This window comes from Myxine glutinosa, unplaced genomic scaffold (genome assembly GCF_964187855.1).
Source record: "Myxine glutinosa unplaced genomic scaffold, kmMyxGlut1.1 SCAFFOLD_810, whole genome shotgun sequence".
Classification (NCBI taxonomy): Eukaryota; Metazoa; Chordata; class Myxini; order Myxiniformes; family Myxinidae; genus Myxine; species Myxine glutinosa.
Genome location: NW_027616905.1, coordinates 9,272 through 81,360, shown reverse-complemented (window position 1 = coordinate 81,360; position 72,089 = coordinate 9,272). Strand labels below are relative to the sequence as shown.

Below are 72,089 nucleotides of genomic sequence, written 5' to 3'. Positions count from 1 at the left end.
TTTTGTACGCCGTCGAGTAGGCGAAAGGATGGTTCCTCAGTGTGTGACACCAACTGTCAAACATGGAGAAGGAAGCGTGATGGTCTGGGGCTCTTTTGCTGGATCCAGAGTCGGCGACTTGTACAGAGTGACTGGCACGCTGAACCAAAAGGGATACCACAGCATTTTGCAGCGCCATGCAATACCCTCTAGGTATACGCCTAGTTGGACAGGGGTTCATCCTGCAGCAAGATAATGACCCTAAACACACTTCCAGGCTATGTCAAAACTACTTTTGAGGAAAAGAAAAAGACGGTAGGCTTCAAATCATGGATGGCCAGCAGTCTCCAGACTTAAACCCCATCGAGCTGGTTTGGGTTGAACTGGACTGAAGGGTGAAAGCACAACCTACAAGTTGCACACATTTGTGGGAACTTCTGAAACAGTGTTGGGAAGAACTTCCCGAACAATATTTGATTTCCATTGTAGAAAGATTGTCACGAGTGTGTTCGGCGGTTATATCTGCAAAAGGTGGATACTTTGCTTAGTGAAAAATTTAAATTAAATTTTATTAAACAAAATGATTCTATGATTTCTTTTTTTATCTCCAATTGTTTATTTGTTCTCTGCTTAATTTCAGAGTATATTGAGACATTAAACTGCATAAATTTCAATAAAAACTGGAAAAATTGGGGTGTTCTAAAACTTTTGACCAGTAGTGTGTATAGATATATATATATATATACATTATACATGTACATAAATTGCCGGTGTGTGCCCCGGTTTAGAATAGGTACACCGTATCCCTGCGTGTCGTAAGAGGCGACTAAAGGGTTGGCGTCAGGAAGGGCATCCGGCCATAAAAACATTGCCTCAAAAAGGAAACCATGATGATCGTGATGGGGCCCGCAAGGCTAACCCCTGCTCCAGCAGGGAAAATGGCCTTTAAAAAAAAGGGGGGGGGGGGGGGGAAAAATACATGTACATAAATATACATGTACATGTACCGTATATACTCGAGTCTAAGTCGAGTTTTTAAAATGATTTTCATGGCCTAAATTTCGGGGGTCATCTCATGCACGCGTAATGTTTTGTCAAAAATGATTCTGCAGGTAATAAACAATAAAAAAAATAGTAGAAAACAGTCTGGGTCGGTCAAAAATGACAAGAGACCAGAAATTACCGAAATAGAATTCATAATATTTCTTTACAACTTTGTTGCAACTTTATTTTCTCAGTCTCACATGATAAAATAAATGATAAATTATACAACAGGGTAATGATTGAGAAAAACAAGCATCGACGACGAAATGACAGCACAAAATGAAAATGTGGTGCAGTACAGCGTGAAAGATAAGTCATGTAACTGCAGACAGATGGTACCACTGAGCTGAAGTTGGATTACACAAGTTCCTAAAGGCGGAAACCTTCAAAGTAACTTTCGTCATCATCACTCTCCCCGAATAGTGCCTGCCAGTCACTAGTCTGCACCAAATCATCATATCGATCATCAATCTCCTCGAATAGTGCCTGCCAGTCACTTGTCCGCACCAAATCATCATATCGATCATCACTCTCCCCAAATAGTTCCTGCCAGTCACTAGTCTGCACCAAATCATCATATCGATCATCAATCTCCTCGAATAGTGCCTGCCAGTCACTTGTCCGCACCAAATCATCATATCGATCATCAATCTCCTCGAATAGTGCCTGCCAGTCACTAGTCTGCACCAAATCATCATATCGATCATCACTCTCCCCGAATAGTGCCTGCCAGTCACTAGTCTGCAACAAATCATCATATCGATCATCACTCTCCCCGAATAGTGCCTGCCAGTCACTTGTCCGCACCAAATCATCATATCGATCATCACTCTCCCCGAATAGTTCCTGTCAGTCACTAGTCTGCACCAAATCATCATATCGATCATCAATCTCCCCGAATAGTGCCTGCCAGTCACTTGTCCGCACCAAATCATCATATCGATCATCACTCTCCCCGAATAGTTCCTGTCAGTCACTAGTCTGCACCAAATCATCATATCGATCATCAATCTCCCCGAATAGTTCCTGCCAGTCACTGGTCTGCACCAAATCATCATATCGATCATCAATCTCCCCGAATAGTTCCTGCCAGTCACGAGTCCGCACCAAATCATCATATCGATCATCACTCTCCCCGAATAGTTCCTGTCAGTCACTAGTCTGCACCAAATCATCATATCGATCATCAATCTCCCCGAATAGTTCCTGCCAGTCACTGGTCTGCACCAAATCATCATATCGATCATCAATCTCCCCGAATAGTTCCTGCCAGTCACGAGTCCGCACCAAATCATCATATCGATCATCAATCTCCCCGAATAGTTCCTGCCAGTCACTTGTCCGCACCAAATCATCATATCGATCATCAATCTCCCCGAATAGTTCCTGCCAGTCACGAGTCCGCACCAAATCATCATATCGATCATCAATCTCCCAGAATAGTTCCTGCCAGTCACGAGTCCGCACCAAATCATCATATCGATCATCAATCTCCCCGAATAGTTCCTGCCAGTCACTGGTCTGCACCAAATCATCATATCGATCATCAATCTCCCCGAATAGTTCCTGCCAGTCACTTGTCCGCACCAAATCATCATATCGATCATCAATCTCCCCGAATAGTTCCTGCCAGTCACGAGTCCGCACCAAATCATCATATCGATCATCAATCTCCCCGAATAGTCCTGCCAGTCACTAGTCTGCACCAAATCATCATATCGATCTTCAATCTCCCCGAATAGTTCCTGCCAGTCACTTGTCCGCACCAAATTATCATATCGTTCATCATTCTCCCCGAATAGTTCCTGCCAGTCACTAGTCTGCACCAAATCATCATATCGATCATCAATCTCCCCGAATAGTTCCTGCCAGTCACTTGTCCGCATCAAATCATCATATCGATCATCAATATCCCCGAATAGTTCCTGTCAGTCACTGGTCTGCACCAAATCATCATATCGATCATCACTCTCGCCGAATAGTTCCTGCCAGTCACTGGTCTGCACCAAATCATCATATCGATCATCACTCTCGCCGAATAGTTCCTGCTAGTCACTGGTCTGCCCCAAATCATCATATCGATCATCACTCTCGCCGAATAGTTCCTGCCAGTCAGTAGTCTGCACCAAATCATCATATCGATCATCACTCTCACCGAATAGTTCCTGCCAGTCAGTAGTCTGCACCAAATCATCATACCGATCATCACTCTCCCCGAATAGTTCCTGCCAGTCACGAAAGTCCATAACAAATCATCATATCGATCATCACTCGCCCCGAATAGTTCCTGCCAGTCAGTAGTCTGCACCAAATCATCATATCGATCATCACTCTCCCCGAATAGTTCATGCCAGTCACTAGTCTGCACCAAATCATCATACCGATCATCACTCACCCCGAATAGTTCCTGCCAGTCACTTGTCCGCACCAAATCATCATATCGATCATCACTCACCCCGAATAGTTCCTGCCAGTCACTATAGTCCGCACCAAATCATCATACCGATCATCACTATCCCCGAATAGTTCCTGCTAGTCACCAGTCTGCACGAAATCATCACACCGATCATCACTCTCCCCGAATAGTGCCTTCCAGTCACTGGTCTGCACCAAATCATCATATCGATCATCACTCTCCTCGAATAGTTCCTGCCAGTCACGAATCTGCACCAAATCATCGTATCGATCATCACTCTCACCGAATAGTTCCTGCGAGTCACTAGTCTGCACCAAATCATCATATCGATCATCACTCTCCTCGAATAGTTCCTGCCAGTCACTAGTCTGCACCAAATCATCATATCGATCATCACACTCCCCAAATAGTTCCTGCCAGTCACTAGTTTGCACCAAATCATCATATTGATCATCACTCTCCTCGAATAGTTCCTGCCAGTCACTAGTCTGCACCAAATCATCATATCGATCATCACACTCCCCAAATAGTTCCTGCCAGTCACTAGTCTGCACCAAATCATCATGCCGATCATCACTCTCCCCGAATAGTGCCTGCCAGTCACTAGTCTGCACCAAATCATCATGCCGATCATCACTCTCCCCGAATAGTGCCTGCCAGTCACTTGTCCGCACCAAATCATCATATCGATCATCACCCTCCCCGAATAGTTCCTGCCAGTCACGATAGTCTGCACCAAATCATCATGCCGATCATCACTCTCCCCGAATAGTGCCTGCCAGTCACTAGTCTGCACCAAATCATCATATCGATCATCACTCTCCCCGAATAGTTCTTGCCAGTCACTAGTCTGCACCAAATCATCATATCGATCATCACCCTCCCCGAATAGTTCCTGCCAGTCACTTGTCCGCACCAAATCATCATATCGATCATCACCCTCCCCGAATAGTTCCTGCCAGTCACGATAGTCTGCACTAAATCATCATATCAATCATCACTCTCCCCGAATAGTTCCTACCAGTCACGTGTCCGCACCAAATCATCATATCGATCATCACTCTCCCCGAATAGTTCCTGCCAGTCACTTGTCTGCACCAAATCATCATACCGATCATCACTCTCCCCGAATAGTTCCTGCCAGTCACTAGTCTGCACCAAATCATCATACCGATCATCACTCTCACCGAATAGTTCCTGCCAGTCACTTGTCCGCACCAAATCATCATATCGATCATCACTCTCCCCGAATAGTTCCTGCCAGTCACTTGTCCGCACCAAATCATCATATCGATCATCACTCTCCCCGAATAGTTGCTGCCAGTCACTTGTCTGCACCATATCATCATACCAATCATCACTCTCCCCGAATAGTTCCTGCCAGTCACTAGTCTGCACCAAATCATCATATCGATCATCACTCTCCCCGAATAGTTCCTGCCAGTCACCAGTCCGCACCATATCATCATATCGATCGTCACTCTCCCCGAATAGTTCCTGCCAGTCACCAGTCCGCACCATATCATCATACCGATCATCACTCTCCCCGAATAGTTCCTGCCAGTCACTCGTCTGGAACAAATCATCATATCGATCATCACTCTCCCCAAATAGTTCCTGCTAGTCACAAGTCTGCACCAAATCATCATACCGATCATCACTCTCCCCGAGTAGTTCCTGCCAGTCACTGGTCTGCACCAAATCATCATATCGATCATCACTCTCCCCAAATAGTTCCTGCCAGTCAGTAGTCTGCCACAAATCATCATATCGATCATCACTCTCCCCGAATAGTTCCTGCCAGTCACCAGTCCGCACCATATCATCATACCGATCATCACTCTCCCCGAATAGTTCCTGCCAGTCACTGGTCCGCACCAACTCATCATATCGATCATAACTCTCCCCAAATAGTTCCTGCCAGTCACTAGTCTGCCACAAATCATCATATCGATCATCAATCTCTCCGAATAGTTCCTGCCAGTCACTGGTCCGCACCAAATCATCATATCGATCATCACTCTCTCCGAATAGTTCCTTCCAGTCACTAGTCTGCACCAAATCATCATATCGATCATCACTCTCCTCGAATAGTTCCTGCCAGTCACTAGTCTGCACCAAATCATCATATCGATCATCACTCTCCCCGAATAGATCCTGCCATTCACTAGTCTGCACCAAATCATCATATCGATCATCACTCTCCTCGAATAGTTCCTGCCAGTCACTAGTCTGCACCAAATCATCATACCGATCATCACTCTCCCTGAATAGATCCTGCCATTCACTAGTCTGCACCAAATCATCATATCGATCATCACTCTCCTCGAATAGTTCCTGCCAGTCAGTAGTCTGCACCCAATCATCATATCGATCATCACTCTCCCCGAATAGATCCTGCCATTCACTAGTCTGCACCAAATCATCATATCGATCATCACTCTCCCCGAATAGATCCTGCCAGTCATTAGTCTGCACCAAATCATCATATCGATCATCACTCTCCCCAAATAGTTCCTGCCAGTCACTCGTCTGCCACAAATCATCATATCGATCATCGCTCTCCTCAAATAGTTCCTGCCAGTCACTGGTCTGCACCAAATCAACATATCGATCATCACTCTCCTCGAATAGTTCCTGCCATTCCCTCGTCTGCACCAAATCATCATATCGATCATCACTCTCCTCGAATAGTTCCTGCCAGTCACCAGTCCGCACCATATCATCATACCGATCATCACTCTCCCCGAATAGTTTCTGCCAGTCACTGGTCCGCACCAACTCATCATATCGATCATCACTCTCCCTGAATAGTTCCTGCCAGTCACTTGTCTGCACCAAATCATCATACCGATCATCACTCTCCCCGAATAGTTCCTGCCAGTCACTTGTCTGCACCAAATCATCATACCGATCATCACTCTCCCCGAATAGTTCCTGCCAGTCACTTGTCTGCACCAAATCATCATACCGAAAATCACTCTCACCGAATAGTGCATGCCAGCCACTAGTCTGCACCAAATCATCATATCGATCATCACTCTCCCCGAATAGTTCCTGCCAGTCACTTGTCCGCACCAAATAATCATATCGATCATCACTCTCCCCGAATAGTTCCTGCCAGTCACTAGTCTGCACCAAATCATCATACCGAAAATCACTCTCACCGAATAGTGCATGCCAGCCACTAGCCTGCACCAAATCATCATATCGATCATCACTCTCCCCGAATAGTTCCTGCCAGTCACCAGTCTGCACCAAATCATCATGTCGATCATCACTCTCCCCAAATAGTTCCTGCCAGTCACTAGCCTGCACCAAATCATCATATCGATCATCACTCTCCCCAAATAGTTCCTGCCAGTCACTGGTCTGCCACAAATCATCATATCGATCATCACTCTCCCCGAATAGTTCCTGCCAGTCACCAGTCCGCACCATATCATCATACCGATCATCACTCTCCCCGAATAGTTCCTGCCAGTCACTGGTCCGCACCAAATCATCATATCCATCATCACTCTCCCCGAATAGTTCCTGCCAGTCACTGGTCTGCACTAAATCATCATATCGATCATCACTCTCCCCGAATAGTTCCTGCCAGTCACTGGTCTGCACCAAATCATCATATCGATCATCACCCTCCCCGAATAGTTCCTGCCAGTCACTTGTCCGCACCAAATCATCATATCGATCATCACGCTCCCCGAATAGTTCCTGCCAGTCACGATAGTCTGCACCAAATCATCATATCGAATCATCACTCTCCCCGAATAGTTTCTGCCAGTCACTAGTCTGCACCAAATCATCATATCGATCATCACCCTCCCCGAATAGTTCCTGCCAGTCACTTGTCCGCACCAAATCATCATATCGATCATCACCCTCCCCGAATCGTTCCTGCCAGTCACGATAGTCTGCACTAAATCATCATATCGATCATCACTCTCCCCGAATAGTTCCTGCCAGTCACCTGTCAACACCAAATCGTCATATCGATCATCACTCTCCCCGAATAGTTCCTGCCAGTCACTTGTCTGCACCAAATCATCATACCGATCATCACTCTCCCCGAATAGTTCCTGCCAGTCACTAGTCTGCACCAAATCATCATACCGAACATCACTCTCACCGAATAGTGTCTGCCAGCCACTAGTCTGCACCAAATCATCATATCGATCATCACTCTCCCCGAATAGTTCCTGCCAGTCACTTGTCCGCACCAAATCATCATATCGATCATCACTCTCCCCGAATAGTTCCTGCCAGTCACTTGTCCGCACCAAATCATCATATCGATCATCACTCTCCCCGAATAGTTCCTGCCAGTCACTTGTCCGCACCAAATCATCATATCGATCATCACTCTCCCCGAATAGTTCCTGCCAGTCACTTGTCCGCAACAAATCATCATATCGATCATCACTCTCCCCGAATAGATCCTGCCAGTCACGAGTCTGCACCAAATCATCATATCGATCATCACCCTCCCCGAATAGTTCCTGCCAGTCACGAGTCTGCACCAAATCATCATATCGATCATCACCCTCCCCGAATAGTTCCTGCCAGTCACGATAGTCTGCACCAAATCATCATATCGAATCATCACTCTCCCCGAATAGTTTCTGCCAGTCACTAGTCTGCACCAAATCATCATACCGATCATCATTCTCCCCAAATAGTTCCTGCCAGTCACGAGTCTGCACCAAATCATCATATCGATCATCACCCTCCCCGAATAGTTCCTGCCAGTCACGATAGTCTGCACCAAATCATCATATCGAATCATCACTCTCCCCGAATAGTTCCTGCCAGTCACCAGTCCACACCATATCATCATACCGATCATCATTCTCCCCAAATAGTTCCTGCCAGTCACTTGTCTGCACCAAATCATCATACCGATCATCACTCTCCCCGAATAGTTCCTGCCAGTCACTAGTCTGCACCAAATCATCATATCGATCATCACACTCCCCGAATAGTTCCTGCCAGTCACTTGTCCGCACCAAATCATCATATCGATCATCACCCTCCCCGAATAGTTCCTGCCAGTCACGATAGTCTGCACCAAATCATCATATCGAATCATCACTCTCCCCGAATAGTTTCTGCCAGTCACTAGTCTGCACCAAATCATCATATCGATCATCACCCTCCCCGAATAGTTCCTGCCAGTCACTTGTCCGCACCAAATCATCATATCGATCATCACCCTCCCCGAATAGTTCCTGCCAGTCACGATAGTCTGCACTAAATCATCATATCGATCATCACTCTCCCCGAATAGTTCCTGCCAGTCACTGGTCTGCACCAAATCATCATATCGATCATCACTCTCACCGAATAGTTCCTGCCAGTCACGAGTCCGCACCAAATCATCATATCGATCATCAATCTCCCCGAATAGTTCCTGCCAGTCACTGGTCTGCACCAAATCATCATATCGATCATCAATCTCCCCGAATAGTTCCTGCCAGTCACTTGTCCGCACCAAATCATCATATCGATCATCAATCTCCCCGAATAGTTCCTGCCAGTCACGAGTCCGCACCAAATCATCATATCGATCATCAATCTCCCCGAATAGTCCTGGCAGTCACTAGTCTGCACCAAATCATCATATCGATCTTCAATCTCCCCGAATAGTTCCTGCCAGTCACTTGTCCGCACCAAATTATCATATCGTTCATCATTCTCCCCGAATAGTTCCTGCCAGTCACTAGTCTGCACCAAATCATCATATCGATCATCAATCTCCCCGAATAGTTCCTGCCAGTCACTTCTCCGCATCAAATCATCATATCGATCATCAATATCCCCGAATAGTTCCTGTCAGTCACTGGTCTGCACCAAATCATCATATCGATCATCACTCTCGCCGAATAGTTCCTGCCAGTCACTGGTCTGCACCAAATCATCATATCGATCATCACTCTCGCCGAATAGTTCCTGCTAGTCACTGGTCTGCCCCAAATCATCATATCGATCATCACTCTCGCCGAATAGTTCCTGCCAGTCAGTAGTCTGCACCAAATCATCATATCGATCATCACTCTCACCGAATAGTTCCTGCCAGTCAGTAGTCTGCACCAAATCATCATACCGATCATCACTCTCCCCGAATAGTTCCTGCCAGTCACGAAAGTCCATAACAAATCATCATATCGATCATCACTCGCCCCGAATAGTTCCTGCCAGTCAGTAGTCTGCACCAAATCATCATATCGATCATCACTCTCCCCGAATAGTTCATGCCAGTCACTAGTCTGCACCAAATCATCATACCGATCATCACTCACCCCGAATAGTTCCTGCCAGTCACTTGTCCGCACCAAATCATCATATCGATCATCACTCACCCCGAATAGTTCCTGCCAGTCACTATAGTCCGCACCAAATCATCATACCGATCATCACTATCCCCGAATAGTTCCTGCTAGTCACCAGTCTGCACGAAATCATCACACCGATCATCACTCTCCCCGAATAGTGCTTTCCAGTCACTGGTCTGCACCAAATCATCATATCGATCATCACTCTCCTCGAATAGTTCCTGCCAGTCACGAATCTGCACCAAATCATCGTATCGATCATCACTCTCACCGAATAGTTCCTGCGAGTCACTAGTCTGCACCAAATCATCATATCGATCATCACTCTCCTCGAATAGTTCCTGCCAGTCACTAGTCTGCACCAAATCATCATATCGATCATCACACTCCCCAAATAGTTCCTGCCAGTCACTAGTTTGCACCAAATCATCATATTGATCATCACTCTCCTCGAATAGTTCCTGCCAGTCACTAGTCTGCACCAAATCATCATACCGATCATCACACTCCCCAAATAGTTCCTGCCAGTCACTAGTCTGCACCAAATCATCATGCCGATCATCACTCTCCCCGAATAGTGCCTGCCAGTCACTAGTCTGCACCAAATCATCATGCCGATCATCACTCTCCCCGAATAGTGCCTGCCAGTCACTTGTCCGCACCAAATCATCATATCGATCATCACCCTCCCCGAATAGTTCCTGCCAGTCACGATAGTCTGCACCAAATCATCATGCCGATCATCACTCTCCCCGAATAGTGCCTGCCAGTCACTAGTCTGCACCAAATCATCATATCGATCATCACTCTCCCCGAATAGTTCTTGCCAGTCACTAGTCTGCACCAAATCATCATATCGATCATCACCCTCCCCGAATAGTTCCTGCCAGTCACTTGTCCGCACCAAATCATCATATCGATCATCACCCTCCCCGAATAGTTCCTGCCAGTCACGATAGTCTGCACTAAATCATCATATCAATCATCACTCTCCCCGAATAGTTCCTACCAGTCACTTGTCCGCACCAAATCATCATATCGATCATCACTCTCCCCGAATAGTTCCTGCCAGTAACTTGTCTGCACCAAATCATCATACCGATCATCACTCTCCCCGAATAGTTCCTGCCAGTCACTAGTCTGCACCAAATCATCATACCGATCATCACTCTCACCGAATAGTTCCTGCCAGTCACTTGTCCGCACCAAATCATCATATCGATCATCACTCTCCCCGAATAGTTCCTGCCAGTCACTTGTCCGCATCAAATCATCATATCGATCATCACTCTCCCCGAATAGTTGCTGCCAGTCACTTGTCTGCACCATATCATCATACCAATCATCACTCTCCCCGAATAGTTCCTGCCAGTCACTAGTCTGCACCAAATCATCATATCGATCATCACTCTCCCCGAATAGTTCCTGCCAGTCACCAGTCCGCACCATATCATCATATCGATCGTCACTCTCCCCGAATAGTTCCTGCCAGTCACCAGTCCGCACCATATCATCATACCGATCATCACTCTCCCCGAATAGTTCCTGCCAGTCACTCGTCTGGAACAAATCATCATATCGATCATCACTCTCCCCAAATAGTTCCTGCTAGTCACAAGTCTGCACCAAATCATCATACCGATCATCACTCTCCCCGAGTAGTTCCTGCCAGTCACTGGTCTGCACCAAATCATCATATCGATCATCACTCTCCCCAAATAGTTCCTGCCAGTCAGTAGTCTGCCACAAATCATCATATCGATCATCACTCTCCCCGAATAGTTCCTGCCAGTCACCAGTCCGCACCATATCATCATACCGATCATCACTCTCCCCGAATAGTTCCTGCCAGTCACTGGTCCGCACCAACTCATCATATCGATCATAACTCTCCCCAAATAGTTCCTGCCAGTCACTAGTCTGCCACAAATCATCATATCGATCATCAATCTCTCCGAATAGTTCCTGCCAGTCACTGGTCCGCACCAAATCATCATATCGATCATCACTCTCTCCGAATAGTTCCTTCCAGTCACTAGTCTGCACCAAATCATCATATCGATCATCACTCTCCCCGAATAGATCCTGCCATTCACTAGTCTGCACCAAATCATCATATCGATCATCACTCTCCTCGAATAGTTCCTGCCAGTCACTAGTCTGCACCAAATCATCATACCGATCATCACTCTCCCTGAATAGATCCTGCCATTCACTAGTCTGCACCAAATCATCATATCGATCATCACTCTCCTCGAATAGTTCCTGCCAGTCAGTAGTCTGCACCCAATCATCATATCGATCATCACTCTCCCCGAATAGATCCTGCCATTCACTAGTCTGCACCAAATCATCATATCGATCATCACTCTCCCCGAATAGATCCTGCCAGTCACTAGTCTGCACCAAATCATCATATCGATCATCACTCTCCCCAAATAGTTCCTGCCAGTCACTCGTCTGCCACAAATCATCATATCGATCATCGCTCTCCTCAAATAGTTCCTGCCAGTCACTGGTCTGCACCAAATCAACATATCGATCATCACTCTCCTCGAATAGTTCCTGCCATTCCCTAGTCTGCACCAAATCATCATATCGATCATCACTCTCCTCGAATAGTTCCTGCCAGTCGCCAGTCCGCACCATATCATCATACCGATCATCACTCTCCCCGAATAGTTTCTGCCAGTCACTGGTCCGCACCAACTCATCATATCGATCATCACTCTCCCTGAATAGTTCCTGCCAGTCACTTGTCTGCACCAAATCATCATACCGATCATCACTCTCCCCGAATAGTTCCTGCCAGTCACTTGTCTGCACCAAATCATCATACCGATCATCACTCTCCCCGAATAGTTCCTGCCAGTCACTTGTCTGCACCAAATCATCATACCGAAAATCACTCTCACCGAATAGTGCATGCCAGCCACTAGTCTGCACCAAATCATCATATCGATCATCACTCTCCCCGAATAGTTCCTGCCAGTCACTTGTCCGCACCAAATAATCATATCGATCATCACTCTCCCCGAATAGTTCCTGCCAGTCACTAGTCTGCACCAAATCATCATACCGAAAATCACTCTCACCGAATAGTGCATGCCAGCCACTAGTCTGCACCAAAGCATCATATCGATCATCACTCTCCCCGAATAGATCCTGCCAGTCACTTGTCCGCACCAAATAATCATATCGATCATCACTCTCCCCGAATAGTTCCTGCCAGTCACCAGTCTGCACCAAATCATCATGTCGATCATCACTCTCCCCAAATAGTTCCTGCCAGTCACTAGCCTGCACCAAATCATCATATCGATCATCACTCTCCCCAAATAGTTCCTGCCAGTCACTGGTCTGCCACAAATCATCATATCGATCATCACTCTCCCCGAATAGTTCCTGCCAGTCACCAGTCCGCACCATATCATCATACCGATCATCACTCTCCCCGAATAGTTCCTGCCAGTCACTGGTCCGCACCAAATCATCATATCCATCATCACTCTCCCCGAATAGTTCCTGCCAGTCACTGGTCTGCACTAAATCATCATATCGATCATCACTCTCCCCGAATAGTTCCTGCCAGTCACTGGTCTGCACCAAATCATCATATCGATCATCACCCTCCCCGAATAGTTCCTGCCAGTCACTTGTCCGCACCAAATCATCATATCGATCATCACGCTCCCCGAATAGTTCCTGCCAGTCACGATAGTCTGCACCAAATCATCATATCGAATCATCACTCTCCCCGAATAGTTTCTGCCAGTCACTAGTCTGCACCAAATCATCATATCGATCATCACCCTCCCCGAATAGTTCCTGCCAGTCACTTGTCCGCACCAAATCATCATATCGATCATCACCCTCCCCGAATAGTTCCTGCCAGTCACGATAGTCTGCACTAAATCATCATATCGATCATCACTCTCCCCGAATAGTTCCTGCCAGTCACCTGTCAACACCAAATCGTCATATCGATCATCACTCTCCCCGAATAGTTCCTGCCAGTCACTTGTCTGCACCAAATCATCATACCGATCATCACTCTCCCCGAATAGTTCCTGCCAGTCACTAGTCTGCACCAAATCATCATACCGAACATCACTCTCACCGAATAGTGTCTGCCAGCCACTAGTCTGCACCAAATCATCATATCGATCATCACTCTCCCCGAATAGTTCCTGCCAGTCACTTGTCCGCACCAAATCATCATATCGATCATCACTCTCCCCGAATAGTTCCTGCCAGTCACTTGTCCGCACCAAATCATCATATCGATCATCACTCTCCCCGAATAGTTCCTGCCAGTCACTTGTCCGCACCAAATCATCATATCGATCATCACTCTCCCCGAATAGTTCCTGCCAGTCACTTGTCCGCAACAAATCATCATATCGATCATCACTCTCCCCGAATAGATCCTGCCAGTCACGAGTCTGCAACAAATCATCATATCGATCATCACCCTCCCCGAATAGTTCCTGCCAGTCACGAGTCTGCACCAAATCATCATATCGATCATCACCCTCCCCGAATAGTTCCTGCCAGTCACGATAGTCTGCACCAAATCATCATATCGAATCATCACTCTCCCCGAATAGTTTCTGCCAGTCACTAGTCTGCACCAAATCATCATACCGATCATCATTCTCCCCAAATAGTTCCTGCCAGTCACGAGTCTGCACCAAATCATCATATCGATCATCACCCTCCCCGAATAGTTCCTGCCAGTCACGATAGTCTGCACCAAATCATCATATCGAATCATCACTCTCCCCGAATAGTTCCTGCCAGTCACCAGTCCACACCATATCATCATACCGATCATCATTCTCCCCAAATAGTTCCTGCCAGTCACTTGTCTGCACCAAATCATCATACCGATCATCACTCTCCCCGAATAGTTCCTGCCAGTCACTAGTCTGCACCAAATCATCATATCGATCATCACACTCCCCGAATAGTTCCTGCCAGTCACTTGTCCGCACCAAATCATCATATCGATCATCACCCTCCCCGAATAGTTCCTGCCAGTCACGATAGTCTGCACCAAATCATCATATCGAATCATCACTCTCCCCGAATAGTTTCTGCCAGTCACTAGTCTGCACCAAATCATCATATCGATCATCACCCTCCCCGAATAGTTCCTGCCAGTCACTTGTCCGCACCAAATCATCATATCGATCATCACCCTCCCCGAATAGTTCCTGCCAGTCACGATAGTCTGCACTAAATCATCATATCGATCATCACTCTCCCCGAATAGTTCCTGCCAGTCACTGGTCTGCACCAAATCATCATATCGATCATCACTCTCACCGAATAGTGCCTGCCAGCCACTAGTCTGCACTAAATCATCACATCGATCATCACTCTCCCCGAATAGTTCCTGCCAGTCACTTGTCCGCACCAAATCATCATATCGATCATCACTCTCCCCGAATAGTTCCTGCCAGTCACTTGTCCGCACCAAATCATCATATCGATCATCACTCTCCCCGAATAGTTCCTGCCAGTCACTTGTCCGCACCAAATCATCATATCGATCATCACTCTCCCCGAATAGATCCTGCCAGTCACGAGTCTGCACCAAATCATCATATCGATCATCACTCTCCCCGAATAGTTCCTGCCAGTCACTTGTCTGCACCATATCATCATATCGATCATCACTCTCCCCGAATAGTTCCTGCCAGTCACTTGTCCGCACCAAATCATCATATCGATCATCACTCTCCCCGAATAGTTCCTGCCAGTCACTTGTCCGCACCAAATCATCATATCGATCATCACTCTCCCCGAATAGATCCTGCCAGTCACCAGTCCGCACCATATCATCATACCGATCATCACTCTCCCCGAATAGTTCCTGCCAGTCACCAGTCCACACCATATCATCATACCGATCATCATTCTCCCCAAATAGTTCCTGCCAGTCACTAGTCTGCACCAAATCATCATACGGATCATCTCTCTCCCCGAATAGTTCCTGCCAGTCACCAGTCCACACCATATCATCATACCGATCATCATTCTCCCCAAATAGTTCCTGCCAGTCACTAGTCTGCACCAAATCATCATACGGATCATCATTCTCCCCAAATAGTTCCTGCCAGTCACTAGTCTGCACCAAATCATCATACGGATCATCTCTCTCCCCGAATAGTTCCTGCCAGTCACCAGTCCGCACCATATCATCATACCGATCATCACTCTCCCCGAATAGTTCCTGCCAGTCACCAGTCCACACCATATCATCATACCGATCATCATTCTCCCCAAATAGTTCCTGCCAGTCACTGGTCTGCCACAAATCATCATATCGATCATCACTCTCCCCGAATAGTTCCTGCCAGTCACCAGTCCACACCATATCATCATACCGATCATCATTCTCCCCGAATAGTTCCTGCCAGTCACTGGTCTGCCACAAATCATCATATCGATCATCACTCTCCCCGAATAGTTCCTGCCAGTCACCAGTCCGCACCATATCATCATATCGATCATCACTCTCCCCGAATAGTTCCTGCCAGTCACTCGTCTGCACCAAATCATCATATCGATCATCACAGTCCTTGAAGGGCATATATCATCATCCTCACTTTCCTGATCATCAACATCATTCCATGAGATATCGTCCTGCGTTCCATCACGAGCATTCGAAATTCCCCACTTCAGAAACGATTTTGCAACAATTCCCTCATCCAACTGGATAGGTTGGATTCGATAAGACGAATTATTTTGTCTACGAGATGAGACTTACACTTGTCCCACACGAATCGGCTTTTCTCTCGTCGTACTCCACCTGTGCAGGACTCCATACCTCCTTTGTCCACTTTTTACAGCCAAACTCCCGCTTGGAGTTTGCAAAAAAGCACCGAAAGGACTCTCAGACTGTGAGAAAGACGATTCTGTGGGCTTTCCTGTGTCTTTCACTGAGGAGAGGCTTCCGTCTGGCCACTCTGCCATAAAGCCCAGATCGGTGGAGTGTTGCAGTGATGGTTGTCCTTCTGGAAGTTTCTCCCATCTCCACACTGGATCTCTGGAGCTCAGCCAGAGTGACCATCGGGTTGTTGGTCACCTCCATTACCAAGGCCCTTCTCCCTCGATTGCTCAGTTCGGCCGGGCGGCCAGCTCTAGGAAGAGTCCTGGTTGTTCCAAACTTCTTCCATTTAAGAATTATGAGGCCACTGTGCTCTTGGGAACCTTCAATGCAGCAGAAATTTTTTTTGAAGGCTTCCCCAGATCTGTGCCTCGACACAATCCTGTCTCTGAGCTCTGCAGGCAGTTCCTTCGACCTCATGGTTTGGTTTGTGTTCTGATATGCATTGTCAGCTGTGAGACCTTATATAGACAGGTGTGTGCCTTTCAAATCATGTCCAATCAATTGAATTTACCACAGGTGGACTCCAATCAAGGTGCAGAAACATCTCAAAGATGATCAAGAGAAATGGGAGGCACCTGAGCTAAATTTCAAGTGTCATAGCAAAGGGTCTGAATACTTATGTCAATGTGATATTTCAGTTTTGTATTTTTAATAAATGTACAAAACTTTCTAAAATCCTGTTTTCTCTTTGTCATTATGGGGTATTGAGTGTAGATTGATGAGGGAAAAAATGAATTTAAACGATTTCAGCATAAGGCTGCAACATAACAAAATGTGAAAAAAGTGAAGGGGTCTGAATACTTTCTGAATGCACTGTCGGTCTTTTTTTTTTTTTTTTTTTTTTGTATACAAGATCGAGGCTCGTGTACGAGCTAACATTGATCACAAAAAGACAAACTGACACATAAAACATGATAAAGGGAGCGGGAGACAAGATGGAGAGCAGGGACATCGGGAGACCAGTGGGAGGGAGAGGACTTGGTGAGAGGAGTCATGGGAATGGGAAGGGGGGGGGGGGGGGGGGGGAGTGGGAGAGGTAAAAAAAAACAAAAAAACACATAGACACAGCTAGGACTTCCAGGAAAGAAGTCGGTATCTCAAAAAAGTAGATCTGGGGTAAATTAGCGGGGGTAGAAAAGTTCAAGGTTTTGGATGGGGGAAGATAAGAGATGGTGGTGAACAGCTGTTTTAAAGACCTGGAGGGAGGAGAGGGATTGAAGAGAGTGAGGGAGTTTGTTCCAGAGGCGGGAGAAAAGAGGAATGAAAGAGTGAAGGTGAGCGGAGAGTCTTGATTTTGGCAGTTTCACCAAAGAGGGTTGCTGGCAGATCTTGTGCGACCTGTAGGAATATTTGGGGGACAAAACACAGAGAGAGCTGGCGGAGCAAGGCCGGAGAGGAGTCGGTAGAAGACAGAAAGACCACCAACCTGCCTGCGGTGACTGAGTGAAAGGCCCTCGGAGTTAGCTTCATCGTGGGAGATTCCAATGGTCCTGAAAGCTTTGGTTTCCACAGCATGAAGCCGAGTTAGGTGTGAGGCAGGAGCACCGGCCCAGAGGGGGGAACAGTATTCCATTGAGCTGCGGATGAAAGCCTTGTATGTGGTGAGGAGCTCAGGTGTGCCAAGGAAGGACTTCGCACGACGGAGGATGCCCAGTCGGCGACTGGCTTTGGAGGCCAGCTTGGAAATGTGGTTTTCCCAAGAAAGATCATGGCAGATAGTGAGACCCAAAAGGTTGAGCGACAGAACTTCTTGGAGAGGATTGGTTTTCCAGTCGATCTTTTCGGAGAGACATCGTAAGAGTGTGAGATTTGTCAGGATTGAAAGACATGTTCCACTTGTTTGACCAGTCTGTGATTTTGTCCAGGTTTGCAGAGAGTGAGGAGGGTGCAGACTGCTGATCTGAGGGATGAGCAATGGAGCGGCAGAGAGTAGAGTCATCAGCAAAGAGATGGAGAGGATTTTAAATCTGACTTCCAAAATTACCATTTGTTAGTGTAGTTACAGTGTACGTGAAATTACAAATACAGTTTACGTTCATTATTGTTACTCACGTTTAAATACGGGATGTTTTTATCTTAATTGTAAACTACTGAAAAAACTTAAGGTGGGGGCAGACGGGTACGTTTTTTGCTCAAGTCCTTCACGAACCTGCTGTCATTGCCTGACGCTTGACTGAAGATGGCACAGGAATGTGGAAATTATTGGTTCATCGTTTCCATTCGCCATTTTTTCCCCAAGTCATTCACGAACCAGCTGTCCATGTCTGACGCTTGACTGAAGATGGCACAGGAATGTGGAAATTATTGGTTCATCGTTTCCATTCGCCATTTTTTCCCCAAGTCATTCACGACCAGCTGTCCATGTCTGACGCTTGACTGAAGGTGGCACAAGAATGTGGAATTTATTGGTTCATCGTTTCCATTCGCCATTTTTTCCCCAAGTTATTCACGGACCAGCTGTCCATGTCTGACGTTCTACTGAAGGTGGCACAGGAATGTGGAAATTATTGGTTCATCGTTACCATTCGCCATTTTTTCCCCAAGTTATTCACGAACCAGCTGTCCATGTCTGACGTTCTACTGAAGGTGGCACAGGAATGTGGAATTTATTGGTTCACCGGTACCATTCGCCTTTTTTTCCCCAAGTTATTCACGAACCAGCTGTTCATGTCTGATGCTTGACTGAAGGTGGCACAATAATGTGGAAATTATTAGTTCATCGTTACCATTCGCCATTTTTTCCCCAAGTTATTCACGAACCAGCTGTTCATGTCTGATGCTTGACTGAAGGTGGCACAATAATGTGGAAATTATTGGTTCATCGTTTTCATTCGCCATTTTTTCCCCAAGTTATTCACGGACCAGCTGTCCATGTCTGACGTTCTACTGAAGGTGGCACAGGAATGTGGAATTTATTGGTTCACCGTTTCCATTCGCCATTTTTTCCCCAAGTTATTCACGGACCAGCTGTCCATGTCTGACGCTTGACTGAAGGTGGCACAAGAATGTGGAATTTATTGGTTCATCGTTTCCATTCGCCATTTTTTCCCCAAGTTATTCACGGACCAGCTGTCCATGTCTGACGTTCTACTGAAGGTGGCACAGGAATGTGGAATTTATTGGTTCACCGGTACCATTCGCCATTTTTTCCCCAAGTTATTCACGGACCAGCTGTCCATGTCTGACGTTTGACTGAAGGTGGCACAAGAATGTGGAATTTATTGGTTCATCGTTTCCATTCGCCATTTTTTCCCCCAAGTTATTCACGAACCAGCTGTCCATGTCTGACGTTCTACTGAAGGTGGCACAGGAATGTGGAATTTATTGGTTCATCGTTTCCATTCGCCTTTTTTCCCCCAAGTTATTCACGAACCAGCTGTCCATGTCTGACGTTTGACTGAAGGTGGCACAGGAATGTGGAATTTATTGGTTCATCGTTTCCATTCGCCATTTTTTCCCCAAGTTATTCACGAACCAGCTGTTCATGTCTGACGTTTGACTGAAGGTGGCACAAGAATGTGGAATTTATTGGTTCCATGGTTTAGCATTTACCGTTTCCACATTGTTTGCCAATAAATCTTGCAAATGTAAATCTTGGAAATGTAAATCTTGGAAATGTATCCTATATGCATTAAAAATAAAATTTATAGAAAAAGAGCCCCAAAATATTACTAGCCTTTTATGTCGGTTTCTTATTTAATTTAAGTACCGTGTATTATTGTCGTGGAACCGTGTCGTGTAATTTAAGTACCGTGCACGATGGTTTATAAACTTGGAAAAAAAAGTTATGAAGAAGTCTTTCTGAGAACTTAGAAACATAGGGGGAATACCCCTGGCGCTCATCTGGGAGAATAAACAGTATACTGCACCGACTAAGGGTATTTTAAACCAATTTCAATGGTTGCTAGAAACAGGGCAGCATGTAGAATCATAACAACATAATCACAAGATTTTAAACAAACAAAGAAAAAAAAAACCATTTTGGGGGGCAACCCCCCCCCCCCCTCCAACCTCCTAAGACCCCAATATTTATAATGCCTTGAACAAACATTGGTACATCATGGGTGATTAAGGTCGTGGTGAAGTTTCATCGAAATTGTGTATGTAGTTTCTGAAAAGAAAGCAAATACCTCTTTTGGGGGAGCCCCCACACCCGGAGACCCCTAAAGGGCAGATTTTAGAAAATGCCGTGAACAAACGTTGGTACATCACGCGTGGTGAAGGTTGTGATCAAGTTTCATCGAAATCACGTGTGTAGTTTCTGAAAAGAAAGCAAATACCTATTTTGGGGGGCAACTCCCCCCCACCCCGTAGACCCCGAAAGGGGCAGATTATTTCAATGCCGTGAACATACTTTGGTACATCACGGGTGGTGAAGGTTGTGGTCAAGTTTCATCGAAATTGTGTGTGTAGTTTCTGAGAAGAAAGCAAATACCTATATTGGGGGGCAACTCCCCCCCCCCCCCCCACCCCGTAGACCCCCAAAGGGGCAGATTATTTCAATGCCGTGAACATACTTTGGTACATCACGGGTGGTGAAGGTTGTGATCAAGTTTAATCGAAATCATGTGTGTAGTTTCTGAGAGGAAAGCAAATACGTGTTTTGGGGGAGCAACCCCTCTACCCCGTAAACCACCAAAGGGGCAGATTTTTTTTTAATGCCGTGAACAAACTTTGGTACATCACGGGCGATGAAGGTGGTGGTAAAGTTTCATCGAAATAGTGTGTGTAGTTTCAGAGAAGAAAGCAAATACCAATTTTGGGGGTTCAAACCTGGATCCACTTTGACCAAATAAAGTGTGAGGCATTTACGCACCTGTGGTCCATGCAATGTAAAATAGAGCCAATCAGGATGGGTTACGCCCATTACCGCTCACGTCAGTGAATCTGAGGACCAGTAGTAATACACCTGTTAGTATATGCTCGAAAACCTACATTAATTTACCGTTCCCTAAAATCACGTGTCCAAAGGCCCCGCCTGAACCCGCGGTGCTGCTGCTGCGCACTATCATGGCGTCAATACGGCGGCCATCTTACCACTCCAACGCATAGTATTCGGCATCGTCATAGCACAGCGTATTAAACTGCGTGCTCATATTTCATCAGTGCGAGTTTTTTACACCTATTAGTATATGCTCGAAAACCTATATTAATTTACCGTTCCCTAAAATCACGTGGCCAAAGGCCCCGCCTGAACCCGCGGTGCTACTGCTGCGCACTATCATGGCGTCAATACGGCGGCCATCTTACCACTCTAACGCATCGTATTCGGCATCGTCATAGCACAGCGTATTAAACTGCGTGCTCATATTTCATCAGTGCGAGTTTTTAACGTTTTTTCATATTCAGCTGAGCTGACAATGTTTGACTTTTCAGTTTTGACCACGATAAAATACTTCCAAAATATTTCTTTAAACGAAAATAAAGAAACAACAACAACATGTGCGAGGCCGAGATGGATATATTCAAGTTCGTCATGAAAGATTGTTCCACTCTCCTCGATTCTACCCATAGGGTAGTTTATATTTTCACAGCCTGGATTTGTGACGACTGTGTAAGAACCAGACAGTTTTCGGTCGTCCGACATCCATAATCTGTTAAAAACCTTATTTGCCCAGGGTAAGATGGCGGCGGTATAACTGGTTAATTTCGTCGTCAATGAGCACTCGGCGCACACGTGGATGATGTCATTTCGTTTTCTCTCACGGTGACGTATTGCCGCCTGGGCTTTACGTCACTCGCCGGTTCGCACGATAGTTTTGTCTGGGCTTGCCCGGACAGATTGGCGGCGTGATCGAAGATCGACGAGGACGCTCGATATTTAAGTTTCGGTGACATTCGCAAAAGTTGAGGAGATTATCGTCCGGTGTTCCATGGCGGAAGGAGGAGCTTCCGAGAATCCTGGAGCTGGAAGACAACATGAAGCGGACGGGGACAACCCCTTGCCGACTAAGCAGCGACCACGCCGGGGTAAGGACGACGACGACGGTCTACTTGGCAGTTCCCGTTTTTGATTGGCTGTGTTTAAACGGTCCTCGGGTGTTCTTGGTCATGAGCGGCGAGTTAAGGTGGTGCCATGACCATCCACCATCCATCCTCACCTCCACCATCACTACCTGATCTAACCTGTTGCTCCCTTTTTGATTTTAGGGTCCGTGGCTGATCGGATCAGCCAGCAGGCCGGACCTCTCCTGCGCCGGTAAGTCTATCCTTTACACCTGTTTAACACACCTTTACTTTACTTGGCGGTGCTGTTTGGTCTTAGAGGTCAGCCAAAGGTGATGTCCTTGGGTTAAGTGTTGGGTTAATAGGGATTGTTCATAAAGCCATTCTTGAGCAAGCTTCCATTAAGGGCAAACTATCATTTATTACAGATATTGATATAAAACAAGCACGATGGGCCAAAGCGGCCACTTCCTGTCTTACCTTATCTACCTTTACCTGCGTCAGATCTGTGCAGTGATCGATTTATAACCGGACTCGGTGGTGCAATAGGTAGACAACCTTATTTTAATTTCAAAAAAGAGAGGACAGCAACAACAACAGGCATTTTAAAAGGCCATTTTCCCTGCAAGAGCGGGGGTTAGCCTTGCCCTGATTGTTTGATACGTTAGTTGAAGAGGATAAAAACTGGGTGTCCTGTATATGACCTGGGGGGGGGTGGGGGCTGGGGAAATGACTTCAGGTATGGACAGCCGGTTCGTGAATGACTTGGGCAAAAAACGTACCCAGCCAGTCTGAATGTTGCTATATCCCGTCAATTGCGAAAGTGCAAATGGGGAATCCGCGAATGTCATGGATGGAAACCCTTACGTCATTTCCTCATTCTGCTTTAAACTCTATATTTCTATATTTTCATTCCAAAAAGCATCATTCATCATTCATCATTCCAATCACAAATTAATAATACAATATTAATGTATCAAAATATAATGTTAAATTACTTTTGTATTGACATATTATTAAACCAGCGAACCGTCGTCATCTGTTCACTTCTGGATTCGGGAGCAAGTCCGTGTCGATCGTATTTCAAAATAGTAATTGTATTGAGGGAATTTCTGAAATCTCCTTCCAACATTACAACACCCGCTAGGACCACAAAATGTTCTACAGAAGGTTATAACATTTTATTTTATTACCTCTGCCACCAAAGGTGGATGAAGGTTATGTTTTCACCCCTGTCCGTTTGTTTGTTTGTTTGTTTATGAACAAAATATCTCATTTTGTGGACGGATTCGGACGAAATTTGGCAGACATGTACTACTGCTCGTAGTGTGTAGTGTATGTACGTAGTGTACGTAGTGTATGTGACAAGGACGAAATGATTAGATTTTGGTGAAGATCCAGATTCGGCTACTATAATTTTTAAAGTGATTCTTCACCATTGGGAGATAGGGCCAGAAACGATACATAGCAGGATATCTCAAAAAGTTGTGGACAGATTTGGACGAAACATGGTGGACCAGTTGGGTGTCTGACAAGGACAAAAAGATTAGATTTTGGTTAAGATCTGAATATGGATTCGGATATGAGAATTATAGAAATAAAAAAATATAGAAAATAAAAATAAATAAATATATAAAATAAATAAAAATAAAAATAAAAATAAAATAATAAATAATAATAAATAAATAAATAATAAAAATAATAATAAATAATAAATAATAATAAAATTAAAAAAATAAAAAAATAAAATAAATATATATATAGAAATAAAAGAAACAAGCAATACAGCGAAGGAAATAACCCAAACCGACAAAACACCGACGGGGGGAGGGAAGCCCCAAGTCACCAGGCCGCGCACGAGGTACGACTCAGAAAACGATTAACTACACACAAGTTTGCACGAACCACAAACCAACACCAACTAGAAACACACAATAACACGTACACAGCAAAATAACCAGTGGAAATTTGACAAAGACAAGAATGGGAAAACACTCAAACTTCGATGCCGTGGAGAGCTCGAAGCACGCCTCACTCGCCCGAGGAACCGGAAGTCACCTGTTGTAGTCACAGTTGTAGCTGTGATGGAGGTGCTGGCTCAGACCGTAAAGGAGGGTTTACCGTGGGAGTTGTTGTATGCAGATGATCTGGTGTTGATTGCGGAAAGTATGGATGGACTGAAGGAAAAGATGAACAAGTGGAAGGAATGTATGGAGACAAAAGGTCTGAAGGTGAATAGTGGAAAGACAAAGGTGATGGCAAGTGGTAAAGCATGTGGTGAGGTGGAAAGAACTGGGAAGTGGCCGTGTGCTGTGTGTAGGAAGGGTGTCGGGGTGAACTCTATTCAATGTACAATGTGTGCTGAGTGGGTTCATCAAAAATGTAGTGGTCTGAGAGGGTCATTAACCAGTGTGGCAGCTACATTCAAATGTAAGGTGTGCACAGAGGGAGCTGCAGATGGAGGAAATGTTGAGTTGGATCTTGGAGACGGCGTGAAGCTGGAAGGTGTGAAAACATTTTGCTACCTCGGAGACATGCTGAATGGAGAAGGTGGATCAGACTCGGCAACGGTTGCTCGAGTGAGATGTGCATGGAAGAAGTTTCGGGAACTGAGTGGCATGCTGATGAGGAGGAGAGTGTCGCTGAAGCTGAAGGGAAAGGTGTATGCTGCATGTGTGAGAAGTGTTATGATTTATGGGAGCGAGACATGGGTAATGAACGTAGAGCAGCAACGAAGGCTGGAAAGGGTGGAAATGCGAATGGTTCGATGGATGTGCGGAGTATCGTTGAGAGAGAGGAAGACAAATGATGAATTGCGAAAGATGATGGGAATATTGCCTGTGATTGATGCTGTGAAGAGGAACAGGTTGAGATGGTTTGGTCATGTATTGAGGAAGGATGAAAGTGACTGGTTGAGAAGAGTGATGGAAGTTAATGTAGAAGGGAGTAGAGGACGGGGAAGACCGAGAAAGACTTGGCTAAAGATGGTGGAAGAAGAAATGCGGGCAAGGGGGTTAACAAGGAGAGATGCAGAAAATAGGGCAAAATGGAGAAGATTGTCATGGGGACCGCAAGGCTAACCCCCGCTCTAGCAGGGAACATGGCCTTAAAATGCATGTTGTTGTTGTTGTGTGTATATGAGAATTATTTAATTTCTTAAGTGATTCTTCACCATTGGGAGATAGGGCCCAAAACTATACATTGTGGAATATCTCAAAAAGTTATGGATGGATTTGGACGAAACTTGGTGGACACGTTGTGTGTGTGTGACAAGGAAGAATCGATTCGATTTTGGTGAAGATCTGAATATGGATGCAGATATGAGAATAATTTAATTTCTTCAGTGGTTCTTCACTATTGAAAAAAAAAAAAAAAAAATTTTTAGGGATAAAATCGATACATAGCAGGATATCTCAAAAAGTTGTGGACGGATGATTTTGATAAAATGTGATTCTGTATTGTGATTTTCTGGTGTACTCTGGGATACAAAACGTAAACTGTTCACCTGGTGGAGATATGCTTTCTACTAAGTGCCGTTGTAGTTAAAATATGAAACTGTAATGGTTACCTAATGCTGCCCCCATGTCATGTGACCAGATCCTCCGCTCTGATTGGTGTATGTTTGTGGGGACATACATGCAGACAGACAAACGCTGTTCTAGACTGCATTGCCCTATGAGCTACGCCATAAAAAGAGTGGGGGAAAGGGGTGTATCTGTATTATTAATCTACCAACTGTGTACGACATGTTGTCAGCATTGAGTATCTATGCATAAGAACAAGTATTATGGCCTCAAAAATTAATGTTATAATTATTTAAATTTCAATGCTACCTCTTTACATGTAGAGTCCTTTCCTTTCACCAGTCCTTCAATTTTGTGAATGAGCATGATGAGCTCTCTACTGGAACTGCTTTCTGGTGCTTGTCCGAGTCCACGTGAGATTGTAAATCAATGGCACCTTTATTTTCCACAGAGACGTACGTACCAGGTCTACGCACCTATTACATGCTCAGTTCCCATTTTTCCCAACCACTTCGAAAACACGGGAATTTTGTCTTGAGTTCTGCAGCGAATTTACACTTTTATTTTGGCATTATATAAAAGGAAAATCAAAAGAAAATCAAATAAATGTATACGGTATAACGGAACGGACTCCGAAAAGACATTGACTGATCATGCCACTGGACTCTCGCTGCAAGGTTGGACAGGAGATGGATGCGTGTGTGTCGATGTTCGATTGAACACGTCCATTACGCCATGACGGAGTAGTGTAGACTTGTATCAAGCTGTCCTGGTCCAAACATTACATAACCGCATTTTATCACCGTAAGAAAATGTACAAAAATGGTTTGACTGTTTAAATAAGGTTATAAAAAGTATCCCAAGTCTTAAAATTTATCACTTTGAAAATACTAAATAAAAAAAATAAAAAAAGACAAAACCTGGACATTTTTAGATATTTTAAAAACTCGGCTGGAAGGAGATTTAAAGACCGAAAAGGAGGACATGTCTGGGGAAAACCGGTAACCCTAAGTTAGAAGGTCCATTCTGAGTCTGAGGTTAGTGGTTTGAAACCTGGCCAAGTCATACAAAATACTACTTTAAAAATGGTGCGTGCTGCTTTCTTGATGCTCAGCATTTAAAAAGGTTAGAGCACGGATAATCAGAAATCGCGCTTCATTCATGCACCCATTGGCCTCCTCCTGCATTGAAGTTCCTTGTCAGGGAACTCATTATATTAGGCCAAGTAAGATAAATTATTAGTTTCTCGTCTGGGCTTTTCAAAAAAAAACGAGGAGTCTTCAGTAGTCCACTGGCGATGCTTCATGGGCCAGGCAAGCCTCTTTTTCTTATTTTGCCATCTGAAGACTGGAAGAAGGTCTTATGGACCGATGAATCAAAATTTGAAATCTTTGGTTCATCATGCAGGGTTTTTGTACGCCGTCGAATCGGCGAAAGGATGGTTCCTCAGTGTGTGACACCAACTGTCAAACATGGAGGAGGAAGCGTGATGGTCTGGGGCTCTTTTGCTGGATCCAGAGTCGGCGACTTGCACAGAGTGACTGGCACACTGAACCAAAAGGGCTACCACAGCATTTTGCAGCGTCATGCAATACCCTCTGGTATACGCCTAGTTGGTCAGGGGTTCATCCTACAGCATGATAATGACCCTAAACACACCTCCAGGCTATGTCAAAACTACCTTCGAGGAAAAGAACAACACGGGAGGCTTCAAATCATGGAATGGCCAGCACAGTCTCCAGACTTAAACCCTATCGAGCTGGTTTGGGATGAACTGGACAGGAGGGTGAAAGCAAAGCAACCTACAAGTGCAACACATTTGTGGGAACTTCTTCAACAGTGTTGGGAAGAACTTCCCGAACAATATTTGATTTCCATTGTAGAAAGAATGCCACGAGTGTGTTCGGCAGTTATATCTGCAAAAGGTGGATACTTTGCTGAGTCAAAAATTTGAATTAAATTTCGTTAAACAAAATGATTCTATGATTTCTTTTTTATCTCCAATTGTTTATTTGTTCTATTTTTTTTTTTTTTTTTTTTTTTTTTTTTTTGTATACAAGATCGAGGCTCGTGAAAGAGCGAACATTAATCACACACAAAGACAAACCGACACATAAAACATATAACATCGGGAGCGGTAGACAAGATGGGGAGAGAGGGGGAAGGACACAAACACAACATTTGAGAGCAGGGACCGAGAGACATGGAGACATCGAGAGATCTGAGAGAGGGCGAGGGCTTTGGGGGGGGGGGGGGGGCATGGGAAGTGGGCGGTGGGAGAGGTATAAAACATATGGACACTGCCAGGACTTCCAGGAAAGAAGTTGGAATTTCAAACAAGGTGGATCTGGGGTGAATTAGCGGGGGTAGAAAAGATCAAGGTTTTGGATGGGGGAAGATAAGAGATGGTGGTGAACAGCTGTTTTAAAGACCTGGAGGGAGGAGTGGGATTGAAGGGAGTGAGGGAGTTTGTTCCAGAGGCGGGAGAAAAGAGGAATGAAAGAGTGAAGGTGAGCAGAGAGCCGAGATTTCGGCAGTTTAACCATCAGAGGGTTGCTGGCAGATCTTGTGCGACCTGTAGGAATATTTGGGGGACAGAGCACAGAGAGAGCTGGGGGTGCAAGGCCGGAGAGGAGTCGGTAGAAGACAGAAAGACCACCTACCTGCCTGCGGTGAGTGAGTGAAAGGCCCTCAGAGATAGCTTCATCGCGGGAGATTCCAATAATTCTGAAAGCTTTGGTTTCAACAGCGTGAAGCCGAGCTAGGTGTGAGGCAGGAGCACCGGCCCATAGGGGAGAACAGTATTCCATTGAGCTGCGGATGAAAGCCTTGTATGTGGTGAGGAGCTCAGGTGTGCCGAGGAAGGACTTCGCACGACGGAGGATGCCCAGTCGGCGACTGGCTTTGGAGGCCAGCTTGGAAATGTGGTTTTCCCAAGAAAGATCATGGCAGAAAGTGAGACCCAAAATCTTGAGCGACAGAACTTCTTGGAGAGGATTGTTGAGAAAGTAGATGGGCGGGTTGTCCAGTCGATCTTTTCGGAGAGACATAGTAAGAGTGTGAGATTTGTCAGGATTGAAAGACATGTTCCACTTGTTTGACCAGTCTGTGATTTTGTCCAGGTCTTCAGAGAGTGAGGAGGCAGCAGACTGCCGATCTGAGGGAAGAGGAATGGAGCGGCAGAGAGTGGAGTCATCAGCAAAGAGATAGAGAGGATTTTCGAGAGAGTCAGAGAGATCATTGATGAAGACCAGAAAAAGCACGGGGCCCAGAACACTGCCTTGGGGAACTCCAGCCTGAACAGGAAGAGGAGATGAGAGAAACCCATTCAGGGCCACACGTTGACGACGACTAGAGAGGAAGTCCGCCAGCCATGCGTGGAGATTTCCATGGATACCAAAGGAGGAGAGTTTGGTGAGCAGAGCGGGGTGCCAGACCGTGTCGAAGGCACGTGATATGTCGAGGGAGACAGCTCTAATTTCCTGTTTGGCATTGAGGACCTCCATCCATTGTTGAGACAGCAGAAGCAGCATGTCCAGAGTAGAGTGACCTGGTCTGAAACCAAATTGATGATCAGAGATCAAGCCATTGGAGAAGAGGAAAGATTTCATATCCGAAGCAATGATGGATTCCATGACTTTGCTGATAATTGGGAGAAGGCTGATTGGTCTGTAGTTGCTAGGATCTGTTTTTGCACCTTTTTTGTGCAAAGCGGTGATGTTGGCTGATTTCCAAGCAGATGGCAGTTGACCTTGAGTAAAAGAGAGGGTGAAGAGAACAGAGAGAGGGTGAGATAGAGCAGCAGAGCAGGATTTTAGGACCCGTGGGCTGATGCCGTCGGGTCCAGTTGCAGAATCAGAGTCGAGGGTTGACAGAAACTTTTCCACCTTGTCAGGAGGAAAGGACACAGAGTCCAGGAGCAGCAGGGTACGACTGGGTATGGTGGGTACAGAGAGGGATGGGTTTGGGACACAAGATTTAGAGGCAAACACAGAGTTGAGGCATTCAGCTTTTTCACGTGCGGAGTCAGCTGTGTAGCCGTTTGAGGTAAGGGAGGGGATGGAGGGGGAACAAACACCAGAAACGGATTTGACCAGACGCCACCAGGATTTGGAAGAGGGAGACAGATAAGAGAGTTCGGTCTTGAGAACGGAGAGATATTGTTTCCTGGCTCTCCTGAGGGTGGACACACACTTGTTTCGGGCTTTGTGAAAGGAAATGAGATTTCCTTCCGTTGGATTTGCTTTCCAGGAGACGAAGGCAAGTTGTTTCTGGGCAACAGCCTCACCACAAGATTCCGTGTACCATGGACGGGAGGAAGGGTATGACAACTGAAGACGAGATGGGATAAATCTGTGCATGAGAGAGAGCAATTTACTTTGGAAGAATTCCCAGGATGAGTTGATGTCAGAGGTGGTAGAGATGGGAGACCAGTCCAGATGATTGATGGCTGCTTGAAGACCGTGCCAGTTGGCCTGAGTGAAATGCCAGACTCGTCGACGCTGAGCAGGCTCCCTGAGGATGGTCAGAGAGATGTCCACTTTAACAAGGACATGATCAGATGATCCGATCGGAGCAGAGGAAGAGCAGCAGACATTTTCAGGGAAGTTAGTCATAACCAAGTCCAGAAGAGAAGATGTTCCGTTGACTGAGATCCGGGTCGGGAAATTGACAGATTGTGTCAGTCCCAGTGAGTCGCAGAAGTCCTTTGCTGAGGAGCCATGGCTGGTGAGAGAGGTACCCACACCCAGCCAACTGGCATGATGACAGTTGAAATCACCACATATGAGGAAGAGAGAGTTGGGATGAGTAGATAGAAGTTGGTCCATATCATCAGACAGCGAGATGTAGATGGAGTCATCACTGTTTGGTGGACGGTACAACACACATATGAACAAGAGGTGGGAGTGAAGGGGAAGCCGTAGCCAGAGGTATTCCTGGGGGTGAGGTGGAGAGAGTGCAGTGCAGGGCGAGTGAGGAAGAGAGTTTTTGATAAAGATAGCAACCCCGCCTCCAGGACGAGGCTCAGGTCTATCATACCGGAGGAGGGAGTAGCCCGGGAGAGATACTATGGAATCAGAGACATCATAAAGGAGGAAAGTTTCTGTTAAGCAGATCACGTCTGGTTTGACAGAAGCAACCTGTATGGAGAGATCAGTTAAGTTTGAACGAAGGCCCCGGATGTTTGAGGTCCATACCGTTAATGAAGAGGAAGGGGGAGCATCAGATACAGAACAGGGGGGAGGAGGGGTAGGGTAAGATGTGGAAGAGGTGGAAGAGGTAGGGAGAGCTGTTGAAGGTGTGTCAGAGATTTCAGAATAGCTCGGAGAAAGGGAAGGATGGGGCGGACAAAAGGTTTGATGGTGATTGGGTGAGCCACAATGAGGTGTTATTTGAGGAGGGGGAAGAGCGAGGCAGAAGGTTGGGGGAGATGGAGGTGAGAGTTTGAAGGGGGAAGAAGCGGGGAGGACGCTTTGAGGAGGGGGAGTGAGAGGGGGGAAATTGAGAAGCAATGAGGGTGGGGAGATTTGAAGGGGAGGGGTGAGGGGGGAGTTTGGGAGGGAAGGGACAAGGGGAGGGATTTGAAAGGGATGGGATATGGGGGAGATTTGGAGGGGAGGGGTGAGGCAGGAGTCTAGGAGGGGAGGGGCGAGGGGGCGTCTTGGCGGGGAGGGGTGAGGGGGTAGTTTAGGAGGGAGGGGGCAAGGGGGGAGATTTGAAAGGGATGGGTGATGGGGAAGATTTGGAGGGGAGGGGTGATGGGGAAGATTTGGAGGGGAGGGGTTATGGGGAAGATTTGGAGGGGAGGGGTGAGATTGGATTTTTGAAAGTGTACGATTTATGGGAAACGAACATTTATTGCAAAATGAGTTTCTTGTGACCTTCGAGTTAAAAATACGTTTAAGGACGCTGGATGGAGGATGGAGTGCAGGAGAGTTTAGGGAATGTAGAAAAAAGGCACTATAGGAGATGGATATTTTTTTTGGGATGAATTGATTTGGTGAGCAAGTCGAAAGCAGCCTTTTAAAGAAGAAGAAGAAAAAGGTGTTATAAAATATGACGGAATACATAACTTGAGGGGAAAGTGTAAACATTGAAGGTTAATGAGTGAAAACTATCTGGGGAAATGGGGGAGAAACACGTGGTCGAAGAACGAACGAACGAATAAGAATGAATAAACGAATGAGAACAGAGAAGGAAATGTTTTTTTTTTTTTGTTGTTTGTTTTTTGAGTTGAGATTTACACAAGGAAGTAGGCTATGGGTGAAAAGACTGGGAATACAGAGAACGAAAGTTATTGGATCACAAACGACGGACCACTGAGAGAAAAACAAAGCCTCAAGGTTGTACAGTGCACACTGTACAAGGCCTCAAGACACGACACGAATTAACACGATTTTCAATACAGGTATGAAAGATTTGCACCGAAAAATCTTCGTCGGGACACAATATACATACAACACCATAAATAAATACAGTTTTAACGAAAATACAAATGGGAACAATCACTTAACTTCGATTTCAAATCGTTCGCGACGCGGCAAAGGCCTTGCTCGCGACACGGCAAACAGACGATCAATTTATGAAAGATAAACACCGAGAAACAACCAAAGTTGCACACAATAACTTCACACACCGAAAGATAAATACAGTTTCGACAAAATACAATTGTGAACAGACTTAACTTCGAAAAACGTGGAGACCGTGTGGAGCTTCGAAAATCCCTCCCACCGTCTCCGAGATCTCGCGAGATCTTTTTTTCAATTTCAGAGTATATTGAGACATTAAACTGCATAAATTTCAATAAAAACTGGAAAAATTGAGGTGTTCTAAAACTTTTGACCGGTAGTGTGTGTATATATATATATATATATATATATATATATATATATATATATATATACATACATACAGTGGAACCTTGACTTACGAGTTTAATTCGTTCTGTGACCGAGCTCGTAACTCAATTTGCTCGTTTCTCAAATCAAATTTCCCCATTAAAATGCATTGAAATGCTATTAATCCGTTCCAGCCCGCCAAAAACCACACCAATTTTTTTTTAAATATACAGTATATATAAAAATATCTCGCGCTTTATATTTCACCTGTATGCAGCATACAAGTTGGCAGGATGGCCTGGACTGGAGGTACGCACACTTGACTCTAAACTGTCCAGCCTGGGTTTGAATCCCGACCCAGCTATAACCTGTCATGTCGGTGTTTCACAGGCAGGGTGATTCATCAATGTGTGTACCGCTAAACTGGGCGCCCCGTTTGCGTCCCATTAGTTGTTGGATGTTAAGGATCTCACCGTGTTTTCCACAAAGAGAAGGCGAGCTATCGCCGGCACTCTGAACAAGTTATGGCCTGGCATGCTCTTCTCCTCTGCCGTTATATACGTCCTCCTCGGCATCTTTTTCCAGAAGAGCCCTGTCTCGTCACAGTTGAAGATTTGCTGGGGGATGTATCGTTCGGCTTCTATCAGTTCGGCAAAAGTTATAATAAAATCTTCAGCTGCCTTCACATCCGCCTCACCAAGTCGACAACACGCACACCTCGCTCATGTTTTTCGACGATTGCGTGTTTTATATCCAAGCACATCATCCTCTTCTTCTTCTCAGTTATAATAAAATCTTCAGCTGCCTTCACATCCGCCTCACCAAGTCGACAACACGCACACCTCGCTCATGTTTTTCGACGATTGCGTGTTTTATATCCAAGCACATCATCCTCTTCTTCTTCTCAGTACCGTGTTTTCCACAAAGAGAAGGCGAGCTATCGCCGGCACTCTGAACAAGTTGTGGCCTGGCATGCTCTTCTCCTCTGCCGTTATATACGTCCTCCTCGGCATCTTTTTCCAGAAGAGCCCTGTCTCGTCACAGTTGAAGATTTGCTGGGGGCTCTATTCGTTCGGCTTCTATCAGTTCGGCAAAAGTTATAATAAAATCTTCAGCTGCCTTCACATCCGCCTCACCAAGTCGACAACACGCACACCTCGCTCATGTTTTTCGACGATTGCGTGTTTTATATCCAAGCACATCATCCTCTTCTTCTTCTCAGTTATAATAAAATCTTCAGCTGCCTTCACATCCGCCTCACCAAGTCGACAACACGCACACCTCGCTCATGTTTTTCGACGATTGCGTGTTTTATATCCAAGCACATCATCCTCTCTTCCCTTGGCACTCAATTTCTTAGGACCCATGGTTAAAACTAAGAAATTTTCCAAAATAACCAAAATGCGAAAACAAAGCAGCAGCGATATACGGCAGAGATACTTGCATGGCAAGATAACCACGTGACCGGAACCCACCTGGTGGCGGGTGGCGAAAGCTCGTAACTCAAATCTCGGCTCGCATCTCAAAGCAATAAACCGCCCGAGCGACGGCTCGTATCTCGAAAAACTCGTAAGTTGGTGCACTCGTAAGTCAAGGTTCCACTGTATATATATATATATATATATATATATATATATATATAAGAATGTTTTTGTTTGTTTGTCTGCACAAGCTAATCTCCTGAACGGTGAAACATAGGAGAAAACATCTAATACAAAAAATGTCGGGACGGGCCCCGGGAAGGTTATAGGCTAGGTGGCGAGGCCGGTCGAGGCCGCTTCGGCCGGGCTGGGCCCATTTCGCAATTAAAAGCTGAGCTGAATTATAGTAGTGAATCGTCTACGGTCACGAGTAAAAGCTGAATTATAGTAGGAAATTCATTCAAAAAGAACCCGGGCAACGCCGGGTGCTTTCGGCTAGTATATATATATATATATATATATATATATATATATATATTGCTACGGTTTTGAGATTTGTACATATGACGTCATTAAAGGCTAAAGGTTTGCCCCCCATAGTTAGCCACAAGCAACACGTCGGCCCACTTAGAGTATTAGTTATGTCATAGTATGTGTGAGTATAGGCCATTTCCCTAGTAATATCTGCGTTGTGTAAAGCCATGAGTTTAGGCCCTTTCATTTTTGCGCCACCCTCCAAATTCCATCTATGGGCATAATTGATCCCGCGCCCCAATTGGCTGATCCCTCATTCTGTTATGCTTTGGGCTACCCGCAGCAGTTTGTTACGCTTTGGCTGCCAGCAGCATTCGCTGCCCTTTGTTCGCTCGAACTAGTCAAGTAACACGAGGTAGGCCTGAGAAGAGGGAGGAGCGTGGTGTCGGGGTGGGGCGGCGTCAAGGAGCACGTCAGAGGCGATGACGGTAAGGGCCACCAGCCAACCAGGGCTCTGAAGGGACTGGCGTGATAGGGCGTGGTAAGGGCGTCTAGCAAGTGCTAGAAGGTTCGCGGGGCGTGGATATAAAAGCCTTCACACAAAGCCCTTAAAGAGGACTCGCATGAAAGGACATGCCAGAGAACCTATGCACGAGAACTTACCAGGAGCACTTGCACGAGAGAAGAGGGCTGGTTGGGAGCGCATTGTTAGCGCTTCGAGGCTATTGAACTGTTACGTACGCATCGTTACATTCGCTTATTACGTACGCAGCCACGCGAGTGAACGCGACAATAGCCGCCAGTGTAACTGCCGGAGCCCAGCCCCTACCGTTCGCCCCGTGTTATCCCGTGCGCGCCAACGACACGCGGAGAGCTTCTGCCGTCTCTACTATCCATCTTCACGGTACGAGCTGGGGACCGGAGAGAGCTGCCCGGACGCCATCCCTGGACGTGCTGACCTTCATCTGCAATCCCCGTGTGAGTGTCTGTGTGTGAGACGGGCCCGTTTGTCTGGGGTATTAAGTATAAGACTGCTTAAGGACTGCACTGTCTTCTTCTTCTCATCATTGTAAATAGTGTGAATAAATCTTGTTATTCCTTTCTTCCCAATTCGACCGCTTCTGTGATTTCTCCATTGGGTAAGCGTGGCACGAATAAGAACCGCTCGGATCGGGGTCTAGTAATTGATAATGGCTCGGATCACGGGCTCGCTACCGCTCGGCGTATCCACCAACACCCGTGATTCGGGCGAGGCTTATCTCCTCGTTTCAGGGCAGCGCTAGTACTTAGGTAATAGCGAATCTGGTCCTACAACCCTATTTAGCGCTGTCCGGAAAGGACGTCATAGGCCTCGGGTTGTGCCTGGTCAGTCAAAGACAAAGGGACTAATCCCCCCTTGGTAAGGGGAGAAGGCCGGCGTCGAGGACCGCAACAATATATATATATATATATATATATATATATATATATATATATACAGTAGTGACCCCTAATTCCGAACGCCCCTCATCTCGAACTACTCTAATTCCGAACCGTAAATTCGAGAAAATTTTGTCCCTAATTCCGAATGTATTTCTATAACCGAACCGCCAACATAGCGTTAGCGTCGTTCATATTTCCCGCCGCGAGCGTCGTTCATATTTCCAGTGCTGAAATTAGAGAACTGTGCTTCCATTGGTCTAAAACACAGGCCATTGTTGAAAAGTGGCACCCTAATAAAGCAGTGGTTAACAGGAGCATTAACTTGTTCAGTGACAATGTGATTGACCACTTCAGAAAAATTAAGAAAAGTCGCCAACACCAGGCAACTTTGGAGAGGTGGTTCTCTAAAGAAAGCAAGCCTAGTGAGCCCCAACCCTCTGCAAGTGGTGTTAAGAGACAACGAGAGCAAACACCAGAAGCACAGTCATCTGATGTTAGCTTGGAAGGTGCCTCACCTTCCAAGCAATAAAACCCTCTCCCTCCTTCCTCCTCTCCAGCTTCCACATGCACCATCAGAACTCTCCACTAAGGTAAATGCAGTTATTTTCATGTTAGTACATTTATTTCTTGTTTTTATTATTATTATTATTTGATATTTAGGGCATTTACTCATCTTATTTTACCTTGAATCATGTGTATTTGCAGTTAACAGTGTCTTGATAATGGGTTTTTGGGGTCCAGGAACGGATTAATTCACTTTCCATTATTTCTTATGAGGAAAATAGTTTCTAATTCCGAACTTTTCCCAATCCGAACTGCCGCTGGAACGAATTAAATTCGGATTTAGAGGTCCCACTGTATATATATATATATATATACAGTGAAACCTTGACTTACGAGTTTAATTCGTTCTGTGACCGAGCTCGTAACTCAATTTGCTCGTTTCTCAAATTAAATTTTCTATTAAAATGAATTGAAATGCTATTAATCCGTTCCAGCCCCCAAAAACCACACCAATTTTTTTTGAAATATATATATATAAATATCTCGCGCTTTATATTTCACCTGTATGCAGCATACAAGTTGGCAGGATGGCCTGGACTGGAGGTACGCACACTTGACTCTAAACTGTCCAGCCTGGGTTTGAATCCCGACCCAGCTATAACCTGTCATGTCGGTGTTTCACAGGCAGGGTGATTCATCAATGTGTGTACCGCTAAACTGGGCGCCCCGTTTGCGTCCCATTAGTTGTTGGATGTTAAGGATCTCACCGTGTCTTCCACAAAGAGAAGGCGAGCTATCGCCGGCACTCTGAACAAGTTGTGGCCTGGCATGCTCTTCTCCTCTGCCGTTATATACGTCCTCCTCGGCATCTTTTTCCAGAAGAGCCCTGTCTCGTCACAGTTGAAGATTTGCTGGGGGATGTATCTTTCGGCTTCTATCAGTTCGGCAAAAGTTATAATAAAATCTTCAGCTGCCTTCACATCCGAGCTTGCTGCCTCACCATGCCTGACGACGGAGTGAATGCCGGTCCTCTTCTTAAAATTATCAAACCATCCCCGACTGGCTTTGAATGACACTTCCGATGCCTCGTCCGTTGATGTTCCCGCCGTCTGCTGCACCAAATCCCCGTAAATGTCTCGTGCCTTCTCACAGATGATGCTCTCGGTCACGGTATCTCCTGCGAGCTGCTTCTCCGTCAACCACACAAACAACAACTTCTCCATCTCTTCATGGACAGAGGTCCGGAGCTTTGAAATAATCTTAACGCCCTTGGCTGGCGTTATAGCCTTTATCGACTCCTTCTGCTTCAAAATCGTACATATCGTCGAAGTACTACGATCGTACTGCCTCGCCAAGTCGACAACACGCACACCTCGCTCATGTTTTTCGACGATTACGTGTTTTATATCCAAGCTCGCTCGCTCGTAACTCAGATCTCGGCTCACATCACAAAGCAAAAAATCGACCGAGCGACGGCTCGTATCTCGGAAAACTCGTAAGTTGGTGCACTCGTAAGTCAAGGTTTCACTGTATATGGAAATATATATATATATATATATATACTAGCAGAAGTACCCGGCATTGGCGAGAGGGGGAAGGGGAAGGGAAGGGGGGGGGGGGAGGGGAGGAGAGGGGTGGAGGGGAGAAAAGGGGGGAGGGGGAGGGGAGGGTGAGGTGGAGAGGGAAGGGGAAGGGGGAGGGGGGAAAGGGAGGGGAGGGGGGAAGGGGAGAGGGTAGGGTGGAGGGGGAAGGGAAGGGGGGAGGGTAGGGGGAGGAGGAGGGGGGAGGAGAGGGGGAGGGGGAGGGGAGGGGGGAATGGGAGGGGGTAGGGTGGAAGGGAAGGGGAGGGGGAGGGGAAGGAGGGAAGGGGAGGGGGGAGGGGAGGACGGAGGAGGAAGGGGGAGGGAAGGGGAGGGCCAGTCAACAATGACGTTGCAGTTCTCATGGTAGGAGAGCAGCACAACAATCGCGACATCGTCCTGCATCTTCGCAACAACAGCACGAAGCGGATTTTGGAGACTCACCGATCCTGTGACGCCCTCCAGTACCGGCGTTGCCGGGTGGGGGAAGGGAGACCCCTGTACATTCCCAACCCGTACATTCGCCCTCTCGACTCAAGCTCACTCGGACAAAAGCCTCCCACAAATTACACCGTGAAGGCCCAATGGCCATGTCTATGCCACAAATCAAGTACGTGAGCGAGTCTGGCGCACTGAATTAAATATATAGAACGCTCATACTCCGTGAAAAGTGAAGCCGCCGTGTCACCATCTTGGTTATCACGACTCGACCAACTCGCTTCGCGGATCTCGTTTGTTTTGAACGTGTCCCAGATTTTAAAAGCCAGACAACTGTTAAAATGCCATTTTGTGCGGCAATAAACTGCTCCAATCGGTTACGGAAGGGTTGTGGAAAGACGTTTCACAGCTGTTTCAAAGACGTTTAATTCATATCGCACAAAATCGACAAAAATCGACACAAAACACGATCGCATAAAAGGTGAAAAAACGCAATCACTTTTCGCTCTGAATTACGTGCAAATGTGTGATGGAAATCACCATTGCCCAGCATCGAGTGCCAACCAAGATGGCGCCCGGTAGCTGCATCTCCACCTATGTGGTGTGAATGGCAATGGTCATTCTATATATTTTCAGTTCAATGGTCTGGCGGCGGGGATGGAACATCACGTGATTGCTCTGAGCGAATCAGCGAGCTGCTCTGGCACCGGCTGAGATTCCGTGTATAATGTTCCTCGCTGAAATGCGCTGAGGTAAATATGAATAAAAAATATGGATCTCATCAAATATTTTGAGGTAGGCCATGTTCTTCCCAGGCTCAATGGCCAAGTCTATGCCAAATATCAAGCACGTGAGCCTCTCCATTTAGGAGTCTATCGGTAACATTACACACACACAAACTGTGTTTTATATATATAGATATATATTGTTACGGATCCCAGCGTCGGCCTTTCCCTTTAAGAAGGGGGGATTAATCCCCTCGCTAATGACTGACCGACGTGGTCCCGGGGGTATGACGTCACGCCCGGTCGGCGCTGGGTAGGGTATTAGGCCCAACCGTCCTATGACCTAAATACCAGCGCCTCCCGGTACGCAAGGAAATACTCCCCGCTCACGGCCGCAGCGTAATGGATGATTTGCGCCGAGCGAAGCGAACTGCGGCGTGAGCCGTTTACCAAGACTAGACCCGATTTATTTCGTTGGCCGAATCGCGCCACGTACCCTCAATATGGAAACCTCTAAAGCGACCGAATGTGAAGAAGAAGACAAGGTAGGAAGAACAGATATTTATTATTATTTACACACAACTAAAGCAGAAAAGAAATGAAATACGATTTACAAGGCAATGGAAGGAGCAGGAGACCGTGCAAATTATTAGCTTATACAGTCTTACCTATAAACCCCAAGACAACATGAAAGACGGACAAACGAGCAGATTCACACGATGGGGAAATTGCAGATGGATTGGCTGGAGGGAGAGGAAGGTCCAGCTCGGACCGAAGCATGGTCGGGCCGGGAGTGGGCAGCCGCTGTTCCTTCGCGGCCACGTCGGCACCGCCGTCAAAGCCCAAGCTGCGGTCGTGCAAGCCGCTATGGTTCGAACTGCGGCGGTGGCAAAGCTGCGTGGTGGAGTCAAGCTGCGTGGTGGAGTCAACGCTACGTGGTGGAGTCAACGCTGCGTGGTGGAGTCAAAGCTCAGCTCTCGTATCTCATCTGCTCCGTGTCTCACCTCCTCTCATCTCTCTGTGGGGGGCGTCCCGTGACGGGTTATATATGCCACACCCTCAAACCTTTGCGAACCTCCTCGACGGTTCTCTCCACGCCCTCTCAAAGCCAAACCCCTCATCCTTGGTTGGTCGGCAAGGGCTGGCTCACTCCTCCCCTCTATGACGAGGTGGAGACACGCCTTTCCTCTCCGAGCTCACCTCGTGGCTAATGGAGTCAAAGGCGCTGACCATCAGCCAAAACCGTAGTGGCGAATGCAGTTGGCAATAGCTGACAAAAGGGGAATCTATCTTATTTAATTGACGCAATGCAATGAACTAGTGGACCACAGAGCCTTATACTAACATGTATTACGGACATAACTAGTGAGGGAACTTAAGATTTGCTACGTGTATGCGATGGATTAACTAAGGGTGACCTTTGATCTTTATACTATTGGAGGGTGATATTTACAAGATTTACAGCATACAAAAAGGGGAAAATTTACATCAGATTACCCACACAATTCCCATATCCCCAACAATATATATATATATATTTATATATATTATATATGTACAGACTTGGCATTTAATATGGAATATTTTTTTTTTCTTGACTTGGGTTTACTTTCTGAACTCGGTATATCAATCTGATGAGTTTCTTTTACGCTTCAGTGATTTCTTTGTTAAAAGAACCATGTCACTGATTGTCTGTCCCAGCAAGAAGTCAATAACAGGATTATATCACAGGTGGCGTGACAAAATGTACGGACAGGTGCATTTGACGATTGGCTTCACAATCGGGTATATAAGGGTTGTTGCGTTCTGTATTAGTGGAAAACAACTGCTGCACGTCTACAAAAGTTATTGCCGCTTCCCATGGAGATGGTCCGTCTACTCGACAATGCTGTTTGTCATTTAGTGGTGGCTTTACGAAATTACGGCATGAAACAGCGTGCTATTGCTCGGTAGTATGGCATCACTCAAGGTCAGGTGTCAAAGATCCTGAAACGAAATGCTCAAGAGGGGTGTCCCTACTCCAATACCGAGGTCAGGACGTCCCCGCAGAACCACAAGGAGGGATGATCGCCAGCTGCACCGGTTAGTCCGCAATGGCCGTACCAAGTCAGCTAATCAGCTTCGGGCTGAGTGGCAGCAACTGACAAATGTGCCTGTATCCAGAAGGCTAGTCAACCAACGACTGGTTCAAGCAGGCTATCGTGCCAGGCGTCCCCTGAGAAAGCCACGTCTGACCAGACAACACCGCCAGCGTCGATTGCAGTGGGCAAGAGAGCACCGTCAATGGCAGCCAGGACACTGGAATCACGTGATCTTCAGTGACAAGTCTAGGTTTCTGGTCTATCGTCAATATGGCCGCGTCCGAGTGCGCAGACAAGTGCATGAAGCCGACAACGAAGATTGTATAGTGCCAAGAGTCCATGCTGGAGGTGGTGGGGTGACCGTTTCGGCTGCTTTTCATGCAGGGGGCAAAACTGACCTGGTTGTTCTGAATGGAAACCTGAACCAGTTCAAGCACAGGGCCATTCTCAAAGAAACATTGCTTCCATTTGTTTGTGCAGCCTATTGAGGAAACTTTATCTTCCAAGATGACAATGCACGGCCTCATCATGCTCGCATGATCCAACACTTTCTTGCTGACCGTGGTGTAGAGCATATGGAGTGGCCTGCCATGTCCCCAGATATGAATCCGATAGAGAACTTGTGGGCAGAATTAACGCGTCAAATCGACAACTTGGACCAGCAGCCCGCCTCTGTGCGTGAATTGCAGCAGGCTATTGTAACTGCATGGCAAGCGATTCCTGTCCAAACCTTGGCAAATCTCGTGAACAGCATGTCTCAATGTGTACGTGCTCTCCTGAATGCTCGTGGGGGTTACACGAAGTACTGAACTGTAATTTTACTGTCCGTAATCCCAGTCGTAATTTAACTTTTGTTTTTGTTAAAATAATTTTTTGGGTAATGTGCAAAATAAAGAGATACTTCTGGAAAACGCACAGAGGTTTAACACAGTACTGTCCGTGAATTGAGTTCCATGTCAGTTTCCATCACTTTCAAGGATCAATTTACTTGCTTCGAAATGTCAAATGTGGTTTTTGTTTCTTTTAAAGTTCACATTAACAAAATCTAGAATAATTTCAACATAATTCCAATGAACTTTTGGTTCTACGTCATCTTGAAAAGTAAGTTCACCCCCGCAAAAAAAAATTTTTTTCCATATTAAATGCCAAGTCTGTATATATGTACTCAGTCATATCAGTGGGCTGTCGCTGCGAAAGCGATGGCGGTCCTTGGTTCGAGTCCCGTGTTGAGTCAGAGTTTTTCACACTTAGCCGCACACAGGAATTTAATTTCTGTTTATATTATTAAACAAAAAAAAAAAAAAAAAAAATATATATATATATATATATATTTTAAGATCTAGAGAGAAAATAGTAAGTATCAAAAAAAGGAGGTGGCTGTCAAAAAGGAAGCGGCAGAGACAAGAAACGAGTAATTTATTTTACTTGGCCTTATTATATATCATTATGATTGGAGAAAGAAGCCTTATTATTTATCTATTTACAGAGCCATGTTTTCATTTTTATTTGTTTTATTCATTCGGTGATGGGATGTGGTGATACTCGGTACTCATCTTGAGTTATCCTAAGAAGATTGTGGGTGAGCATTTTTCTCTTTAAGCTAACTCGTTCCTTGAACTTTATTTGATTCCGTCCTAGAGGTACAGAAGTATGTGCATACGTATGATGGGGATGGCATTTTGAAGATGCTTGAAAACAAAATTCTCCTCAACGCCAATCATACTTATTGCTAGACTGTAAAAATTCCACACTGATGACAGAACATGCAATAATAGTAAAAATCTACTCAGAAGGTAATGATTCAGAAGCAGGTGATGGAACAAATGAGGCAGAATACCTTCACAACAAGGTTGTTTTTGTGTTATGTTGAAGCTTTCTAACAGGCCATGTTAGAAAGCTATAACCACATTGGTGAGGATTCTTCAAGTCTAACCATATGTGTAATCATGTATCTTATGAGCTGGACTATACTTGCATGTTTTTGTTTGCAAGCTAAGTTGAGGATCATGGTAAAGCGAGGTGACGGGAAAAAATGCAACCGACAGTGGGGCATTGGGGACACAGTTGGCTACAATAAGCAAGGCAAAGGATGAAGAAGAAAAGTAGAGAGAGAGAGAGAGTAGGTGAGAATACACAGTAACCTGCAAGTAAGGGTTAATGGGGGTAGAAAAGATCACGGGTAGGGATGGAGGATGACACCAACTTGAAGCCCTGGAGGGATGTTGCTGGTCAGGCAAGTTTCTGAAAGTTTTGTGTAGTTTGGGAGGAAGTTTGATTTTCGCTTAGACTGTTTGATAGATGCTAATGGGAATTTTTGTGGAATAGATGTCAGTCTGCAGGAAACGTTCAGTTTTATTTAACTGTAGTCCAGACATTGATTGTTGATGAAGATGTATTTGGCAATGGGTGTAATAGAGTGTGTAATGGAGAAGAGGTATGTCAGAGTTGCTAAACCTATTGTTTGTGAAAGGGTGGATCTGTTCCATGGATGATCGTATGGCTAAACCTGACGTCCTCTGTCTGGCAGCTTCATTCTGGATCAAGCAGAATCGGAAGGTGTGGATAAAAGGCCTACCTTGGAAGATCTGGGTGGTAAGCCTGGAGAGTTAACAGACAAGAGCATCTCTGAAATTGCTCAGCAAATCAAGATCATCGGAGACGAGCTGAATCGTAATGCCGAGCTACAGCAGTAAGTTCAGTCATGTTCGAGTTACTAAGTTGGCTTCTTTATATCTACAAGGCCACAACGCTACAAACAGTTTCTGTTCCACTTTACCACCACCTTGCATGTAAAGAATCTATTTCCAGTTCCCTTTATACCTGCACTTGTAGCACTCGTACAGTCACAACTGTAGCTTTTATGTTTAGATAACAATGAAGACAAAGAGAAAGCGTTTACAAACAAAGTTGCAGTGCTCATAAGGAAAGTTTGCTGATGGTTGCATGCTGTAGCTCACCTGATCCTGGCCATCTGAAATCGAAACTTTATTGATGTTTCACTCTTGACCTTTTGACCCAATGATAACCCATTTGAGACGAGATTTTGAGGATGGGCTTGGTACATCGTTAAAGTATCCTGGAAAGTAAATTTATTATTATTTTTTAAATCACATTTCAAATGTTAGTATTGATGATATCGAGTCTCCTCGGGCAATGATGGCATTGCCTTTCTATGGCTGGTACACACGGGTAAGTGTGTGGTATAGACGGGGGGAGGGATGGGGGGGTCACCACTCCTCTCCGTCTCTCTGCTGGCCGTTGGTGAATTCACCCTCTTCCTCCTGTGCTGTTGGAGTCGACTGGACTCTCATCCACCAGATGTGCAGAGCCATCTGCCATTTAAACCTCATGGCTGCGGACCGTTACCCTGATAAGGGGGGCTGACAGGTACTACACCTTTCCCACAGGTGACCTCGGGTTATGCAAGGCAGGGGCATCCATCTCCCTGAGGTATCAGAAGACCCCCGCATACCTTATTGGAGTTGTTGTCAAAATGGCAATTTTATTTTATTTTTAATCCTGTGTGATTCAACAGTCATGTTTTGAGTTTGCGGATGCTGTCTTTCCTCAAAAAGCTGGCAAGCTATTGCCGGAAACGCGAACGAATGACAAATGACTGCCCCTAACCATCTCAACATAGTCCAACCCCTCAGTTGAGGCTCTGAAACACCATCACCCATCATAGACCAATGTTCAACTAAGCTTAACACAAACTTACCCAGAGACCAACGGTCTGTGGTAGAGCCTGAAACATGGCCAGGATAACTACCAAGAACTAGAGCATTCATAGAACACAACCCCACGCTGTCTTGAGAAACAAGGACATGGGCAGGGTCTGTGAGCGGCAAATTTTATTGGTCGTGATGATGTAAAATGCCATAATATTTTGTCCAGGTCGGTACTGCTGAACGGAAGGGTTTTGAAAGTGCCAAAAAGGTGATTGGTGTTCCACAGTATTCAAGGACTGTATATAATTAAATTGAAATAAAGGTTTAAAGAAGTTTAAAGGTAGAAAGAAAAACAAATTCCGGAAGTTTACCGCCGTCTTTTACACCACCTTATTTAATACATTACATTAGTTATTCTTGCCTGTTGTTTTTGCCCTCTATAGCGTCCTCAAAAACAGTATCTTTCCTATTTGGAATGATTTTCAATTTCGTTTGACTGCCAGACCGGCCTCTGACTCCTCCTCTTTGCACATGTAAGATCAGGAGGAATTCAGAGAGAAATTGCTGCTAAGCTGCAAGTTCGTTTTCCGATTCATGTTCTGATTCGTGTTCAAAATATAACATTCAATTGAAATGAAGTTACTCCTCGATCATAGACCGACGGTTGCAGACAGACAGACAGAAGTGAACCAATTGCTCAACCCGCCCTTCCCTTCGCGTGTGTGGCGGGTAATAACAATTACAGCAACAGCAGGAGAGTTTCTACTAAGTTGTGAAAATCCCACCATTGGCTTCAGAGAACGTTAAGATGTATTACAGATGGACTGATGTATGAATCACTATGGCATGAATTTATGACTCTAGGAAATGATAGTTTGTAAAGCTGTAATTGGGTTTAAGGAGCTATAACGTGACCAACCCAAACGGGAGGTTCAGTATTTCCTGAGAATGCACTCTTGCCTGCATATTTTATTGATTCTGAGAGTTAAATAGGCATCAATCAGTAAAAGGAGATGGGACAGCCAGCTTCTCTTTCCTACCTGGAAATAATTCGCTCTAGTATTTCAATCCAGTATACTCTATTACAAATGGCAGTTCTTGAGCACATTCAAGCATAGAATTTGCCTGTTTGGAGGAGAGAATGTTTGTCGAACAAAACTTCCATTTTGGAATCCATCTTGGGTGGTATTGTGGTTAAATCTCAGCATGTGATTTGAGAAAGAGAGATCTGTCCTGAAATTAGCAAAGATACCAAACCCTTAACAGCAAAGCATTTCAAGCTATGGTCTCGGACACCTGTTTCCGTAATCAGCTGAATGCGAGCTTGCCCTCATTTGCTTATTCCTAACATGTCGGTGTTACTGATGTCACCAATATTGGATTGAGCAATCAATGGGAGGGTGATTAGGATGGGAGAAAGACTGACATGACTTGAAGCAGATATCGTTCTCTGATCGGTCTCTGTCTGAGAGCAATACAGTACATTATGCAAGAAAATCTTCGCATTGCATCGACATTGATGTGTTCAACCCTTGTGTTCACTACATTCAACATGTAAAAACGTCACTTTTATCGTAAATGTCATTGTGTGTGAAGTGTGCGACAGGATGGTGCAGAGGTAGTGCACTTACCTTAGAAATGTCTCGCCTGGTTTTGATTCCTGATTCAACTAGAAATTGATAGAGTGCTATCACAAAGTTTGCCGTTTGTCAGATACATCGTTTGCTGGCTGCGCGTATGCATCTGCCGGCATTAGTTGGTGGACGTTAAAGATCACACGGTGCCCTTCGTGAAGAGTAGGAGAACTATTGCAGGCACCATGACGAATTACAAATTCCTGCTCGAAACGACAGGGGGCTCTACATCGGTGCCACTACTGCACCCCCAGCAAATGATGCTACCCACAGCCATGTATGTGCTGTACACAAAAGAAGAAGGACCATGAACAAATCCCAAATTTCAACCAAACCAGCTCCAGTCATTAGGCCTTTGTCAGATGGTTTATGAAAGACTTGGGCCAAAAATGAATGACATATCCCTAAATGAACTGGGTGATATTGAGCTTTTCCTGACTGATCTCGGCTGACGATGATCTGATGAACTTGAAAATTTGCACAATTATAGATCATCATGTAATGAACGCAATGGTAAGGAAAAAATTTCATATTTAAATTTGTCTAATTATATTGTTATGTTTGTAGGGGGTAGGTAATGAAATACCTTAGTCCAGATAGAATTGTATAGATTAGAGTTTCCCGAATGTCGCGAAGAATAAGAAGAACCTTCATGTAACTAAGTAGGGAATCTGTTAGGCCGCATGTCCGGTAAGATCGTATATGTGTCTCCATGTGAAGGGTGGAGCTATGCTAATTAGGTAGGGCTTAAGAAGAATCCCCAGTGTGCAATTGCCCTTGTGATTTTTCCCTTCGTTCTTTTGTAATTGTGTGTAATTGCTGGCAAACTCGGCCAGCCTTGACCTCGGCACATTACAAGCCTGACAGAAACCCATCACATTTGCCGATCGGCAAGAGAACGCCGCTCCCGAATGATCTCGATGGGCGTCAAGAAAGGCCATGAGGCCCCGACCCAAAAGGAACGATTAGTCATGGTCATGGACTGAAGTGGTGGGTTGCGGGGATTGGTTCGATGGTGATGTCAGCGAAATAGGGGAGGGTGCGTTCCCCCCCCCCCCCCACCCCCCCTCTATCTCTCTCTCTCTCTCTCTCTCTCTCTCTTGGTCCTGGCTTTGGTCGTGGGCGGTCACGTTTTGCCTGTGTGGGCGCCTGTGAGGAGATCTGTGAAAGCTTTTGGTGCTTTTTGGGAGCTTTGCAAGTGGAAGGGAAGAGGTTTTGGTGGCTGTGTTGTTCTTCGGAGGTGGAGGAGGCCGCGAGCGAGCCGAAGGAGATCGTCCTGACTACTTGCCTCACGCCGGTGGCTGCTAAGGGCGCAGCGCCACCGCCATCTTGTGCGCTTCCCACACGGTGACTTCGAGTCAACGACCACCAAGTTCCCTCGCGCACCATAAAGAGATAACACCGCCATAGTTTGGGCAAACACCTCAGAGTTAAAGCTCGGTTGGCCATCCGTCACCCTGAGGTCTTCACTACAGGGTAGACATGCGACAATATTGTTTTATAATTAATTCAGTATGTGTTGGAGTTAGACGACATACTAAAACACTCGGAAGAAATTACAGGCCAAATAATTTACACCATCAATGTCCTAATGCATGTAACCCTTATTCACATGTGTTTGTTGTACATAAACATATGCAAAAATTGCAGTTTTTAGGACTAATTGTCATGTGACCCCTGAACGGTAAATATGATTTGTAGATATGTTGTTACCAAAATATGCACAAGACCCGAGAGAAAAGACTCATGAGAGGAGAATTCAAAATCCCCAGTAGTTGCGGGAAAAATTGCGAAACATGTCAAGGGGGGCCTCCCACTCTCCCCCTCCCCTTCCACGCCCCCTCCCACCACTCCCCTTCTTCGCCCATGCCACCCTCCCCCTAGTGCAGTTGGGGTTAAACACACTTTGTTCCTTGAACCATATTATACAGCATAAGAAGAGGAAGCCACCTATAACTCTTCGAGCTCTGTATTCTCATACATTTACACTCCCTGTGCATTTTCTTTTGAAGACACCTATTTGCTGGAACTTGCTTTTAAACAGAAAATTTGATATTCAAAGTTTACATCTAAACACACTTTGGTCCTTGGATCATAATATTTAAAAGAAGAAGCATCCACAAACCTCATGCTGTTGAAACCAAAGCTTTCAGAATCATTGGAATATCCCACGATGAAGCTAACTCCGAGGGCCTTTCACTCACTCACCGCAGGCAGGTCGGTGGTCTTTCCGTCTTCTGCTCCTCTCCGGCCTAGCTCCCCCAGCTCTGTCTGTGCTCTGTCCAGCAAATATTCCTACAGGTCACACAAGATCTGCGAGCAACCCTCTTCGGGTGAAACTGCCAAAATCAAGACTCTCTGCTCACCTTCACTCTTTCATTCCTCTTTTCTCCCGCCTCTGGAACAAACTCCCTCACTCTCTTCAATCCCACTCCTCCCGCCAGGTCTTTAAAACAGCTGTCCACCACCATCTCTTATCTTCCCCCATCCATAACCTTGATCTTTTCTACCCCCGTTAATTCACCTGAGATCCACTTTTTAAAAAATACCGACTTATTTCCTGGAAGTCCTAGCAGTGTCCATGTGTTTTATACCTCTCCCAACCCCCCACCCCCCTTCCCATGCCTCCTCCCCCCAAGCCCCTCCCTCCTACAGATCTCCCGATGTCCCTGCTCTCTAATGTTGTACTTGTGTGCTTCCCTCTCTCTCCCCATCTTGTCTCCCACTCCCTTTATCATATGTTTTATGTGTCAGTTTGTTTTTTTCGATTAATGTTAGCTCTTACAAAAGCCTCGATCTTATATACAAAAAAAAGAAAAAGAAGAAAAGACTGTTTTAATTGTTCAGGCCGAATGGAGGATGGGATAGAGCGAATGGATGGTTTGTTTGGTAAACCTGTTCTTCAGGGTAGATGAGGGCACGTGATGGGTGAATGTAAACTTTGCGCTGTCTGTGGCCAAAAGTCTGTGTTTGTGTGTTTTTGTGTGTCATGTGCTTAGCTTGTTTTCACACTTGTCTATCTCAGTAAATGTAGCATTTCCTTGCAAACAAAATGAAGAAACCCTCAAACGGTTGGACTCTCAAGAAGTACGTAGACAACTACACCGATGGATGAGATTTCATCAATAGTGAATGAATTTTCATCTGTATCGTGAACCTGAATCGTGAAAATAGTGAATAAAACATCAATAGTGAATTTCAATGAATGATTCATTTTCATCACTCCCCCCCCCACCCCCCTATCCCTTCCACAGATATACTGATGTCCCTGTTCTCTACTGGTGTTGTCCTTGCGTGCTTCCCTCTCTCTATACCTTTTGTCTCCCGCTCCCTTTATCATGTTTTATGTGTCCGTTTATGGTTTTTTGTGTTTAATGTGTTAGCTCTTGTATGAGCCTCGACTTTATATACCAATAGTGACAAAGAGATGGTTCAATAATAGGGCCTGGCAGGATGGCCTAGCAGTACGCATACTCGCCTCAAATTTTTAGCCTGGGTTTGAATCCCGACCCAGCTATAAACTGTCATCCCGGTGTTTCACAGGCAGCACGATTCATCATTGTGCGTCATCCCTCGTATGAGTGATTTCATTACTTATTATTTGTGTATGTTGCCATTTCCATTTGAGCTATTTAATTATCACTTATTTGTATATTTTATCATCTAGTAGTGAAACATTGTGGGAGACCCCCCTATCATAATTTGCTTTACTCCTTCATTCCGTTGTTTAACTCCCTCAACTGGAATGCTTCTCCCTCCACATCCTTATTACTTCTGCCACTGATGGTGGACGGTGGACAGGGTTATGTTTCCACCCTCTGTCTGTCTGTGAGCAGGATATCTCAAAGTTATGGACAGATTCGGCCAAAAATTTGTGGACAGATTGGGCGTATGGCAAGGACGAATTGATGAGATTTTGGTGAAGATTCGAATTTCCAGATACGATAATTTTTTGTTTTGAAGTGTGATTCTTCAACTATTGAGACATAGGGCCAAAAGCGATATCATTGTATAGCACAATATATCCAAAGGTTCTGGACGGATTATGACAAAACTAGGTGGACGAGTTGGGTAGGTGACAAGAACAAGCCAATTCGATTTTGGTGAAGGTGCAGATCCCGATCCAACCTATCAGTGGGATACAAAACATAAACTGTTCAGCCTGGCGGAGGTATGCTCTCTACCGAGTGCTGTTCTAGTTTACCGATGTACTAGTACTTTTGAAGGTGTGGAGGGCCCCAGTTTTATCCTCACTTTAGCCTTGAGCTCTCGGCCGCTAATTCGAGATTGGTCGACGTGGCCTTGCACTTGAAGATCAACAATTTGCACTGCCTCCGTGCAGCTTTAGAGACACCTATTATCAAGATATCTTCATGTATGTTTAGTCTCTAACATTCTCTCTCTCTCTCTCTCTCTCTCCGTCCCTCTCTCTCTCTCTCCGTCTCTCTCTCTCTCTCTCCGTCCCTCTCTCTCTCTCTCCATCCCTCTCTCTGTCTCTGTCTCTCTCTCTCCCTCTCTCTGTCCCTCTCTCCGTCCCTCTCTCTCTCTCTCTCCGTCCCTCTCTCTCTCTCTCCGTCGCTCTCTCTCTCTCTCTCTCCGTCCCTCTCTCTCTCTCCGTCCCTCTCTCTCTCTCTCCGTCCCTCTCTCTCTCTCTCCGTCCCTCTCTCTCTCTCCGTCCCTCTCTCTCTCTCTCTCCGTCCCTCTCTCTCTCTCCGTCCCTCTCTCTCTGTCCCTCTCTCTCCATCCCTCTCTCTCTCTCCGTCCCTCTCTCTCCGTCCCTCTCTCTCTCTCTCTCCGTCCCCCTCTCTCTCTCTCTCCGTCCCTCTCTCTCTCTCTCTCTGTCCCTCTCTCTCTCCGTCCCTCTCTCTCCGTCCCTCTCTCTCTCTCTCCGTCCCTCTCTCTCTCTCCGTCCCCCTCTCTCCCCGTCCCTCTCTCTCTCCGTCCCTATCTCTCTCTCCGTCCCTCTCTCTCTCCGTCCCTCTCTCTCTGTCCCTCTCTCTCTCTCCGTCCCTCTCTCTCTCCGTCCCTCTCTCTCTCCGTCCCTCTCTCTCTTTCCGTCCCTCTCTCTCTTTCCGTCCCTCTCTCTCTCCGTCCCTCTCTCTCTCTCTCCGTCCCTCTCTCTCTCCGTCCCTCTCCGTCCCTCTCTCTCTCTCTCTCACTCTCCGTCCCTCTCTCTCTCCGTCCCTCTCTCTCTCTCTCCATCCCTCTCTCTCTCCGTCCCTCTCTCTCTCTCCGTCCCTCTCTCTCTCCATCCCTCTCTCTCTCCATCCCTATCTCTCTCTCTCTCTCCGTCCCCCCCTCTCTCTCCGTCCTCCCCTCTCTCTCTCTCTCTCTCTCTCTCTCTCCGTTCCTCTCTCTCTCTTTGTCCCTCTCTCTCTCTCTCCGTCCCCCTCTCTCTCTCTCCGTCCCTCTCTCTCCGTCCCTCTCTCTCTCTCCGTCCCTCTCTCTCTCCATCCCTCTCTCTCTCTCCGTCCCCCTCTCTCTCTCCGTCCCCTCTCTCTCTCTCTCCATCCCTCTCTCTCTCCGTCCCTCTCTCTCTCTCCGTCCCTCTCTCTCTCTCTCCGTCCCTCTCTCTCTCTGTCCCTCTCTCTCTGTCCCTCTCTCTCCGTCCCTCTCTCTCTCCGTCCCCCCCTCTCTCTCTCTCCGTCCCTCTCTCTCTCCGTCCCTCTCTCTCTCTCTCTCTCTCTCTCCGTCTCTCTCTCTCTCTCTCTCCGTCCCTCTCTCTCTCTCTCCGTCCCTCTCTCTCTCTCCGTCCCTCTCTCTCTCTCCGTCCCTCTCTCTCTCCGTCCCTCTCTCTCTCTCTGTCCCTCTCTCTCTCTCTCTCCGTCCCTCTCTCTCTCTCTCCGTCCCTCTCTCTCTCTCTCTCTCTCCGTCCCTCTCTCTCTCTCTCCGTCCCCCTCTCTCTCTCTCTCTCTCCGTTCCCCTCTCCGTCCCTCTCTCTCTGCCCCTCTCTCTCCGTCCCTCTCTCTCTCTCTCCGTCCCTCTATCTCCGTCCCTCTCTCTGTCCCTCTCTCTCTGTCCCTCTCTCTCTCCGTCCCTCTCTCTCTCCGTCCCTCTCTCTCTCTCCGTCCCTCTCTCTCTCTGTCCCTCTCTCTCTCTCCATCCCTCTCTCTCTCCGTCCCTCTCTCTCTCCGTCCCTCTCTCTCTCTCTCCGTCCCTCTCTCTCTCTCCATCCCTATCTCTCTCTCTCTCCGTCTCTCTCTCTCCGTCCCCCCCTCTCTCTCTCTCCGTCCCTCTCTCTCTCTCTCTCTCTCCATCCCCTCTCTCTCTCTCCGTCCCTCTCTCTCTCCATCCCCCTCTCTATCTCTCTCCATCCCTCTCTCTCTCTCCGTCCCTCTCTCTCTCCGTCCCTCTCTCTCTCTCTCCGTCCCTCTCTCTCTCCGTCCCTCTCTCTCCGTCCCTCTCTCTCTCTCCCTCCGTCCCTCTCTCTCTCTCCGTCCCTCTCTCTCTCTCCGTCCCTCTCTCTCTCTCTCTCTCTCCGTCCCTCTCTCTCTCTCTCCGTCCCTCTCTCTCTCTCTCTCCGTCCCCCTCTCCGTCCCTCTCTCTCTCTGTCCCTCTCTCTCCGTCCCTCTCTCTCTCTCCGTCCCTCTCTCTCTCTGTCCCTCTCTCTCTCTCCGTCCCTCTCTCTCTCTCCGTCCCTCTCTCTCTCTCTCCGTCCCTCTCTCTCTCTCTCTCTCTCTCCGTCCCTCTCTCTCTCTGTCCCTCTCTCTCTCTCCATCCCTCTCTCTCTCTCTCCGTCCCTCTCTCTCTCTCTCTCCGTCCCTCTCTCTCTCCGTCCCTCTCTCTCTCTCTCTCCGTCCCTCTTTCTCTCTCCATCCCTATCTCTCTCTCTCTCCGTCTCTCTCTCTCCGCCCCCCCCTCTCTCTCTCTCCGTCCCTCTCTCTCTCTCTCTCTCCGTCCCCTCTCTCTCTCTCCGTCCCTCTCTCTCTGTCCCTCTCTCTCTCCATCCCCCTCTCGATCTCTCTCCATCCCTCTCTCTCTCTCCGTCCCTCTCTCTCTCCGTCCCTCTCTCTCTCTCTCCGTCCCTCTCTCTCCGTCCCTCTCTCTCTCTCCGTCCCTCTCTCTCTCCGTCCCTCTCTCTCTCTTCGGCCCCCTCTCTCTCTCTCCGTTCCTCTCTCTCCGTCCCTCTCTCTCTCTCCGTCTCTCTCTCTCCGTCTCTCTCTCTCTATCTCTCCGTCCCTCTCTCTCCGTCCCTCTCTCTCTCTCTCTCCGTCCCTCTCTCTCTCTTTCTCTCCGTCCCTCCCTCTCTCTCCGTCCCTCTCTCTCTCCGTCCCTCTCTCTCTCTCTCTCCGTCCCTCTCTCTCTCTCCGTCCCTCTCTCTCTCTCTCCATCCCTCTCTCTCCGTCCCCCTCTCTCTCTCCGGCCCCTCTCTCTCTCTCCATCCCTCTCTCTCTCCGTCCCTCTCTCTCTCCGTCCCTCTCTCTCTCCGTCCCTCTCTCTCTCTCCGTCCCCCTCTCTCTCTCTCCATCCCTCTCTCTCTCCGTCCCTCTCTCTCCGTCCCTCTCTCTCTCCGTCCCTCTCTCTCTCCGTCCCTCTCTCTCTCTCCGGCCCCCTCTCTCTCTCTCCGTTCCTCTCTCTCCGTCCCTCTCTCTCTCTCCGTCCCTCTCTCTCTCCGTCTCTCTCTCTCTCTCCGTCCCTCTCTCTCCGTCCCTCTCTCTCTCTCCGTCCCTCTCTCTCTCTTTCTCTCCGTCCCTCCCTCTCTCTCTCTCCGTCCCTCTCTCTCTCTCTCTCCGTCCCTCTCTCTCTCCGTCCCTCTCTCTCTCTCCGTCCCTCTCTCTCTCTCTTCGTCCCTCTCTCTCTCTCTCTGTCCCTCTCTCTCTCTCTCTCTCTGTCCCTCTCTCTCTCTCTCTCTCTCTCTCTCTCTCTCCGTCTCTCTCCCTCCAGGGTAATACAACAACTACCGCTGGATTCTCCCCGTGAGTTGTTTCAGCAGGTTGCCTGTGAAATCATCTCAGACGGAAACATAAATTGGGGCCGTGTTGTCACGCTTTTCTACTTTACTTACAAGCTGATTATGAGGGTAAGTGCTTTTGTGCCAATTCCTTTTGCATTTTGTTTCTTCATGTTCTATCATCTTTGCTTATGCTTAACCAACCTGTGAGTAAGGCTGGGCAATACAGCAGATTTGTTGCCAGATGGTGATACAACAGGCCCCATGTTATCTTTACACATACATCGATATATCACACACATTGGGAGCACACATATTGATATTTCACCCTGCTTACAAACAGGATGGCAGTTTATACCTGGGCTGAGATTCAAACCCAGGATAGACAGTTAAGATGTGACAAAGGAGAAGTTTTAAAAGTCTCAACCGTTATCCACTGCCACTGCCATTGCCGCACGCCCAATGCCTCTCGTGTCCCGGAGCAAATGACGAGTCATATAGAACAGGCACAGCTCACAAACGCCATTCCAATTCACAGTAAATAAACAATCAAATGTATGACCTGCGAATTGCAGATATTGGATACACTTGACTTTGGTGGTGAGAGTCTTCGCTTTCAACAAAGCTCTTCCCTTCATTGGCGTGCTCACTAAGCATTGTGTGATGGCTGTATAGTCCAATGCGGTTAAACCCTAACCCTAACCCACAGCATGTACCGCAAACAAAACAGGTATAGACTGGTCCTTGCAGAGGTGGACGGTGGCAGGATTTCCTTTCTTGCCTCCGTTGTCTCTTGATAGCAGGTCTCCCACATTCAAAGTGGTCCAGGCCTTTTTTGGCAAATGTTACGCCAAGCTGACCTGTTTGTGGCCTGATATTCCCAGGTGACAACTGGGATGGCACAGGATTGAAGTGTCGACTTCAGGACGTTATTTTAGTACTTCCTTTGTCCACCACGTGACCGTTTACCAATTTTAAGTTGTCCACAGAAAAGAGCTCTTGTGATTCTATAGTCTTCTATGTGTGTGAGGCGTCCTGACCAGCAAAGCTGGGATTACATCAAGAAATGCTCAATTCCTTGGATACGACAGCGGTCTAGGATTGAGGAGTTAGGCGTTCTGTCTCGCCAGGTGATTCCAAGAATTTTATGAAGGCATCGCATATGGAATTGATCGAGGTGTTTGATATGGTGATGATCGGGTGTCCAAGATTCACATCCGTACAGGAGTGTCTATAAGACAATGGCATGACCGACACTGATCTTGGTGTCCAGGCAAATGCAACGTTCATGCTAAAGGTGATGTGTCAAATTTCGAAAGGACACACATGCTTTACCGAGTCTTGATGTGACTTGATCGTCAATCATTGCATTTTGAGAGGACACCTCCAAGGTAGCAGAACTTATCTACAGCTTTGAGTGGTGTGCCATCGATGGTAATGGATGGGACGGTAAACACATCTGTTTCGGCCGAAGCATAGCCATGGATGAAGTTATTTGACTTTACAGATAAACTGTTTCAAAATACAATAATACCTCGCTTAGCGCTCAGGATGCGTTCCTGGAGAAGAGAGTGCTACTCTAAAATAAAAGGGGTCATTATGTACCACTAGTATGAAGGCCCATCAAAAATGACGGGTTCGAACAGTTTATTTGACTGTACAGCCTCATGAGCGTGCCAAAGTCTGAAGCCTCAGCCTAGCGTCAGGTGTGCTTATATCCTCTTTATTTATTAGACATCCTATGGATGTAAATGGACACTCATTTTATTCTGCGCCTTTTTCCCATCGAGTGCAACGATCCCCTGGGAGGCCCACTAATACGAAATCCCAAAAAATCTAAGACCGGGCGATCCTGCGGACCATGGAGTAGAAGGGCTGTATCTGGTTTCAGAGCAATTGATTGGTAAATAAGGGACAGGTAGGGATCCGAAGTTTCAGGGGGTAAACCAACCTGGGCCCCCCCCCCCCCCCCCCCGTGATCCGAATTCGAAAAATACGAAAACGAAAAATTGAAGACTGAGCGATCCTGCAGATCATTGAGTAGAAGGGCTGTACTGTATCGACCTTCAGAGCAATTGGTTGGTAAATAAGGGGCGAGTATGGATCCGAAGTTCGGGAGGAGTGGGGGGTAACCCATAAAATCAAATGCAAACAGGGCCCCTCCCCCTCCGGGGATGAGTAGGTATCCCAAACTTGGGGGATAATCCCTCCCCTTGGGAATACCCATGATCCAAATTTGAAAAATCGAAGCCCGAACGATCGTGCGGGCTAACGTCTTGTATTCATGTGTCAAGTTTCAGAACAATCAGCTGGGTGATAAGGTAGGAGTAGCAGAAATATCAAAAAATTGATTGATGACCGGACGGACGGACAAACATCCAGACATCACGACCCATTTTATGAGTTCATCTCTTTCAGAATCGAGATGAGATAACCTTAAAATAATATTTTTATTTATTTATTATAATAACATCATTAGGCTGGCTCCACCTACTCAAATCCCACAAATTTATTCACTGCCTCTGGCCATACCGCCCATCAGACACCGTTCATACAAGTGCTAATGGCTTCCTCCCAGGTAGTGCTGATGTTTCCAATGGCCTTCATGATAATGTTGGATGTCCAGAAGTCCCTAATCAAATGCTTATCCTTACCACCTGTTGCCTCGACCAGATGCTTGAACTCACACCGTAGTAAACAGATGTTGTCGAGCAGCGTATTCATACAAACGATGGCAGCAGGTACGCCAACATTAGCGAATGCTGCATGTTATGGATTTCCTTCATTTTTTGGGTTTTTTTTTTAGTAAAAAGCAATAATATCCAGGACTACGAGCTCTATAGCGAATCTGCATTCTATGAGGTAGCACTAAGCGAGGTATTAGTGTATGTTTGTGTGATGGAACATCGCTCATAACGATATTCATGAAAACATGTGCCTCATTGATATGCCTTGTCATGTATGAAGTAAATGCACTGTAAAGGCCTTTAAGTTATCTGAAGCATGAAGCATTGCATGCAGGATGAGGGACCAATGTCACGCCATCCGACGGATGGCCGTTAACCCAGTAGTCCCATTTGCCAGCACTTGAGTGGTCCTGCCAGGCTTGTTATCCCAGTGGTCCTGTCAGGGTTCTTAACCCGGTGGTCCTGTCAGGGTTGGCAGTGAACCATAAAGACCCCAGGGTGTCTTTAGCAACAAGAGGCGAGTTATCGCCAACAACTAAATAGTAAACAAATTTCTGCCCTAACTTACAGGGGGAATGGTGGCACAACCATGCTCCCTGCAATGAAGCACACCTGCAGTCAAGTGCAGCATAAGAGTGAGCTAGAATATAAGACCTGTCGCTTCACCGATGGGAATACCAATCTTATAGATATAGATTTATGTATGCACTTGAGAGGAATTTTTGAGGTCACGTCCTCCCGTCCGTGAAGCACCACGTCACATCAGTCCGCCACTCATAATGGAGAATACAGTGCAGAGGGGAAGCGGGAAATTCTGCCATTTTTGCTTGCGTAATAAATAGATGGTATCGTGTTTTGACCGACAGGTTTTCAGAGAAAATAAATAAAAATTAACTTAAACCCTATAAAAATCGTGCGATTGAAATGTAAAATTATTGAAATATCAGCTTCTTTTTAGTTCGTATCCTTTTCTCACCTTTGTTGCAAATAGAACGACCTGCTCTGTGATGCTTTAAAAGGCGGTGTATAATCAGGAACACTTTGATAGGGCGATTATAATAACTGTCAAATAAATAAAATGCAAATGTTGAGGAAATAAAAGAAAAAAAAAAAGAGTAATAAAGCAAGCGTTTTCTGAATGTAATCGATATGAGAAACGGGATTGAATGAAACTAACCATTATTAAAAGTGAAGAAGAGGAAGGAGGAAGAGTTTTTGTTTTAATGTAAATTGAAACCAGCTAATCTATCCTCACCTTACTCAACAACATCATACTGTTTGCAGATTGCCTAGCATCTGATTGATAAAAAGATGGCGATCAGAATTGATGGCGAGCATACGTACGCCATATAAATCCCCTATAAGACTATTTATTGTTGATGGACGGATGCACGGACACCGAGACCGAGCTCCTTTTTATTTATTTTTACTAAAGATGCATAATAATGACAATGGGGAAGGGAAAACACGTGGACATGGGGTGGTGAAGGGGAGGATCAAAAGTACACCCATTTTTGCACATATGGAGTATGGTAGCTATCCTACCTGGAGTCCTTCCTACCTTTTTTTTATTTATCCCATTCTGACATGTTTCTTCATTTTTTCCTGATTTGTTATAAACATATGGTTTTCTTAAGGAGTTCCATGTGTATCATGAGCTTTATGAGTTTATCATGAGCATTGACAAATGTATTGTAAAAAAAATAAAATAAAGAAAATAAAACTATTGTCATTTGCAGGCGTTCAGCCATGACTTGGTGGATATTGTTCATACACTTATGACCTGGGTCCTGGACCTGATCTACGACCGCGTTGTCCAGTGGATCATAGATCAGGGTGGCTGGGTAAGCACACGGTGCCATTTGGTGGTACACGCTTTGAAGTCCTTGTACTTGCTTGTGAATCTTGTTACCAATTCTAGACGCCATGTTGAAGGCTGTAGGATTTTTTAATGTATAGTTTTTAAGAAACCTTTGACATCAAACCGAGTAATCTTTCATCACATATAAGTGCTTGACTCTTGACCATGATCGGCGAAACACCTTCAGGTTTGAAGAAGAGTTTTGTGTTGGTCACATGAGCACTCTGGGGTCATGGTCGTCAATTGCAAGTGGGTTGGTTGCCTGATGCAGCAACTCGATCGGACACGTCACCGGTCGTACGCGGTTCAGAAAATTTGGTGACGCTATGTTTGTTACAAACCAGGTGTAAATTGAGCTATCACCCAATCCATTGCCACCAATTGTCATTGTGAGGTCGGATCGATGGGTCTGCATCAATGTTTAGTCGATCCTTGTCGAGAATCCTGCGTCACATACTCATGTGTTTTCCAGTGATTGATGCCACGCTTTTTTAGATGCATACATCGTCCTTCCCCAACCTTGTTTTCCCCAGGAGGGTGTGCGCGACTACATCTCACGCACCAACTGGCAGATGATCGGAGGGTTTGCAGCCGGAGTGCTGTTCAGCGTTGGAATCTACTTGGTCAAGTCAAAATGATGACTGTGCCTGCTGCCCCCTCCTGACCCCCGGATGCCAGATTACCGCATGGGCCTTCTTTTTAAAAAATACCTTTGTCTTTTTTTCTTTGCGGCCAACTATGTATTGCTTGTATTGCTTGCATTCATTGAGAGAAACTTTGACCTGCTGCTGACACTCTTTCCCAGAACGGTCCTTTTCCTCCCAACTTCCTTTTGTTTGTCATCAACCCCTTAGCAACCTTCCTACCCTCCCATTTGCCCCTCCCCCCTCCTCCCAATCCTCTAATTTTTTTCGTGCACCTTTCACCTCCTTTCCCAAAGAGGTAATTATGTAGTCATCGGAATTCTGAAACAATCCATCCGCTACTAGCCAGCCTTGTCTGAAACATATCTAATGCATTATTTCACACATGGGTGTGTTGGGGGGGAGGTTGACAGGGGGGAGGAGGAGGGGGGGATTGACAATTCGGTCGTTGTGATAATTTATTTAATTTTTGGAGGTCGAAAATATTTACTTTTTTATTTTTATTGTAATGTAATTTTCAGAATTAATGCAGCAAGGAATGTTGTAAACATTTTTTTCCCTCTCTTAGTCCACAACGCCACTGTTCCAAAGTTTCCTCGAGAAAACCCTCCGAGCACGGACGCACGGCAATGGAGTAACCGAAGCTTTGCACAGAATAGTTTGGTGTTGGCTGGTATGTAAATTGGCTCTCGCTTCCGCCAATCTCACAAGGACTCGCGGTGCGCTTTCAACGCAATCGGGCGTCTTCCAATGTATTTTACAGCTTTCGGTGTTCATGCCGTGACGTCAGGTTGAACCGAGATGCCTTTTGCGGGTCGCGAACACCTGATCCTTGGAATGTTGGTGTCTGATTTGCAATCTACCTTTCGCGCTGTTTTTTTTATTTAAACAAATCCCCATTCAAATTTACTTTTGTATTGTGCTTTGCTGGCAAAGCCGTAATTGCGTTGGACGATGTTTTTTGTTTTTATATCTCAACCGTTTCGCTGTCTACTTGCAATCGTTTTGTTCAATATATCTGATGTGAGATACTTTTCCTTAACTATAGGTTCTCCTTCCCTTTTGTCTTATGGTTGTATCCCTACCAGATGTGTTTTCAATGATCGGTGCAGCTTCAGATCCAGGAATAATGTTATACTTTAATCCACTGGTTGTTTTACAGGTAATATTGCTTGAGTGGGTGAGTATGGAGGGGAGTGATATGAAATGGGGGCATAGACTTGTAAACGAGACAAATTTATCAAGATCACCCCTAATCCCAGCCCATGTGTTGTAATAAGTGCAAACCTATAGCTACAGTTGGGTCAGCACAACTTGGTCGCTCTACAACCACCACCACACCTCACAGGGTCTGTCGACACAACACATGGCAGTTGGCGACTGACTCGCTCGCTCTCTCGTACTAAACGAAGACCATACAGCACATACACCTTTTCAGTTAAACCGCTGCTGACCTCAATGATCTTCTAAACAGCAATTAATTTATTATTAAGTGGTTTAAACACAGTTGAAGGAAAAGGTAACAAACCAATTGTGTCTCGCCATTGCTCCTTTCCGACGTATGATTTACATGATCAAAAGCATCCGAACTAAAGTTCACCCCAATTCTTTGATATAACGGGTTTAATCCCAGCACACGGGTTGGTCATGGGTCATTATGTACTGGCCAGTAATTGCAGGGTACCGGATAATGTGAAACTCGATACCACGTAGCAGTACTTTTTTTTTTTTTAAGCCTGTGGAATCACCACTAAAGATGACGTCACGGCCGCAGATACTTGGAATGGTGTGGTATCGAAGCTTGTGTTTAAGTCCAGTCCGATCCTGTGAGCCAAACATTTATACTGGGGTGAACAAGCCATGTACGGTGAACAAGAGCGACTGATTTCCCAGCAGGCTTTGCCCAGGAATGCAAAACTGCTTTGCTGCGATTGAGATAGTCAAGTATTTGGCTGCCTGTGAAAGAAGCATTTTGAGGCCTGGTGTTATTGTCCTTCATATTTGTCTCCCCTTATTTATTTTATTTTCCTGGCAAGTCAGCTTTCTTGTCATCCAAGACTTGTGCGAAACTAAATTGTTGCTAAACCTTCTGGTAATTATAGACTACAGGTTTATACGTCTGAGCATCGAGCATAGATCGAACATTAATAATTTGCCGAAAAGCATAAAAATGAGTACTTTGTTTATTTGTGGATAGTTTATTTGATTTATAGATTTATTCCACCGTTATAAATGCTTTTGTGAGGGAAAATGTCCTCTTTTTATATGTTCAAATATCGTTACTATGAATCTTTCTTGAAATACTTCTTTAATATACCTCATGAAATGAAAGCAATTCCAGGATGGCCGACGTCTGGCCTTCTTGTCGATCCTCCTCGGTCCTTTTAATTCCACTTCATTTGGAATTCCCAGTTTATACCGTCATCAGGGAAGCCCGGCAACAGACGTTCAGGAAAACCGGACATTTATCCAGGGCCGAGGAGGTTACTTAGGGTGGTTTTCTACAGCAGTACTAATGCTGTTTGCCTTTTGTAATATCGTGTGCCTCTTCTTTTTTTCACTGAATAAAGTTTACTTTGGTTCAGGTCCCAGTGCCCAGTTGTTCAGACATGTTTTGAATTCCCATTGGTTTTCCAATTGAGCTTCAATTTGTGAAACAATAATTTCATTGTCCACATGAAAAAAGATAGACGGAGGGGTGAGGGCCTTGTGCTACAGGATCAAGACGATTGTTTTTTGTAATCTGAGAATGTATGTACCATGCAGTCGCTTTGTTTTCCAGTAATAGTATCCCAAAGGGAGGATTCCTGAAATCAAGTTTCCCAATATAGGATAGGGTGAGGGTTATATCTGTTGTAGTGTTTGTTTCTACAATTAGTGACAAGTTTTTAATGGTACCTCTCAGTCACTTCGACCCCAAGAAGTATTAAAACTCCATTTATGGTTTTCTTTCTCCATATTTTACTGCTCACGTCCGACCCCACTGGGACTTTTGGAATGAAATTTTGCCTCAATAATGGGAATAAAAAGTACGTGGGGTTGAAATAATTTTTCACCTTGACCTAATTTTAAGGTCATAACCTAATTATACAAATTTTAACATGTTCACCACCATAACTCGACATGGTTTGTCTGATCAAAATGAAATTACCCTCGAGTCAAAAGTCTTGATAGCCGAGGGAAAGGTGCATTTATGCTTAGTTTACTTCCAGGTTAAAGGTAAAATGGTGGAAAATGCACTTTTTTGTCATCACTCACTTTTGCTAATGCAGCATCTCAGACCGCTTGGCAATCCAAGATGTCCTTGCATCATGTTATACCTACACCAAAATTGTACTCGTATTACATTTGTCCTTTATCTGCTTTTTAGCAGGAGACTGGGTTTTGCAATCACTTCTGTGTGTCTAGTATCACTGGCTGTAGCTTTTTTTTTTTTTTTTAACCATTTCAGCTATCGTCATCAAATTTTCACCAATGCTTTATGATAATTCCACTATGAGAAAGGCAAATGAATAATTTTGTCAAAAGGTCAGCGTCACCAAAAGTCATCAATTTTCATCCAATTCACATGAAATTTGAATTTAACATTTGAGTTGTCATTAAATTTTCAACAAATGGACAATAGAGAAAATAATTTGGTCAAAAGGTCAAATGTCAGTGTTGCATACAACAATCGTCTAATTTATCCCATTGACCTGAAATTTAAAGAATTTGCATATCAGGTCACTGAATTGGTTCACCAATCAAAAGCGAGAAGCCGATTGTTTTTCTAGATCTAAAGCTCAAGGCTGCATAAAATTATCAATTTTCATTTTGTATTTTTATTTTATTTAAAAAACAACTATTTTGAGCATATGGAAGATGATGTCTGAATACAAATGGACGCGTAAGGGCTTTGCATTTCCAGATGCTTTCTAGTTTTGGATTGTGACCCAATTACCAAATAACACCTTTTTAATAACTTGAATAATTTCCCACCGATTTTCATGATGTTGGGTTTTATACATAAGTTGTATACGACACATTTTCTTAATTTACACAATCCCTCCCTAAATGTTGAAGGTCAAGGTCATATAGTGGTCCAAAAACAAAATGGCCATCATTGGATCACAGGCTAAGGGTAAGTTGCGGGCGATCACATATCTAGTTTGTTTTACCCTCAAAACTCAAGCATGTTAGCTCAGCACACATCTGTCCTCATTGAAAACTCAGTACGGTACATTGACAGACCAAGTCCCGTTGCCACTGTTTATGGAAGTCAAAATGCACAGCTTAACACTTGGATAAACAAACTACAGGAATTGCATATAGAAGCCTAATTTTAAAGCCCAAACCATTGGAAGTTTGTTACGGGTTCTTTAAATATTTTTAAATCCTTTCTAATAACGAGCAAAGTACCACCTGCCCTCCAAGCGATTTATTAACGGCTGTCTTGCATCCTAACAAAGTGAATCCAACTGTTTGTAACTTTGCTGGGCCGAATCTTGTTGACGCCTTTATCTTGCATTGACTAATGGAATGCAATGTTTTGCTGCTTTTAGCATTTTTCTTGGCATTGGGATACACCGATTTAAACTGCGAGTTAATTTTTGCTGAAAACATTTTCCCAAAATAAATTATTTTTTTCCCCCAGGAATTCTGGCCAAAGTGATTAATATCCCCACTAAATCAACCATTTCCTGCAAATTTTATTTTAACACTAAAATTAGGCCTCAAACTTAAATTTTTTGCAAACCTCCATTATTTTTGGTCATTATTGACATGCAAACCCAAACTACAGGTGTGACATAGCCCAGTCACATGATCACCATCACACGATAGAGCTTAGGAGTGTCTTCGCTTGGGTTACAATCCCTGATGGATCTCCAGTCTCCACTCCAATGCAGGATAATGGACCAAGTGTACAGGAATTTGGAATTTGTTCAGTGTACCCATAATTTTTGCGAAGGGCATTTATGAAGAGTCTGCACCAACTAATGTTGGCAGAAGGGACACGTAGTTTGATTTAGCTGTCGTTTAGGTTGACTAGAGAACGGACAAGCTTTTCATTTTGAAATGCCTTCTGGTTTGGAATATGCTTTTAATGGACACAAAAACGACTTGTTTTTTTATTTTTATTTTCCATGTTCCCATAAAGTTAATTTTGATCATCAAAAGCTTGGACAAAATGAAGGTAAAGCAAGTTTGTTACTTGCAAAGATTTTTCAAGTATTTTGGTTGGTCTTGTGTGTTATTCTGTTTGTTTGTCAGTCACCTACAGGTCACAATTTTCAACCGATCTTCACCAAATGGTAGAGTTGGTCCTAAGCAAGAAGCTTGTTTTTGGGGTCAATAGGTCAACATAGGCCAAAGGTCACCAACTTTGTCAAATTTCTAAAATCCTCAATTTTCACCTGATGGACTTGAAATGTTAAGAGGATTTGCATATCTCGTCACTGAATTCAACCACCAATTATTTTTGAGGTCATCATAGGCCAACAACTTATTTTAGGGATTTCGCAAGTATATGTGCTATGCACGACATATTCCTTTTTTTTCTTCTTCTTTTTTGGCATGCAATAACCACATCTCACCAGCATATAATGGGAACAGAAGAAAACATTTATTTTAGAATTCTCAGCACAGTGAAAAAAGTGGGGAAAAACAAATGAACAAAAAAACTCAACAACAACCAAAAAAAAAACAAGATGGGGGCCAAGCATCTCGCTTTAGCCAATAAAGCATCAATATCTATCACAGTAACATGTGTATGAGCAGCGGTGGACAGGCAACAGCCCGAGCGGACAAGTTGGGATAAAATACTGGATTAACTGTACGTTGGCCTTGAGTTTGGGAGATAAAAACTGCAAACCCTGAAAAACGCCTACATAGAAAACTGTAGTTCACCTTGAACCGTTCTTCGTTGCCAGCAGTCATAACCAAGTCACCGAGCACGGTTATAATATGGGGATCGAAAAATTATTCACGACGGGCCCGGGTGAGAGATGACACGTCAAAAACATATGCTAACCATCACTACATCATTTAAACCAGTAAAACTAAAGACATTTTTCTAAGATGAACAGTTAACAATTCTAAGGGACAGCGACATTGGTGTATATAAAATGGGGAATCCGGGACCGAGCAGTGAGGCCCAGCATGGAGGGGTGCTGCAGGATACTCCTCTGGCGGGGCTCCCCGGCGAGGAACTCCGGGACCGAGGACTAGCGCAGCTCAGCAGGGAGATTCAACCGGACATGCCCGGGTGCAGGGGTTTCGCCTTGGCTGTCCAGGAAAGACCGACACACATTCTAGGTACAGCTCGAAGGGCATTTGGACCCGACGGGCTGCTTCTTTCACCTGCAGCTGCCATAGTGGCAATCAAATTTGATCAATTGTGCTTCAATAGCATTTGCCTTTGGATTATAGATGTTCTCCAGGAAGGATTCCAAAATAAACCTTAGGGCGTTTCAAACCGAAAGATAATCGATTTTATTTATATTTATACAAAGTCAGCAGTGCTTCGGGATCAAATCCAGAAATACCAGGAGATGATCATTATTTCTAGAGGACAATCCCACAAAACCTCAAGGACCGATGAATCTTTCATCACAATCACGGGTAGTTTCACAAATTGGTAAACCTTGCCATTAAAAGTTAAAAACTGTATATACATTATAGATATACACAGTAGGGTACAAATGTCTCCACAAATCTTTACCAAGCGTTCTTGTACCATGATTTCAAACAACAATTTTTCATAGTATTGAAGATACTTATTCATTTATTAGTTTTTATTATATTGATTATTAGTAAATTTTGTGAACAGTCAGATTATGCTCTGGAGTTCTGTTACAAAACGTGGGAAAAATTTCCTCAAGCATAATCCATAAACTAAATGAATGCCAACTAGGACTTTTGTTAGGCATAGATTCCTAGCCAACTAGGAATCAATGCCTTTTTATAAACTCCAGGCATGTTGTCATGTGCCTTTTTCTCAGGAGTGACTTCCGTCTGGTAACCCTCTCAAAGCCAAGATTTGTGAAGTGCTGCAGAGACTGTTCTCCTTCCAGCAGGTTCTCCCATCTCAGCAAAGGAACTCTGTAGTTCTGCAAGTTTGGTCATTGGGTTATTTGTCACCTCCCTACCTTCTTGCCTGGTTGCTTAGTTTTGGTCGGATAGCCAGTTATGGGAAGAGTCTGGGTAGTTCCATATTCTTTCCATTTCCTAATGTGCTCCAGAACTCAATGTGCTCTTGGGAACTTTCAACACTAGAAATTGTTTTATATCCTTCCCCAGATCTATGCCTCCTCACAATTCTATCTCGGAGTTCTACAGACAGTTCCTTGAACTTCATGGTGGAGTTTCTGCTCTGACATGCACTGTCAACTGTGAGACTTCATATAGAAAGGTGTGTTTCTTTCTAAATCATGTCAAATTAATTGAATTGGCCCAGGTTGACTCCAATCAAGTTGTCGAGACTTCTCAAGGATGGAAGGAAATTGGATGCACCTCAGCTCAATTTGGAGAGCAAAAGCAAAGAGGTTGAATATTTATTGACAAGACATTTCAGCTTTTCATTTTTAATTATTTTGTTAAAATGTCTAAAATTTAAAAAACCTACTTTGACATTATGGAGTATTAATTATATGTAGATCAGTAACCAAAAAAAATAACCTCAATTTAATCCATTTTGACTTCAGGATGTAAACAAAATGTGAAAAAGTGAAGGGGTGTGAATAATTACTGAAGCCACTGAACAATTATTGCTTAATAAAGTTAATGTTCATCGACTATTGTCTTCAGAATTTATCCTGAAAGAATAGTGTAAGTGAAGGACAAAACTGAGCCCTGTTACTCGACCAACCAAAATCTCTCTCCCAAGATTGCCGAGATGTGTAAAGATCAAGTGCATGATGTATGCCGTGAATTACCGTGTCAATGATGTGCAAGTCATGAATGAATAAGTAATGGGCCATTCATTACGAATTTTTGGAACCGGCTTAAAAATATTTATTTATTTATTTATTTTGATACCGGTACATACAGGTGTGAGCCCACAGATAATATCGATATTGGAAAAAAATATCGATCGTTATCGGGCACCTATCTATAGGCTTACCACTGGCTACCAAGGGACAAGAGTCTGCCAAAAAGAGGTTCAAAAGACATTCACCGTGAAGCACCACAAGTAATAGTATTGTGGTAATGTGACCATTAATATGACAGTATTTCATTAGGGTGTTTACCATCAGCCTTGAAAAGCACACGACATTGGCAAATGTAAGATCAGAACCATTAAAGACCAAACAAACAAATAGCTGCTGCATCCAAAAGCTTAAACTGTGCACAAACAAGCATCGTGCTTGACTACAATATTAGCCCGTGTGCAAAATGTCCAAGTGTAAATCCAGACCTCTGCAAACGTTTCCAAAACTTGAAATGTAAACAAGGCATCTGAAGTGAGGGCTAAACATGGAGCTCCAAAACTATTTCTCTTTTATTACAGATTATAATTTTTTACATTTTTATACAGTCAGATAAAACAAGCCTGCACCATCAGACGACATATTGGCCTACCTTTCCCTGTGCCCTTGACTTTATGCTGGCTCCCAAGCAGAGGTTTGCTGCTTCCATTACCCTTTCCCCGGCCCTTTGCCTTGGCATGAGATGAACCTGGAAAACGGATAAAATATAAAGGTCATCACGTAGAACAAGACAACTGTGCAACAATTGAACCATTAAACAATCATTAAACATGAGTAAGAAGGGAAAAAAGTGCAGGAAGGCGAGGGAGCAGGGGGAGGGGGTGGGAGTAGTGTTACAGATTCGTCACTTCCGTTGTTGTGGTTTTCATCCACTTGAAACATTTCTGGTTCCATGTATTATTATTATTGTTTGAGGGAAATAGCAATTATTATTGTCAAAAGGTAAAAAGGTTAACGTTTAAATGAAACAGGAACTGGACGGCGACGAAGAGGAAGAGGAAAAAAGAGGGCGGAGCGAGTGAGTCGGACAAGAAAGCCGAGCTGCTCCGAGTTCTGAAGCGAACGTTGTCGAACGGGAGTCACTAGCGAACTTTCAGGTTTCCCGGGAAAAGGGTCCCTGCGACAGAGTTGTCATCGCTGTGACCGATCAACCTGCGTGTCAGGTTTTTGGCGGTGGATTCCGAGGAAAATTATCGTCGGGCCGTTACGTCTCAAGAACGGGTCGTTGGCCATTTTGACTCGCAAGGTTTCTTTGCTTAGTCAGCCGTTTTCACCGCTTTCAGACGTGTCTGGTGTGTGTGTGTGCACCGTGGCTTTTGAAGATTAATTTGTGGTTCGCCGACTGAGCTGTGAAAGTCCATACCCGAGGGTGTGATTTCCCAGTCGCCTCGAGGGCACCTTCGTGCAGCTTTGGGCTGTGTGACTGTACTTGCCATCCGCACGGGATTCTGGTCTCGATTGTTCTGGCGATCGCTGGAGCGAATCAACTTTGGGCTTGAAGCCAGGAATAAGAGACATTGGGGATGTTCTTGTTTCACTCACTTGGAGCACAGTGAGTTATATATTACAAAACTGATGGTACCATCATAGGACATATTGATTGTACTTTTGATTACTATTATTGTTGTACTGTTATTCTTGTGTGGTCTTAATACAATATTTGTTTGTGAGTAACAATTGGGGTGGCTTCTCCATTGATCTTTGACATACAGAATAACACATTTTTAGGCCGTGACTCCTCTCGGGGCTCGGAGGTACACCGTGACCAGGGGGTCGGGGAGGAGCACGTAACAGTAGTCCTGGCCTTGTTAGTCCTTTGAAACCAACGTTTAACAATAATTCCACTGAAGAGTTGGCAAACAAGGTAACTGTTAAGTTTAGTGTTCACGGTCACGAGGTAAAAAATAGTGTGGTCCGAAACGTTAATGGAGGGGCACTTACGTAGATAGATATATCATGTCCTATCACCCCACATCCCATCCCCTCAACCCCCAAACAATTTTTTTTTTCATTTATATAATTGATTTACCTGTTCTAGTAAAATCTGACTATTTTAATCACCACCTACTCAACTAAACAAAAGCTCCTTCAAATGAAATAGGTCTCTCACTGGATGGGAGATGTTTTAGAATTCGGTGCTATCGGTACGTACGCACGAGTGTCAGAGCGCACCAGTCCAGTCAGCTTGACGACAGTCAATTCTCAAATCTACTTCTACATGTCCCAACGCGACAGTCAATTCTCAAATCTACTTCTATATGTCCCGATGTGGCTCTGCATTGTTAAATGCTCACACTTGGAGCTTATCATAAATTCTGCGATGGGGTCAAAGTCTTGTCACAAATAATTAAAAAGGTCCAACACGAGACCACCAAAATGAAAACAGAACCGTTTCGGTCAACAACAACATGCATTTTAAAGGCCATTTTCCCTGCTAGAGCAGGGGTTAGCCTTGCGGTCCCCATGACGATCTTCTCCATTTTGCCCTATTTTCTGCATCTCTCCTTGTTAAACCCCTTGCCCGCATTTCTTCTTCCACCATCTTTAGCCAAGTCTTTCTCTGTTTTCCCCGTCTTCTACTTCCTTCTACATTCATTTCCATCACTCTTCTCAACCAGTCACTTTCATCCTTCCTCAACACATGACCAAACCATCTCAACCTGTTCCTCTTCACAGCATCAATCACAGGCTCTATTCCCATCATCTTTCGCAATTCATCATTTGTCTTCCTCTCTCTCAACGATACTCCGCACATCCGTCGAACCATTCACATTTCCACCCTTTCCAACCTTCGTTGCTGCTCTACGTTCATTACCTATGTCTCGCTCCCATAAATCATAACACTTCTCACACATGCAGCATACACCTTTCCCTTCAGCTTCAACGACGCTCCCCGACAGGAAAACAGAACCGTTTCGGTCAAAAGTAATTATTTTGAAACAAAACATCAAGCAATGGTGAGATATTAGAGAACTAGAACGGCACTCAGTAGAGCGCATAGTCTCACCTCGCGCACCCATTCTGAACAAAAATACCATTGGACTGATCACAACTATTGTGGCCCACTGCTATTCCAGCCCAGATATCCGTATCATCAATGCACCCTGTCACAGTGTCACATACTGCCATTATCGATTGATTTAACAACAACTTTTGTGCACAAGGCTAAATTGTTTTGCATCGACCTGTTTAGCAGTTCTGGAAAATACATTTTTATTTTCATTCCTATATGGCCACCAGACCACAATTTCTCTTTGATTACAGATTATAATTTTTTATTTACACTTGGAGTGGAAATAATTTCTTGGAATTATTTGGAGTGTAATTGGAAATTACACTTTCAGTTGTGAAGGAGGATGTCATAAATGTAATCATTCACACATTGGGTCGTAGATCGATATATGAAGTTTCAGATTTTCGGATTTAGATTCAACCAATTATGACTGGAGGCTTCTGATTAAACAAGCTATTGCAGAGAACCAAGCCATGAGGTCGAAGGAACTGCCTGCAGAGCTCAGAGACAGGATTGTGTCGAGGCACAGATCTGCGGAAGCCGACAAAAAAATTTCTGCTGCATTGAAGGTTCCCAAGAGCACAGTGGCCTCCATAATTCTTAAATGGAAGAAGTTCGAAACGACCAGGACTCTTCCTAGAGCTGGCTGCCCGGCCAAACTGAGCAATCGGGGGAGAAAGGCCTTGATAAGAGGTGACCAAGAACCCGATGGTCACTCTGGCTGAGCTCCAGAGATCCTGTGTGGAGACGGGAGAAACTTCCAGAAGGACAACCATCACTGCAACACTCCACCGATCTGGACTTTATGGCAGAGTGGCCAGAGGAAGTCAAACAGTTCAATCTTGGCTTCATCAGACCACAGAATCTTGCTTCCGACAGTCTGAGTCCTTTAGGTTTTTTTTGTTTTGTTTTTTTTACAAATTCTAAGCGGACTGTCATGTGTCTTTCACCGAGGAGAGGCTCTCGGAGCAACAACAGCCCAGCCCATCTCACACTGCCTTTGTACAAATAAAGGTTTTCACCCCACATCCCATCCCCTCAACCGAATTACATTGCAACAACAAATTATGCAATGTGTGGAAGGGGGGAAAACAA

General features: G+C 45.3%; 1 protein-coding gene across 1 annotated transcript; it reads left to right on the top strand.

Moving 5' to 3' along the window:
* Nucleotides 1–22,392: 22,392 nt before the first annotated feature.
* On the top strand, nt 22,393–62,608 carry BAX (BCL2 associated X, apoptosis regulator). Its single transcript, XM_068109967.2, has 6 exons — nt 22,393–22,645; nt 22,826–22,874; nt 44,157–44,318; nt 54,816–54,951; nt 59,249–59,353; nt 59,904–62,608. Exons 1-6 carry the CDS (start codon nt 22,549–22,551, stop codon nt 60,006–60,008), a joined length of 654 nt encoding a protein of 217 aa, XP_067966068.1. The 5' UTR covers nt 22,393–22,548; the 3' UTR covers nt 60,009–62,608.
* Nucleotides 62,609–72,089: the final 9,481 nt, after the last annotated feature.

Coding starts and splice junctions, on each gene's coding strand:
- BAX (XM_068109967.2), top strand. CDS start 22,549: ATGGCGGAAGGAGGAGCTTCCGAGAATCCTGGAGCTGGAAGACAACAT. Junction 22,646..22,825: donor TAAGCAGCGACCACGCCGGG/GTAAGGACGACG, acceptor TTTTGATTTTAG/GGTCCGTGGCTGATCGGATC. Junction 54,952..59,248: donor CTTACAAGCTGATTATGAGG/GTAAGTGCTTTT, acceptor TGTCATTTGCAG/GCGTTCAGCCATGACTTGGT.